This window comes from Lonchura striata, chromosome 28 (genome assembly GCF_046129695.1).
Source record: "Lonchura striata isolate bLonStr1 chromosome 28, bLonStr1.mat, whole genome shotgun sequence".
Taxonomy (NCBI): domain Eukaryota; kingdom Metazoa; phylum Chordata; class Aves; order Passeriformes; family Estrildidae; genus Lonchura; species Lonchura striata.
The window spans coordinates 8,571,291-8,643,379 of record NC_134630.1 but is presented as its reverse complement, the minus strand read 5'-3'; positions in this window follow the sequence as shown (position 1 = coordinate 8,643,379).

Genomic DNA, 72,089 nt, shown 5'->3' with positions numbered 1-72,089 from the left:
GCCTCGACTGCAAAAAATCCTTATATCGAAGGATGGAGCCCACACCGAATTTGTCCCCACCTCAAACTTGTGCTGCCCTGATAGACCCAAGGGAGCCCTACAAACTGACATCAGGAACCTGGACTGCTGAGTTTTCTTTCCCAGGGAAAATGGAAAAAGGATGTGCCCAGGGGCCCCTGGCCCTGGGCTGGAGACTCACTGCAAAAAATCCTTATATCGAAGGATGGACCCCACACCGAAGTTGTCCCCACCTCAAACTTGTGCTGCCCTTATAGACCCAAGGGAGCCCTACAAACTGACATCAGGAACCTGGACTGCTGAGTTTTCTTTCCCAGGGAAAATGGAAAAAGGATGTGCCCAGGGGCCCCTGGCCCTGACTGCAAAAAATCCTTATATCGAAGGATGGACCCCACACCGAAGTTGTCCCCACCTCAAACTTGTGCTGCCCTGATAGACCCAAGGGAACCCAACAAACTGACATCAGGAACCTGGACTGCTGAGTTTTCTTTCCCAGGGAAAATGGAAAAAGGATGTGCCCAGGGGCCCCTGGCCCTGGGCTGGAGATTCACTGCAAAAAATCCTTATATCGAAGGATGGACCCCATACTGAATTTGTCCCCACTTCAAATTTGTGCTGCCCTGATAGACCCAAGGGAGCTCTACAAACTGACATCAGGAACCTGGACTGCTGAGTTTTCTTTCCCAGGGAAAATAGAAAAAGGACGTGCCCAGGGGCCCCTGGCCCTGGGCTGGAGACTCACTGCAAAGAATCCTTATATAGAAGGATGGACCCCACACCGAAGATGTCCCCACCTCAAACTTGTGCTGCCCTGATAGACCCAAGGGAGCCCAACAAACTGACATCAGGAACCTGGACTGCTGAGTTTTCTTTCCCAGGGAAAATGGAAAAAGGATGTGCCCAAGGGCCCCTAGCCCTGACTGGAAAAAATCCTTATATCGAAGGATGGACCCCACACCGAAGTTGTCCCCACCTCAAACTTATGCTGCCCAGATAGACCCAAGTGAGCCCAACAAACTGACATCAGGAACCTGGACTGCTGAGTTTTCTTTCCCAGGGAAAATGGAAAAAGGATGTGCCCAAGGGCCCCTGGCCCTGGGCTGGGGCCTCACTGCAAAGAATCCTTATATCGAAGGATGGAGCCCACACCGAAGTTGTCCCCACCTTAAAATTGTGCTGCCCTGATAGACCCAAGGGAGCCCAACAAACTGACATCAGGAACTTGGACTGATGAGTTTCCTTTCCCAGGGAAAATGGCCAAAGGTTGTGCCCAGGGGCCCCTAGCCGTGACTGCAAAAAATCCTTATATCGAAGGATGGACCCCATACCGAAGTTGTCCCCACCTCAAACTTGTGCTGCCCTGATAGACCCAAGGGAGCCCTACAAACTGACATCAGGAAGCTGGACTGCTGAGTTTTCTTTCCCAGGGAAAATGGAAAAAGGATGTGCCCAGGGGCCTCTGGCCCTGACTGCAAAAAATCCTTATATCGAAGGATGGAGCCCACACCGAATTTGTCCCCACCTCAAACTTGTGCTGCCCTGATAGACCCAAGGGAGCCCTACAAACTGACATCAGGAACCTGGACTGCTGAGTTTTCTTTCCCAGGGAAAATGGAAAAAGGATGTGCCCAGGGGCCCTTGGCCCTGACTGCAAAAAATCCTTATATCGAAGGATGGACCCCACACCGAAGATGTCCCCACCTCAAACTTGTGCTGCCCTGATAGACCCAAGGGAGCCCTACAAACTGACATCAGGAACCTGGACTGCTGAGTTTTCTATCCCAGGGAAAATGGAAAAAGGATGTGCCCAGGGGCCCCTGGCCCTGGGCTGGAGACTCACTGCAAAAAATCCTTATATCGAAGGATGGACCCCATACTGAATTTGTCCCCACCTCAAATTTGTGCTGCCCTGATAGACCCAAGGGAGCCCTACAAACTGACATCAGGAACCTGGACTGCTGAGTTTTCTTTCCCAGGGAAAATAGAAAAAGGACGTGCCCAGGGGCCCCTGGCCCTGGGCTGGAGACTCACTGCAAAGAATCCTTATATAGAAGGATGGACCCGACACCGAAGATGTCCCCACCTCAAACTTGTGCTGCCCTGATAGACCCACGGGAGCCCTACAAACTGACATCAGGAACCTGGACTGCTGAGTTTTCTTTCCCAGGGAAAATGGAAAAAGGATGTGCCCAAGGGCCCCTAGCCCTGACTGGAAAAAATCCTTTTATCGAAGGATGGACCCCACACCGAAGTTGTCCCCACCTCAAACTTGTGCTGCCCTGATAGACCCAAGGGAGCCCAACAAACTGACATCAGGAACCTGGACTGCTGAGTTTTCTTTCCCAGGGAAAATGGAAAAAGGATGTGCCCAGGGGCCCCTGGCCCTGGGCTGGGGCCTCACTGCAAAGAATCCTTATATCGAAGGATGGACCCCACACCGAAATTGTCCCACCTCTAACTTGTGCTGCCCTGATAGACCCAAGGGAGCCCTACAAACTGACATCAGGAACCTGGACTGCTGAGTTTTCTTTCCCAGGGAAAATGGCCAAAGGTTGTGCCAGGGGCCCCTAGCCCTGACCGCAAAAAATCCTTATATCGAAGGATGGACCCCACACCGAAGTTGTCCCCACCTCAAACTTGTGCTGCCCTGATAGACCCAAGGGAGCCCTACAAACTGACATCAGGAACCTGGACTGCTGAGTTTTCTGTCCCAGGGAAAATGCAAAAAGGTTGTGCCCAGGGGCCCCTGGCCCTGGGCTTAGACCTCACTGCAAAAAAACGTTATATCGAAGGATGGAGCCCACACCAAAGTTGTCCCCACCTCAAACTTGTGCTGCCCTGATACACCCAAGGGAGCCCAACAAACTGACATCAGGAACCTGGACTGCTGAGTTTTCTTTCCCAAGGAAAATGGAAAAAGGATGTGCCCAGAGGCCCCTGGCCCTGACTGCAAACAATCCTTATATCGAAAGATGGAACCCACACCGAAGTTGTCCCCACCTCAAACTTGTGCTGCCCTGATAGACCCAAGGGAGCCCTACAAACTGACATCAGGAACCTGGACTGCTGAGTTTTCTTTCCCAGGGAAAATGGAAAAAGGATGTGCCCAGGGGCCCCTGGCCCTGACTGCAAAAAATCCTTATATCGAAGGATGGACCCCACACCGAAGTTGTCCCCACCTCAAACTTGTGCTGCCCTGATACACCCAAGGGAGCCCTACAAACTGACATCAGGAACCTGGACTGCTGAGTTTTCTTTCCCAGGGAAAATGGCCAAAGGTTGTGCCCAGGCTGACTGCAAAGAATCCTTATATCGAAGGATGGACCCCACCCCGAAGTTGTCCCCACCTCAAACTTGTGCTGCCCTGATAGACCCAAGGGAGCCCTACAAACTGACATCAGGAACCTGGACTGCTGAGTTTTCTTTCCCAGGGAAAATGGAAAAAGGATGTGCCCAGGGGCTCCTAGCCCTGACTGCAAAAAATCCTTATATCGAAGGATGGACCCCACACCGAAGATGTCCCCACCTCAAAATTGTGCTGCCCTGATAGACCCAAGGGAGCCCTACAAACTGACATCAGGAACCTGGACTGCAGAGTTTTCTTTCCCAGGGAAAATGGCCAAAGGTTGTGCCAAGGGCTTCCTAGCCCTGACTGCAAAAAATCCTTATATCGAAGGTTGGAGCCCACACCGAATTTGTCCCCACCTCAAACTTGTGCTGCCCTGATAGACCCAAGGGAGCCCTGCAAACTGACATCAGGAACCTGGACTGCTGAGTTTTCTTTCCCAGGGAAAATGGAAAAAGGATGTGCCCAGGGGCCCCTGGCCCTGGGCTGGGGCCTCACTGCAAAAAATCCTTATATCGAAGGATGGACCCCACACCGAAGTTGTCCCCACCTCAAACTTGTGCTGCCCTGATAGACCCAAGGGAGCCCTACAAACTGACATCAGGAACCTGGACTGCTGAGTTTTCTTTCCCAGGGAAAATGGAAAAAGGATGTGCCCAGGGGCCCCTGGCCCTGACTGCAAAGAATCCTTATATCGATGGATGGAGCCCACACCGAAGTTGTCCCCACCTCAAACTTGTGCTGCCCTGATAGACCCAAGGGAGCCCTACAAACTGACATCAGGAACCTGGACTGCTGAGTTTTCTTTCCCAGGGAAAATGGAAAAAGGATGTGCCCAGGGGCCCCTGGCCCTGGGCTGGGACTCTCTGCAAAGAATCCTTATATCGAAGGATGGACCCCACACCGAAGATGTCCCCACCTCAAACTTGTGCTGCCCTGATAGACCCAAGGGAGCCCTACAAACTGATATCAGGAACCTGGACTGCTGAGTTTTCTTTCCCAGGGAAAATGGAAAAAGGATGTGCCCAGGGGCCCCTGGCCCTGGGCTGGGGCCTCACTGCAAAGAATCCTTATATCGAAGGATGGACCCCACACCGAAATTGTCCCACCTCAAACTTGTGCTGCCCTGATAGACCCAAGGGAGCCCTACAAACTGACATCAGGAACCTGGACTGCTGAGTTTTCTTTCCCAGGGAAAATGGCCAAAGGTTGTGCCAGGGGCCCCTAGCCCTGACCGCAAAAATTCCTTATATCGAAGGATGGACCCCACACCGAAGTTGTGCCCACCTCAAACTTGTGCTGCCCTGATAGACCTAAGGGAGCCCTACAAACTGACATCAGGAACCTGGACTGCTGAGTTTTCTTTCCCAGGGAAAATGGAAAAAGGATGTGCCCAGGGGCCCCTAGCCGTGACTGCAAAAAATCCTTATATCGAAGGATGGACCCCACACCGAAGTTGTCCCCACCTCAAACTTGTGCTGCCCTGATAGACCCAAGGGAGCCCTACAAACTGACATCAGGAACCTGGACTGCTGAGTTTTCTGTCCCAGGGAAAATGCAAAAAGGTTGTGCCCAGGGGCCCCTGGCCCTGGGCTTAGACCTCACTGCAAAAAAACGTTATATCGAAGGATGGAGCCCACACCAAAGTTGTCCCCACCTCAAACTTGTGCTGCCCTGATACACCCAAGGGAGCCCAACATACTGACATCAGGAACCTGGACTGCTGAGTTTTCTTTCCCAAGGAAAATGGAAAAAGGATGTGCCCAGAGGCCCCTGGCCCTGACTGCAAACAATCCTTATATCGAAAGATGGAACCCACACCGAAGTTGTCCCCACCTCAAACTTGTGCTGCCCTGATAGACCCAAGGGAGCCCTACAAACTGACATCAGGAACCTGGACTGCTGAGTTTTCTTTCCCAGGGAAAATGGAAAAAGGATGTGCCCAGGGGCCCCTGGCCCTGACTGCAAAAAATCCTTATATCGAAGGATGGACCCCACACCGAAGTTGTCCCCACCTCAAACTTGTGCTGCCCTGATACACCCAAGGGAGCCCTACAAACTGACATCAGGAACCTGGACTGCTGAGTTTTCTTTCCCAGGGAAAATGGCCAAAGGTTGTGCCCAGGCTGACTGCAAAGAATCCTTATATCGAAGGATGGACCCCACCCCGAAGTTGTCCCCACCTCAAACTTGTGCTGCCCTGATAGACCCAAGGGAGCCCTACAAACTGACATCAGGAACCTGGACTGCTGAGTTTTCTTTCCCAGGGAAAATGGAAAAAGGATGTGCCCAGGGGCTCCTAGCCCTGACTGCAAAAAGCCTTATATCGAAGGATGGACCCCACACCGAAGATGTCCCCACCTCAAAATTGTGCTGCCCTGATAGACCCAAGGGAGCCCTACAAACTGACATCAGGAACCTGGACTGCAGAGTTTTCTTTCCCAGGGAAAATGGCCAAAGGTTGTGCCCAGGGCTTCCTAGCCCTGACTGCAAAAAATCCTTATATCGAAGGTTGGAGCCCACACCGAATTTGTCCCCACCTCAAACTTGTGCTGCCCTGATAGACCCAAGGGAGCCCTGCAAACTGACATCAGGAACCTGGACTGCTGAGTTTTCTTTCCCAGGGAAAATGGAAAAAGGATGTGCCCAGGGGCCCCTGGCCCTGGGCTGGGGCCTCACTGCAAAAAATCCTTATATCGAAGGATGGACCCCACACCGAAGTTGTCCCCACCTCAAACTTGTGCTGCCCTGATAGACCCAAGGGAGCCCTACAAACTGACATCAGGAACCTGGACTGCTGAGTTTTCTTTCCCAGGGAAAATGGAAAAAGGATGTGCCCAGGGGCCCCTGGCCCTGACTGCAAAGAATCCTTATATCGATGGATGGAGCCCACACCGAAGTTGTCCCCACCTCAAACTTGTGCTGCCCTGATAGACCCAAGGGAGCCCTACAAACTGACATCAGGAACCTGGACTGCTGAGTTTTCTTTCCCAGGGAAAATGGAAAAAGGATGTGCCCAGGGGCCCCTGGCCCTGGGCTGGGACTCTCTGCAAAGAATCCTTATATCGAAGGATGGACCCCACACCGAAGATGTCCCCACCTCAAACTTGTGCTGCCCTGATAGACCCAAGGGAGCCCTACAAACTGATATCAGGAACCTGGACTGCTGAGTTTTCTTTCCCAGGGAAAATGGAAAAAGGATGTGCCCAGGGGCCCCTGGCCCTGACTGCAAAAAATCCTTATATCGAAGGATGGACCCCACACCGAATTTGTCCCCACCTCAAACTTGTGCTGCCCTGATAGACCCAAGGGAACCCTACAAACTGACATCAGGAACCTGGACTGCTGAGTTTTCTTTCCCAGGGAAAATGGAAAAAGGATGTGCCCAGGGGCCCCTGGTCCTGGGCTGGAGACTCACTGCAAAAAATCCTTATATCGAAGGATGGACCCCATACTGAATTTGTCCCCACCTCAAACTTGTGCTGCCCTGATAGACCCAAGGGAGCCCTACAAACTGACATCAGGAACCTGGACTGCTGAGTTTTCTTTCCCAGGGAAAATGGCCAAAGGTTGTGCCCAGGGGCCCTTTGCCCTGACTGCAAAAAATCCTTATATCTAAGAATGGACCCCACACCGAAGATGTCCCCACCTCAAACTTGTGCTGCCCTGATACACCCAAGGGAGCCGGACAAACTGACATCAGGAACCTGGACTGCTGAGTTTTCTTTCCCAGGGAAAATGGAAAAAGGATGTGCCCAGGGGCCCCTGGCCCTGACTGCAAAAAATCCTTATATCGAAGGATGGACCCCACCCCGAAGTTGTCCCCACCTCAAACTTGTGCTGCCCTGATAGACCCAAGGGAGCCCTACAAACTGACATCAGGAACCTGGACTGCTGAGTTTTCTTTCCCAGGGAAAATGGAAAAAGGATGTGCCCAGGGGCTCCTAGCCCTGACTGCAAAAAATCCTTATATCGAAGGATGGACCCCACACCGAAGATGTCCCCACCTCAAAATTGTGCTGCCCTGATAGACCCAAGGGAGCCCTACAAACTGACATCAGGAACCTGGACTGCTGAGTTTTCTTTCCCAGGGAAAATGGAAAAAGGATGTGCCCAGGGGCCTCTGGCCCTGACTGCAAAAAATCCTTATATCGAAGGATGGAGCCCACACCGAATTTGTCCCCACCTCAAACTTGTGCTGCCCTGATAGACCCAAGGGAGCCCTACAAACTGACATCAGGAACCTGGACTGCTGAGTTTTCTTTCCCAGGGAAAATGGAAAAAGGATGTGCCCAGGGGCCCCTGGCCCTGGGCTGGAGACTCACTGCAAATAATCCTTATATCGAAGGATGGACCCCACACCGAAGTTGTCCCCACCTCAAAGTTTTGCTGCCCTGATAGACCCAAGGGAGCCCTACAAACTGACATCAGGAACCTGGACTGCTGAGTTTTCTTTCCCAGGGAAAATGGAAAAAGGATGTGCCCAGGGGCCCCTGGCCCTGACTGCAAAAAATCCTTATATCGAAGGATGGAGCCCACACCAAAGTTGTCCCCACCTCAAACTTGTGCTGCCCTGATAGACCCAAGGGAGCCCTACAAACTGACATCAGGAACCTGGACTGCTGAGTTTTCTTTCCCAGGGAAAATGGAAAAATGTTGTGCCCAGTGTCCCCTGGCCCTGGGCTGGGCCTCTCTGCAAAGAATCCTTATATCGAAGGATGGACCCCACACTGAAGATGTCCCCACCTCAAAGTTGTGCTGCCCTGATAGACCCAAGGGAGCCCTACAAACTGACATCAGGAACCTGGACTGCTGAGTTTTCTTTCCCAGGGAAAATGGAAAAAGGATGTGCCCAGGGGCCCCTGGCCCTGACTGCAAAAAATCCTTATATCGAAGAATGGACCCCACACCGAAGTTGTCCCCACCTCAAACTTGTGCTGCCCTGATAGACCCAAGGGAGCCCTACAAACTGACATCAGGAACCTGGACTGCTGAGTTTTCTTTCCCAGGGAAAATGGAAAAAGGATGTGCCCAGGGGCCCCTGGCCCTGGCCTGGGGCCTCACTACAAAAAATCCTTATATCGAAGGATGGACCCCACACCAAAGTTATCCCCACCTCAAACTTGTGCTGCCCTGATAGACCCAAGGGAGCCCTACAAACTGACATCAGGAACCTGGACTGCTGAGTTTTCTTTCCCAGGGAAAATGGAAAAAGGATGTGCCCAGGGGCCCCTGGCCCTGACTGCAAAGAATCCTTATATCGAAGGATGGACCCCACACCAAAGTTGTCCCCACCTCAAACTTGTGCTGCCCTGATAGACCCAAGGGAGCCCTACAAACTGACATCAGCAACCTGGACTGCTGAGTTTTCTTTCCCAGGGAAAATGGAAAAAGGATGTGCCCAGGGGCACCTGGCCATGACTGCAAAAAATCCTTATATCGACGGATGGACCCCACAACGAAGTTGTCCCCTCCTCAAATTTGTGCTGCCCTGATAGACCCAAGGGAGCCCTACAAACTGACATCAGGAACCTGGACTGCTGAGTTTTCTTTCCCAGGGAAAATGGAAAAAGGATGTGCCCAGGGGCCCCTGGCCCTGGGCTGGGGCCTCACTGCAAAGAATCCTTATATCGAAGGATGGACCCCACACCGAAGTTGTCCCCACCTCAAACTTGTGCTGCCCTGATAGACCCAAGGGAGCCCTACAAACTGACATCAGGAACCTGGACTGCTGAGTTTTCTTTCCCAGGGAAAATGGAAAAAGGATGTGCCCAAGGGCCCCTAGCCCTGACTGGAAAAAATCCTTATATCGAAGGATGGACCCCACACCGAAGTTGTCCCCACCTCAAACTTGTGCTGCCCTGATAGACCCAAGGGAGCCCTAAAAACTGACAGCAGGAACCTGGACTGCTGAGTTTTCTTTCCCAGGGAAAATGGAAAAAGGATGTGCCCAGGGGCCCCTGGCCCTGGGCTGGGGCCTCACTGCAAAGAATCCTTATATCGAAGGATGGACCCCACACCGAAATTGTCCCCACCTCAAACTTGTGCTGCCCTGATAGACCCAAGGGAGCCCTACAAACTGACAGCAGGAACCTGGACTGCTGAGTTTTCTTTCCCAGGGGAAATGGAAAAATGATGTGCCCGGGGGCCCCTGGCCCTGACTGCAAAGAATCCTTATATCGAAGGATGGAGCCCACACCAAAGTGTTCCCCACCTCAAACTTGTGCTGCCCTGATAGACCCAAGGGAGCCCTACAAACTGACATCAGGAACCTGGACTGCTGAGTTTTCTTTCCCAGGGAAAATGGAAAAAGGATGTGCCCCGGGTCCCCTGGCCCTGGGCTGGGACCTGACTTCAAAAAATCCTTATATCGAAGGATGGACCCCAGACCGAAGTTGTTCCCACCTCAAACTTGTGCTGCCCTGATAGACCCACGGGAGCCCTACAAACTGACATCAGAAACCTGGACTGCTGAGTTTTCTTTCCCAGGGAAAATGGAAAAAAGATGTGCCCAGGGGCCCCTGGCCCTGACTGCAAAAAATCCTTATATCGAAGGATGGAGCCCACACCGAAGTTGTTCCCACGTCAAACTTGTGCTGCCCTGATAGACCTAAGGGAGCCCTACAAACTGACATCAGGAACCTGGACTGCTGAGTTTTCTTTCCCAGGGAAAATGGAAAAAGGATGTGCCCAGGGGCCCCTGGCCCTGGGCTGGGGCCTCACTGCAAAGAATCCGTATATCGAAGGATGGACCCCACACCGAAGATGTCCCCACCTCAAACTTGTGCTGCCCTGATACACCCAAGGGAGCCCTACAAACTGACATCAGGAACCTGGACTGCTGAGTTTTCTTTCCCAGGGAAAATGGAAAAAGGATGTGCCCAGGGGCCCCTGGCCCTGGGCTGGGGCCTCACTGCAAAGAATCCTTATATCGAAGGATGGAGCCCACACCGAAGTTGTCCCCACCTCAAACTTGTGCTGCCCTGATAGACCCAAGGGAGCCCTACAAACTGACATCAGGAACCTGGACTGCTGAGTTTTCTTTCTCAGGGAAAATGGAAAAAGGATGTGCCCAGGGGCCCCTGGCCCTGACTGCAAAAAATCCTTATATCGAAGGATGGACCCCACACCGAAGTTGTCCCCACCTCAAACTTGTGCTGCCCTGATAGACCCAAGGGAGCCCTACAAACTGACATCAGGAACCTGGACTGCTGAGTTTTCTTTCCCAGGGAAAATGGAAAAAGGATGTGCCCAGGGGCCCCTGGCCCTGACTGCAAAAAATCCTTATATCGAAGGATGGAGCCCAGACCAAAGTTGTCCCCACCTCAAACTTGTGCTGCCCTTATAGACCCAAGGGAGCCCTACAAACTGACATCAGGAACCTGGACTGCTGAGTTTTCTTTACCAGGGAAAATGCAAAAAGGATGTGCCCAGGGGCACCTGGCCATGACTGCAGAAAATCCTTATATCGAAGGATGGACCCCACCCCGAAGTTGTCCCCACCTCAAACTTGTGCTGCCCTGATAGACCCAAGGGAGCCCTACAAACTGACATCAGGAACCTGGACTGCTGAGTTTTCTTTCCCAGGGAAAATGGAAAAAGGATGTGCCCAGGGGCCCCTGGCCCTGGGCTGGGACCTCACTGCAAAGAATCCTTATATCGAAGGATGGACCCCACACCGAAGATGTCCCCACCTCAAACTTGTGCTGCCCTGATAGACCCAAGGGAGCCCTACAAACTGACAGCAGGAACCTGGACTGCTGAGTTTTCTTTCCCAGGGAAAATGGAAAAAGGATGTGCCCAAGGGCCCCTAGCCCTGACTGGAAAAAATCCTTATATCGGAGGATGGACCCCACACCGAAGTTGTCCCCACCTCAAACTTGTGCTGCCCTGATAGACTCAAGGGAGCCCTATAAACTGACATCAGGAACCTGGACTGCTGAGTTTTCTTTCCCAGGGAAAATGGAAAAAGGATGTGCCCAGGGGCCCCTGGCCCTGGGCCCCTGGCCCTGACTGCAAAAAATCCTTATATCGGAGGATGGACCCCACACCGAAGTTGTCCCCACCTCAAACTTGAGCTGCCCTGATAGACCCAAGGGAGCCCTACAAACTGACATCAGGAACCTGGACTGCTGAGTTTTCTTTCCCAGGGAAAATGGAAAAAGGATGTGCCCAGGGGTCCCTGGCCCTGACTTCAAAAAATCCATATATCGAAGGATGGACCCCACACCGAAGTTGTCCCCACCTCAAACTTGTGTTGCCCTGATAGACCCAAGGGAGCCCTACAAACTGACATCAGGAACCTGGACTGCTGAGTTTTCTTTCCCAGGGAAAATGGAAAAAGGATGTGCCCAGGGGCCCCTGGCCCTGACTGCAAAAAATCCTTATATCGAAGGATGGACCCCACACCAAAGTTGTCCCCACCTCAAACTTGTGCTGCCCTGATAGACCCAAGGGAGCCCTACAAACTGACATCAGGAACCTGGACTGCTGAGTTTTCTTTCCCAGGGAAAATGGAAAAAGGATGTGCCCAGGGGCCCCTGGCCCTGGCCTGGGGCCTCACTACAAAAAATCCTTATATCGAAGGATGGACCCCACACCAAAGTTATCCCCACCTCAAACTTGTGCTGCCCTGATAGACCCAAGGGAGCCCTACAAACTGACATCAGGAACCTGGACTGCTGAGTTTTCTTTCCCAGGGAAAATGGAAAAAGGATGTGCCCAGGGGCCCCTGGCCCTGACTGCAAAGAATCCTTATATCGAAGGATGGACCCCACACCAAAGTTGTCCCCACCTCAAACTTGTGCTGCCCTGATAGACCCAAGGGAGCCCTACAAACTGACATCAGGAACCTGGACTGCTGAGTTTTCTTTCCCAGGGAAAATGGAAAAAGGATGTGCCCAGGGGCCCCTGGCCCTGGGCTGGGGCCTCACTGCAAAGAATCCTTATATAGAAGGATGGACCCCACACCGAAGTTGTCCCCACCTCAAACTTGTGCTGCCCTGATAGACCCAAGGGAGCCCTACAAACTGACATCAGGAACCTGGACTGCTGAGTTTTCTTTCCCAGGGAAAATGGAAAAAGGATGTGCCCAAGGGCCCCTAGCCCTGACTGGAAAAAATCCTTATATCGAAGGATGGACCCCACACCGAAGTTGTCCCCACCTCAAACTTGTGCTGCCCTGATAGACCCAAGGGAGCCCAACAAACTGACATCAGGAACCTGGACTGCTGAGTTTTCTTTCCCAGGGAAAATGGAAAAAGTATGTGCCCAGGGGCCCCTGGCCCTGGGCTGGGGCCTCACTGCAAAGAATCCTTATATCGAAGGATGGACCCCACACCGAAGTTGTCCCCACCTCAAACTTGTGCTGCCCTGATAGACCCAAGGGAGCCCTACAAACTGACATCAGGAACCTGGACTGCTGAGTTTTCTTTCCCAGGGAAAATGGAAAAAGGATGTGCCCAGGGGCCCCTGGCCCTGGGCTGGGGCCTCACTGCAAAGAATCCTTATATCGAAGGATGGACCCCACACCGAAATTGTCCCCACCTCAAACTTGTGCTGCCCTGATAGACCCAAGGGAGCCCTACAAACTGACATCAGGAACCTGGACTGCTGAGTTTTCTTTCCCAGGGGAAATGGAAAAATGATGTGCCCGGGGGCCCCTGGCCCTGACTGCAAAAAATCCTTATATCGAAGGATGGACCCCACACCAAAGTTGTCCCCACCTCAAACTTGTGCTGCCCTGATAGACCCAAGGGAGCCCTACAAACTGACATCAGGAACCTGGACTGCTGAGTTTTCTTTCCCAGGGAAAATGGAAAAAGGATGTGCCCCGGGTCCCCTGGCCCTGGGCTGGGACCTGACTTCAAAAAATCCTTATATCGAAGGATGGACCCCAGACCGAAGTTGTTCCCACCTCAAACTTGTGCTGCCCTGATAGACCCACGGGAGCCCTACAAACTGACATCAGAAACCTGGACTGCTGAGTTTTCTTTCCCAGGGAAAATGGAAAAAAGATGTGCCCAGGGGCCCCTGGCCCTGACTGCAAAAAATCCTTATATCGAAGGATGGAGCCCACACCGAAGTTGTTCCCACGTCAAACTTGTGCTGCCCTGATAGACCTAAGGGAGCCCTACAAACTGACATCAGGAACCTGGACTGCTGAGTTTTCTTTCCCAGGGAAAATGGAAAAAGGATGTGCCCAGGGGCACCTGGCCATGACTGCAGAAAATCCTTATATCGAAGGATGGACCCCACACCGAAGTTGTCCCCTCCTCAAATTTGTGCTGCCCTGATAGACCCAAGGGAGCCCTACAAACTGACATCAGGAACCTGGACTGCTGAGTTTTCTTTCCCAGGGAAAATGGAAAAAGGATGTGCCCAGGGGCCCCTGGCCCTGGGCTGGGGCCTCACTGCAAAGAATCCTTATATCGAAGGATGGACCCCACACCGAAGATGTCCCCACCTCAAACTTGTGCTGCCCTGATAGACCCAAGGGAGCCCTAAAAACTGACAGCAGGAACCTGGACTGCTGAGTTTTCTTTCCCAGGGAAAATGGAAAAAGGATGTGCCCAAGGGCCCCTAGCCCTGACTGGAAAAAATCCTTATATCGGAGGATGGACCCCACACCGAAGTTGTCCCCACCTCAAACTTGTGCTGCCCTGATAGACCCAAGGGAGCCCTACAAACTGACATCAGGAACCTGGACTGCTGAGTTTTCTTTCCCAGGGAAAATGGAAAAAGTATGTGCCCAGGGGCCCCTGGCCCTGGGCCCCTGGCCCTGACTGCAAAAAATCCTTATATCGGAGGATGGACCCCACACCGAAGTTGTCCCCACCTCAAACTTGAGCTGCCCTGATAGACCCAAGGGAGCCCTACAAACTGACATCAGGAACCTGGACTGCTGAGTTTTCTTTCCCAGGGAAAATGGAAAAAGGATGTGCCCAGGGGCCCCTGGCCCTGACTTCAAAAAATCCATATATCGAAGGATGGACCCCACACCGAAGTTGTCCCCACCTCAAACTTGTGTTGCCCTGATAGACCCAAGGGAGCCCTACAAACTGACATCAGGAACCTGGACTGCTGAGTTTTCTTTCCCAGGGAAAATGGAAAAAGGATGTGCCCAGGGGCCCCTGGCCCTGACTGCAAAAAATCCTTATATCGAAGGATGGACCCCACACCAAAGTTGTCCCCACCTCAAACTTGTGCTGCCCTGATAGACCCAAGGGAGCCTTACAAACTGACATCAGGAACCTGGACTGCTGAGTTTTCTTTCCCAGGGAAAATGGAAAAAAGATGTGCCCAGGGGCCCCTGGCCCTGACTGCAAAAAATCCTTATATCGAAGAATGGACCCCACACCGAAGTTGTCCCCACCTCAAACTTGTGCTGCCCTGATAGACCCAAGGGAGCCCTACAAACTGACATCAGGAACCTGGACTGCTGAGTTTTCTTTCCCAGGGAAAATGGAAAAAGGATGTGCCCAGGGGCCCCTGGCCCTGACTGCAAAGAATCCTTATATCGAAGGATGGACCCCACACCAAAGTTGTCCCCACCTCAAACTTGTGCTGCCCTGATAGACCCAAGGGAGCCCTACAAACTGACATCAGGAACCTGGACTGCTGAGTTTTCTTTCCCAGGGAAAATGGAAAAAGGATGTGCCCAGGGGCCCCTGGCCCTGGGCTGGGGCCTCACTGCAAAGAATCCTTATATAGAAGGATGGACCCCACACCGAAGTTGTCCCCACCTCAAACTTGTGCTGCCCTGATAGACCCAAGGGAGCCCTACAAACTGACATCAGGAACCTGGACTGCTGAGTTTTCTTTCCCAGGGAAAATGGAAAAAGGATGTGCCCAAGGGCCCCTAGCCCTGACTGGAAAAAATCCTTATATCGCAGGATGGACCCCACACCGAAGTTGTCCCCACCTCAAACTTGTGCTGCCCTGATAGACCCAAGGGAGCCCAACAAACTGACATCAGGAACCTGGACTGCTGAGTTTTCTTTCCCAGGGAAAATGGAAAAAGTATGTGCCCAGGGGCCCCTGGCCCTGGGCCCCTGGCCCTGACTGCAAAAATGCTTATATTGAAGGATGGACCCCATACCGAAGTTGTCCCCACCTCAAACTTGAGCTGCCCTGATAGACCCAAGGGAGCCCTACAAACTGACATCAGGAACCTGGACTGCTGAGTTTTCTTTCCCAGGGAAAATGGAAAAAGGATGTGCCCAGGGGCCCCTGGCCCTGGGCTGGGGCCTCACTGAAAAGAATCCTTATATCGAAGGATGGACCCCACACCGAAATTGTCCCCACCTCAAACTTGTGCTGCCCTGATAGACCCAAGGGAGCCCTACAAACTGACATCAGGAACCTGGACTGCTGAGTTTTCTTTCCCAGTGGAAATGGAAAAATGATGTGCCCGGGGGCCCCTGGCCCTGACTGCAAAAAATCCTTATATCGAAGGATGGACCCCACACCAAAGTTGTCCCCACCTCAAACTTGTGCTGCCCTGATAGACCCAAGGGAGCCCTACAAACTGACATCAGGAACCTGGACTGCTGAGTTTTCTTTCCCAGGGAAAATGGAAAAAGGATGTGCCCCGGGTCCCCTGGCCCTGGGCTGGGACCTGACTTCAAAAAATCCTTATATCGAAGGATGGACCCCAGACCGAAGTTGTTCCCACCTCAAACTTGTGCTGCCCTGATAGACCCACGGGAGCCCTACAAACTGACATCAGAAACCTGGACTGCTGAGTTTTCTTTCCCAGGGAAAATGGAAAAAAGATGTGCCCAGGGGCCCCTGGCCCTGACTGCAAAAAATCCTTATATCGAAGGATGGAGCCCACACCGAAGTTGTTCCCACGTCAAACTTGTGCTGCCCTGATAGACCTAAGGGAGCCCTACAAACTGACATCAGCAACCTGGACTGCTGAGTTTTCTTTCCCAGGGAAAATGGAAAAAGGATGTGCCCAGGGGCCCCTGGCCCTGGGCTGGGGCCTCACTGCAAAGAATCCGTATATCGAAGGATGGACCCCACACCGAAGATGTCCCCACCTCAAACTTGTGCTGCCCTGATACACCCAAGGGAGCCCTACAAACTGACATCAGGAACCTGGACTGCTGAGTTTTCTTTCCCAGGGAAAATGGAAAAAGGATGTGCCCAGGGGCCCCTGGCCCTGGGCTGGGGCCTCACTGCAAAAAATCCTTATATCGAAGGATGGAGCCCACACCGAAGTTGTCCCCACCTCAAACTTGTGCTGCCCTGATAGACCCAAGGGAGCCCTACAAACTGACATCAGGAACCTGGACTGCTGAGTTTTCTTTCTCAGGGAAAATGGAAAAAGGATGTGCCCAGGGGCCCCTGGCCCTGACTGCAAAAAATCCTTATATCGAAGGATGGACCCCACACCGAAGTTGTCCCCACCTCAAACTTGTGCTGCCCTGATAGACCCAAGGGAGCCCTACAAACTGACATCAGGAACCTGGACTGCTGAGTTTTCTTTCCCAGGGAAAATGGAAAAAGGATGTGCCCAGGGGCCCCTGGCCCTGACTGCAAAAAATCCTTATATCGAAGGATGGAGCCCAGACCAAAGTTGTCCCCACCTCAAACTTGTGCTGCCCTGATAGACCCAAGGGAGCCCTACAAACTGACATCAGGAACCTGGACTGCTGAGTTTTCTTTACCAGGGAAAATGCAAAAAGGATGTGCCCAGGGGCACCTGGCCATGACTGCAGAAAATCCTTATATCGAAGGATGGACCCCACACCGAAGTTGTCCCCTCCTCAAATTTGTGCTGCCCTGATAGACCCAAGGGAGCCCTACAAACTGACATCAGGAACCTGGACTGCTGAGTTTTCTTTCCCAGGGAAAATGGAAAAAGGATGTGCCCAGGGGCCCCTGGCCCTGGGCTGGGGCCTCACTGCAAAGAATCCTTATATCGAAGGATGGACCCCACACCAAAGATGTCCCCACCTCAAACTTGTGCTGCCCTGATAGACCCAAGGGAGCCCTACAAACTGACATCAGGAACCTGGACTGCTGAGTTTTCTTTCCCAGGGAAAATGGAAAAAGGATGTGCCCAAGGGCCCCTAGCCCTGACTGGAAAAAATCCTTATATCGGAGGATGGACCCCACACCGAAGTTGTCCCCACCTCAAACTTGTGCTGCCCTGATAGACCCAAGGGAGCCCTACAAACTGACATCAGGAACCTGGACTGCTGAGTTTTCTTTCCCAGGGAAAATGGAAAAAGTATGTGCCCAGGGGCCCCTGGCCCTGGGCCCCTGGCCCTGACTGCAAAAAATCCTTATATCGGAGGATGGACCCCACACCGAAGTTGTCCCCACCTCAAACTTGAGCTGCCCTGATAGACCCAAGGGAGCCCTACAAACTGACATCAGGAACCTGGACTGCTGAGTTTTCTTTCCCAGGGAAAATGGAAAAAGGATGTGCCCAGGGGCCCCTGGCCCTGACTTCAAAAAATCCATATATCGAAGGATGGACCCCACACCGAAGTTGTCCCCACCTCAAACTTGTGTTGCCCTGATAGACCCAAGGGAGCCCTACAAACTGACATCAGGAACCTGGACTGCTGAGTTTTCTTTCCCAGGGAAAATGGAAAAAGGATGTGCCCAGGGGCCCCTGGCCCTGACTGCAAAAAATCCTTATATCGAAGGATGGACCCCACACCAAAGTTGTCCCCACCTCAAACTTGTGCTGCCCTGATAGACCCAAGGGAGCCCTACAAACTGACATCAGGAACCTGGACTGCTGAGTTTTCTTTCCCAGGGAAAATGGAAAAAGGATGTGCCCAGGGGCCCCTGGCCCTGGGCTGGGGCCTCACTGCAAAGAATCCTTATATTGAAGGATGGACCCCACACCGAAGATGTCCCCACCTCAAAATTGTGCTGCCCTGATAGACCCAAGGGAGCCCTACAAACTGACATCAGGAACCTGGACTGCTGAATTTTCTTTCCCAGGGAAAATGGAAAAAGGATGTGCCAAAGGGCCCCTAGCCCTGACTGCAAAAAATCCTTATATCGAAGGATGGACCCCACACCGAAGTTGTCCCCACCTCAAACTTGAGCTGCCCTGATAGACCCAAGGGAGCCCTACAAACTGGCATCAGGAACCTGGACTGCTGAGTTTTCTTTCCCAGGGAAAATGGAAAAAGGATGTGCGCATGGGCCCCTGGCCCTGGGCCCCTGGCCCTGACTGCAAAAAATCCTTATATCGAAGGATGGACCCCACACCGAAGATGTCCCCACCTCAAACTTGTGCTGCCCTGATAGACCCAAGGGAGCCCTACAAACTGACATCAGGAACCAGGACTGCTGAGTTTTCTTTCCCAGGGAAAATGGAAAAAGGATGTGCCCGGGGGCCCGTGGACCTGGGCTGGGGTCTCACCGCAAAGAATCCTTATATCGAAGGATGGACCCCACACCGAAGTTGTCCCCAACTCAAACTTGTGCTGCCCTGATAGACCCAAGGGAGCCCTACAAACTGACATCAGGAACCTGGACTGCTGAGTTTTCTTTCCCAGGGAAAATGGAAAAAGGATGTGCCCAGGGGCCCCTGGCCCTGGGCTGGGGCCTCACTGCAAAGAATCCTTATATAGAAGGATGGACCCCACACCGAAGTTGTCCCCACCTCAAACTTGTGCTGCCCTGATAGACCCACGGGAGCCCTACAAACTGACATCAGGAACCTGGACTGCTGAGTTTTCTTTCCCAGGGAAAATGGAAAAAGGATGTGCCCAGGGCCCCCTGGCCCTGGGCAGGGGCCTCAATGCAAAGAATCCTTATATCGAAGGATGGATCCCACACCGAAGATGTCCCCACCTCAAACTTGTGCTGCCTTGATAGACCAAAGGGAGCCCTACAAACTGACATCAGGAACCTGGACTGCTGAGTTTTCTTTCCCAGGGAAAATGGAAAAAGGATGTGCCCAAGGGCCCCTAGCCCTGACTGGAAAAAATCCTTATATCGAAGGATGGACCCCACACCGAAGTTGTCCCCACCTCAAACTTGTGCTGCCCTGATAGACCCAAGGGAGCCCTACAAACTGACATCAGGAACCTGGACTGCTGAGTTTTCTTTCCCAGGGAAAATGTAAAAAGGATGTGCCCAGGGGCCCCTGGCCCTGACTGCAAAGAATCCTTATATAGAAGGATGGAGCGCACACCGAAGGTGTCCCCACCTCAAACTTGTGCTGCCCTGATAGACCCAAGGGAGCCCGACATACTGATATCAGGAACCTGGACTTCTGAGTTTTCTTTCCCAGGGAAAATGGAAAAAGGATGTGCCCAGGGGCCCCTGGCCCTGGGCTGGGGCCTCACTGCAAAGAATCCTTATATCGAAGGATGGACCCCACACCGAAGTTGTCCCCACCTCAAACTTGTGCTGCCCTGATAGACCCAAGGGAGCCCTACATACTGACATCAGGAACCTGGTCTGCTGAGTTTTCTTTCCCAGGGAAAATGGAAAAAGGATGTGCCCAGGGGCCCCTGGCCCTGACTGCAAAAAATCCTTATATCGAAGGATGGAGCCCAGACAGAAGTTCTCCCCACCTCAAACTTGTGCTGCCCTGATAGACCCAAGGGAGCCCTACAAACTGACATCAGGAACCTGGACTGCTGAGTTTTCTTTCCCAGGGAAAATGGAAAAAGGATGTGCCCAGGGGCCCCTGGCCCTGACTGCAAAGAATCCTTATATCGAAGGATGGACCCCACACCGAAGTTGTCCCCACCTCAAACTTGTGCTGCCCTGATAGACCCACGGGAGCCCTACAAACTGACATCAGGAACCTGGACTGCTGAGTTTTCTTTCCCAGGGAAAATGGAAAAAGGATGTGCCCAGGGGCCCCTGGCCCTGGGATGGGGCCTCACTGCAAAGAATCCTTATATCGAAGGATGGACCCCACATCGAAGTTGTCCCCACCTCAAACTTGTGCTGCCCTGATAGACCCAAGGGAGCCCTACAAACTGACATCAGGAACCTGGACTGCTGAGTTTTCTTTCCCAGGGAAAATGGAAAAAGGATGTGCCCAGGGGCCCCTGGCCCTGACTGTAAAGAATCCTTATATCGAAGGATGGACCCCACACCGAAGTTGTCCCCACCTCAAACTTGTGCTGCCCTGATAGACCCAAGGGAGCCCTACAAACTGACATCAGGAACCTGGACTGCTGAGTTTTCTTTCCCAGGGAAAATGGAAAAAGGATGTGCCCAGGGGCCCCTTGCCCTGGGCTGGGGCCTCACTGCAAAGGATCCTTATATCGAAGGATGGACCCCACACCGAAGTTGTCCCCACCTCAAACTTGTGCTGCCCTGATAGACCCAAGGGAGCCCTACATACTGACATCAGGAACCTGGACTGCTGAGTTTTCTTTCCCAGGGAAAATGGAAAAAGGATGTGCCCAGGGGCCCCTGGCCCTGACTGCAAAAAATCCTTATATCGGAGGATGGAGCCCAGACCGAAGTTCTCCCCACCTCAAACTTGTGCTGCCCTGATAGACCCAAGGGAGCCCTACAAACTGACATCAGGAACCTGGACTGCTGAGTTTTCTTTCCCAGGGAAAATGGAAAAAGGATGTGCCCAGGGGCCCCTGGCCCTGACTGCAAAGAATCCTTATATCGAAGGATGGACCCCACACCGAAGTTGTCCCCACCTCAAACTTGTGCTGCCCTGATAGACCCAAGGGAGCCCTACAAACTGACATCAGGAACCTGGACTGCTGAGTTTTCTTTCCCAGGGAAAATGGAAAAAGGATGTGCCCAGGGGCCCCTGGCCCTGGGCTGGGGCCTCACTACAAAAAATCCTTATATCGAAGGATGGACCCCTCACCGAAGTTGTCCCCACCTCAAACTTGTGCTGCCCTGATAGACCCACGGGAGCCCTACAAACTGACATCAGGAACCTGGACTGTTGAGTTTTCTTTCCCAGGGAAAATGGAAAAAGGATGTGCCCAGGGGCCCCTGGCCCTGGGCTGGGGCCTCAATGCAAAGAATCCTTATATCGAAGGATGGACCCCACAGCGAAAATGTCCCAACCTCAAACTTGTGCTGCCCTGATAGACCAAAGGGAGCCCTACAAACTGACATCAGGAACCTGGACTGCTGAGTTTTCTTTCCCAGGGAAAATGGAAAAAGGATGTGCCCAGGGGCCCCTGGCCCTGACTGCAAAAAATCCTTATATCGAAGGATGGACCCCACACCGAAGTTGTCCCCACCTCAAACTTGTGCTGCCCTGATAGACTCAAGGGAGCCCTACAAACTGACATCAGGAACCTGGACTGCTGAGTTTTCTTTCCCAGGGAAAATGGAAAAAGGATGTGCCCAGGGGCCCCTGGCCCTGACTGCAAAGAATCCTTATATCGAAGGATGGAGCCCACACCGAAGTTGTCCCCACCTCAAACTTGTGCTGCCCTGATAGACCCAAGGGAGCCCTACAAACTGACATCAGGAACCTGGACTGCTGAGTTTTCTTTCCCAGGGAAAATGGAAAAAGGATGTGCCCAGGGGCCCCTGGCCCTGGGCTTAGACCTCACTGCAAAAAAACCTTATATCGAAGGATGGACCCCACACCGAACATGTCCCCACCTCAAACTTGTGCTGCCCTGATACACCCAAGGGAGCCGGACAAACTGACATCAGGAACCTGGACTGCTGAGTTTTCTTTCCCAAGGAAAATGGAAAAAGGATGTGCCCAGGGGCCCCTGGCCCTGACTGCAAACAATCCTTATATCGAAAGATGGAACCCACACCGAAGTTGTCCCCACCTCAAACTTGTGCTGCCCTGATAGACCCACGGGAGCCCTACAAACTGACATCAGGAACCTGGACTGCTGAGTTTTCTTTCCCAGGGAAAATGGAAAAAGGATGTGCCCAGGGGCCCCTGGCCCTGACTGCAAAAAATCCTTATATCGAAGGATGGACCCCACACCGAAGTTGTCCCCACCTCAAACTTGTTCTGCCCTGATAGACTCAAGGGAGCCCTACAAACTGACATCAGGAACCTGGACTGCTGAGTTTTCTTTCCCAGGGAAAATGGAAAAAGGATGTGCCCAGGGGCCCCTGGCCCTGGGCTGGGGTCTCACTGCAAAGAATCCTTATATTGAAGGATGGACCCCACACCGAAGTTGTCCCCACCTCAAACTTGTGCTGCCCTGATAGACCCAAGGGAGCCCTACAAACTGACATCAGGAACCTGGACTGCTGAGTTTTCTTTCCCAGGGAAAATGGAAAAAGGATGTGCCCAGGGGCCCCTGGCCCTGACTGCAAAGAATCCTTATATCGAAGGATGGACCCCACACCGAAGTTGTCCCCACCTCAAACTTGTGCTGCCCTGATAGACCCAAGGGAGCCCTACAAACTGACATCAGGAACCTGGACTGCTGAGTTTTCTTTCCCAGGGAAAATGGAAAAAGGATGTGCCCAGGGGCCCCTGGCCCTGGGCTGGGGCCTCACTGCAAAGAATCCTTATATTGAAGGATGGACCCCACACCGAAGTTGTCCCCACCTCAAACTTGTGCTGCCCTGATAGACCCAAGGGAGCCCTACAAACTGACATCAGGAACCTGGACTGCTGAGTTTTCTTTCCCAGGGAAAATGGAAAAAGGATGTGCCCAGGGGCCCCTGGCCCTGACTGCAAAAAATCCTTATATCGGAGGATGGAGCCCAGACCGAAGTTCTCCCCACCTCAAATTTGTGCTGCCCTGATAGACCAAAGGGAGCCCAACAAACTGACATCAGGAACCTGGACTGCTGAGTTTTCTTTCCCAGGGAAAATGGCCAAAGGATGTGTCCAGGGGCCCCTGGCCCTGGGCCACGGGCCCTGACTGCAAATAATCCATATATCGAAGGATGGAGCCCACACCGAAGTTGTCCCCACCTCAAACTTGTGCTGCCCTGATAGACCCAAGGGAGCCCTACATACTGACATCAGGAACCTGGAGTGCTGAGTTTTCTTTCCCAGGGAAAATGGAAAAAGGATGTGCCCAGGGGCCCCTGGCCCTGACTGCAAAAAATCCTTATATCGAAGGATGGAGCCCAGACCAAAGTTCTCCCCACCTCAAACTTGTGCTGCCCTGATAGACCCAAGGGAGCCCTACAAACTGACATCAGGAACCTGGACTGCTGAGTTTTCTTTCCCAGGGAAAATGGAAAAAGGATGTGCCCAGGGGTCCCTGGCCCTGACTGCAAAAAATCCTTATATCGAAGGATGGAGCCCACACCGAAGTTGTCCCCACCTCAAACTTGTGCTGCCCTGATAGACCCAAGGGAGCCCTACAAACTGACATCAGGAACCTGGACTGCTGAGTTTTCTTTCCCAGGGAAAATGGCCAAAGGATGTGCCCAGGGGCCCCTGGCCCTGGGCTGGGGCCTCACTACAAAAAATCCTTATATCGAAGGATGGACCCCACACCGAAGTTGTCCCCACCTCAAACTTGTGCTGCCCTGATAGACCAACGGGAGCCCTACAAACTGACATCAGGAACCTGGACTGTAGAGTTTTCTTTCCCAGGGAAAATGGAAAAAGGATGTGCCCAGGGGCCCCTGGCCCTGGGCTGGGGCCTCAATGCAAAGAATCCTTATATCGAAGGATGGACCCCACAGCGAAAATGTCCCAACCTCAAACTTGTGCTGCCCTGATAGACCAAAGTGAGCCCTACAAACTGACATCAGGAACCTGGACTGCTGAGTTTTCTTTCCCAGGGAAAATGGAAAAAGGATGTGCCCAGGGGCCCCTGGCCCTGACTGCAAAGAATCCTTATATCGAAGGATGGACCCCACACCGAAGTTGTCCCCACCTCAAACTTGTGCTGCCCTGATAGACTCAAGGGAGCCCTACAAACTGACATCAGGAACCTGGACTGCTGAGTTTTCTTTCCCAGGGAAAATGGAAAAAGGATGTGCCCAGGGGACCCTGGCCCTGGGCTGGGGCCTCACTGCAAAGAATCCTTATATCGAAGGATGGACCCCACACCGAAGTTGTCCCCACCTCAAAATTGTGCTGCCCTGATAGACCCAAGGGAGCCCTACAAACTGACATCAAGAACCTGGACTGCTGAGTTTTCTTTCCCAGGGAAAATGGAAAAAGGATGTGCCCAGGGGCCCCTGGCCCTGACTGCAAAGTATCCTTATATCGAAGGATGGAGCCCACACCGAAGTTGTCCCCACCTCAAACTTGTGCTGCCCTGATAGACCCAAGGGAGCCCTACAAACTGACATCAGGAACCTGGACTGCTGAGTTTTCTTTCCCAGGGAAAATGGAAAAAGGATGTGCCCAGGGGCCCCTGGCCCTGACTGCAAAAAATCCATATATCGAAGGATGGACCCCACACCGAAGTTGTCCCCACCTCAAACTTGTGCTGCCCTGATAGACTCAAGGGAGCCCTACAAACTGACATCTGGAACCTGGACTGCTGAGTTTTCTTTCCCAGGGAAAATGGAAAAAGGATGTGCCCAGGGGCCCCTGGCCCTGGGCTGGGGCCTCACTGCAAAGAATCCTTATATCGAAGGATGGAGCCCACACCGAAGTTGTCCCCACCTCAAACTTGTGCTGCCCTGATAGACCCAAGGGAGCCCTACAAACTGACATCAGGAACCTGGACTGCTGAGTTTTCTTTCCCAGGGAAAATGGAAAAAGGATGTGCCCCGGGGCCCCTCGCCCTGACTGCAAAGAATCCTTATATCGAAGGATGGAGCCCACACCGAAGTTGTCCCCACCTCAAACTTGTGCTGCCCTGATAGACCCAAGGGAGCCCTACAAACTGACATCAGGAACCTGGACTGCTGAGTTTTCTTTCCCAGGGAAAATGGAAAAAGGATGTGCCCAGGGGCCCCTCGCCCTGGGCTGGGGCCTCACTGCAAAGAATCCTTATATCGAAGGATGGACCCCACACCGAAGTTGTCCCCACCTCAAAATTGTGCTGCCCTGATAGACCCAAGGGAGCCCTACAAACTGACATCAAGAACCTGGACTGCTGAGTTTTCTTTCCCAGGGAAAATGGAAAAAGGATGTGCCCAGGGGCCCCTGGCCCTGACTGCAGAAAATCCTTATATCGAAGTATGGACCCCACACCGAAGTTGTCCCCACCTCAAACTTGTGCTGCACTGATACACCCAAGGGAGCCCTACAAACTGACATCAGGAACCTGGACTGCTGAGTTTTCTTTCCCAGGGAAAATGGCCAAAGTTGTGCCCAGGGGCCCCTGGCCCTGGGCTGGGACCTCACTACAAAAAATCCTTATATCGAAGGATGGACCCCACACCGAAGTTGTCCCCACCTCAAACTTTTGCTGCCCTGATAGACCCAAGGGAGCCCTACAAACTGACATCAGGAACCTGGACTGCTGAGTTTTCTTTCCCAGGGAAAATGGAAAAAGGATGTGCCCAGGGGCCCGTGGCGCTGGGCTGGGACCGGACTACAAAGAATCCTTATATCGAAGGATGGAGCCCAGACCAAAGTTGTCCCCACCTCAAACTTGTGCTGCCCTGATAGGCCCACATGAGCCCTACAAACTGACATTAGGAACCTGGACTGTTGAGTTTTCTTTCCCAGGGAAAATGGAAAAAGGATGTGCCCAGGGGCCCCTGGCCATTGGCTGGGGCCACACTGCAAAGAATCCTTATATCGAAGGATGGACCCCACACCGAAGATGTCCCAACCTCAAACTTGTGCTGCGCTGATAGACCAAAGGGAGCCCTACAAACTGACATCAGGAACCTGGACTGCTGAGTTTTCTTTCCCAGGGAAAATGGAAGAAGGATGTGCCCAAGGGCCCCTAGCCCTGACTGGAAAAAATCCTTATATCGAAGGATGGACCCCACACCGAAGTTGTCCCCACCTCAAACTTGTGCTGCCCTGATAGACCCAAGGGAGCCCTACAGACAGACATCAGGAACCTGGACTGCTGAGTTTTCTTTCCCAGGGAAAATGGAAAAAGGGTGTGCCTAGGGGCCCCTGGCCCTGGGCCCCTGGCCCTGACTGCAAAAAATCCTTATATCGAAGGATGGACACAACACCGAAGTTGTCCCCACCTCAAACTTGTGCTGCCCTGATAGACCCAAGGGAGCCCTACAAACTGACATCAGGAACCTGGACTGCTGAGTTTTCTTTCCCAGGGAAAATGGAAAAAGGATGTGCCCAGGGGCCCCTAGCCATGGGCTGGGGCCTCACTTCAAAGAATCCTTATATCGAAGGATGGACCCCACACCGAAGTTGTCCCCACCTCAAACTTGTGCTGCCCTGATAGACCCAAGGGAGCCCTACAAACTGGCATCAGGAACCTGGACTGCTGAGTTTTCTTTCCCAGGGAAAATGGAAAAAGGATGTGCCCAGGGGCACCTAGCCCTGACTGCAAAAACTCCTTATATCGAAGGATGGACCCCAGACCGAAGTTGTCCCCACCTCAAACTTGTGCTGCCCTGATAGACCCAAGGGAGCCCTACAAACTGACATCAGGAACCTGGACTGCTGAGTTTTCTTTCCCAGGGAAAATGGAAGAAGGATGTGCCCAGGGGCCCCTGGCCCTGACTGCAAAAAATCCATATATCGAAGGATGGACCCCACACCAAAGTTGTCCCCACCTCAAACTTGTGCTGCCCTGATAGACTCAAGGGAGCCCTACAAACTGACATCAGGAACCTGCACTGCTGAGTTTTCTTTCCCAGGGAAAATGGAAAAAGGATGTGCCCAGGGGCCCCTGGCCCTGGGCTGGGGCCTCACTGCAAAGAATCCTTATATCGAAGGATGGAGCCCACACCGAAGTTGTCCCCACCTCAAACTTGTGCTGCCCTGATAGACCCAAGGGAGCCCTACAAACTGACATCAGGAACCTGGACTGCTGAGTTTTCTTTCCCAGGGAAAATGGAAAAAGGATGTGCCCAGGGGCCCCTCGCCCTGACTGCAAAGAATCCTTATATCGAAGGATGGAGCCCACACCGAATTTGTCCCCACCTCAAACTTGTGCTGCCCTGATAGACCCAAGGGAGCCCTACAAACTGACATCAGGAACCTGGACTGCTGAGTTTTCTTTCCCAGGGAAAATGGAAAAAGGATGTGCCCAGGGGCCCCTGGCCCTGACTGCAAAAAATCCATATATCTAAGGATGGACCCCACACCGAAGTTGTCCCCACCTCAAACTTGTGCTGCCCTGATAGACCCAAGGGAGCCCTACAAACTGACATCAGGAACCTGGACTGCTGAGTTTTCTTTCCCAGGGAAAATGGAAAAAGGATGTGCCCGGGGGCCCCTGGCCCTGACTGCAAAAAATCGTTATATCGAAGGATGGACCCCACACCAAAGTTGTCTCTACCTCAAACTTGTGCTGCCCTGATAGACCCAAGGGAGCCTTACAAACTGACATCAGGAACCTGGACTGCTGAGTTTTCTTTCCCAGGGAAAATGGAAAAAGGATGTGCCCAGGGGCCCCTGGCCCTGACTGCAAAAAATCCTTATATCGAAGGATGGACCCCACACCGAAGTTGTCCCCACCTCAAAATTGTGCTGCACTGATACACCCAAGGGAGCCCTAAAAACTGACATCAGGAACCTGGACTGCTGAGTTTTCTTTCCCAGGGATAATGGCCAAAGGATGTGCCCAGGGGCCCCTGGCCCTGGGCTGGTGCCTCACTACAAAAAATCCTTATATCGAAGGATGGACCCCACACCGAAGTTGTCCCCACCTCAAACTTGTGCTGCCCTGATAGACCCAAGGGAGCCCTACAAACTGACATCAGGAACCTGGACTGCTGAGTTTTCTTTCCCAGGGAAAATGGAAAAAGGATGTGCCCAGGGTCCCCTGGCCCTGACTGCAAAAAATCCTTATATCGAAGGATGGACCCCACACCAAAGTTGTCCCCACCTCAAACTTGTGCTGCCCTGATAGACCCAAGGGAGCCCTACAAACTGACATCAGGAAACTGGACTGCTGAGTTTTCTTTCCCAGGGAAAATGGAAAAAGGATGTGCCCAGGGGCCCCTGGCCCTGACTGCAAAAAATCCATATATCTAGAGGATGGACCCCACACCGAAGTTGTCCCCACCTCAAACTTGTGCTGCCCTGATAGACCCAAGGGAGCCCTACAAACTGACATCAGGAACCTGGACTGCTGAGTTTTCTTTCCCAGGGAAAATGGAAAAAGGATGTGCCCGGGGGCCCCTGGCCCTGACTGCAAAAAATCCTTATATCGAAGGATGCACCCCACACCAAAGTTCTCTCTACCTCAAACTTGTGCTGCCCTGATAGACCCAAGGGAGCCCTACAAACTGACATCAGGAACCTGGACTGCTGAGTTTTCTTTCCCAGGGAAAATGGAAAAAGGATGTGCCCAGGGGCCCCTGGCCCGGACTGCAAAAAATCCTTATATCGAAGGATGGAGCCCAGACCAAAGTTGTCCCCACCTCAAACTTGTGCTGCCCTGATAGACCAAAGGGAGCCCTACAAACTGACATCAGGAACCTGGACTGCTGAGTTTTCTTTCCCAGGGAAAATGGAAAAAGGATGTGCCCAGGGGCCCCTGGCCCTGACTGCAAAAAATCCTTATATCGAAGGATGGAGCCCACACCGAAGTTGTCCCCACCTCAAACTTGTGCTGCCCTGATAGACCCAAGGGAGCCCTACAAACTGACATCAGGAACCTGGACTGCTGAGTTTTCTTTCCCAGGGAAAATGGAAAAAGGATGTGCCCAGGGGCCCCTGGCCCTGACTGCAAAAAATCCATATATCGAAGGATGGACCCCACACCGAAGTTGTCCCCACCTCAAACTTGTGCTGCCCTGATAGACTCAAGGGAGCCCTACAAACTGACATCAGGAACCTGGACTGCTGAGTTTTCTCTCCCACGGTAAATGGAAAAAGGATGTGCCCAGGGGCCCCTGGCCCTGGGCTGGGGCCTCACTGCAAAGAATCCTTATATCGAAGGATGGAGCCCACACCGAAGTTGTCCCCACCTCAAACTTGTGCTGCCCTGATAGACCCAAGGGAGCCCTACAAACTGACATCAGGAACCTGGACTGCTGAGTTTTCTTTCCCAGGGAAAATGGAAAAAGGATGTGCCCAGGGGCCCCTCGCCCTGACTGCAAAAAATCCATATATCTAAGGATGGACCCCACACCGAAGTTGTCCCCACCTCAAACTTGTGCTGCCCTGATAGACCCAAGGGAGCCCTACAAACTGACATCAGGAACCTGGACTGCTGAGTTTTCTTTCCCAGGGAAAATGGAAAAAGGATGTGCCCGGGGGCCCCTGGCCCTGACTGCAAAAAATCCTTATATCGAAGGATGGACCCCACACCAAAGTTGTCTCTACCTCAAACTTGTGCTGCCCTGATAGACCCAAGGGAGCCCTACAAACTGACATCAGGAACCTGGACTCCTGAGTTTTCTTTCCCAGGGAAAATGGAAAAAGGATGTGCCCAGGGGCCCCTGGCCCTGACTGCAAAAAATCCTTATATCGAAGGATGGACCCCACACCGAAGTTGTCCCCACCTCAAACTTGTGCTGCACTGATACACCCAAGGGAGCCCTACAAACTGACACCAGGAACCTGGACTGCTGAGTTTTCTTTCCCAGGGAAAATGGCCAAAGGATGTGCCCAGGGGCCCCTGGCCCTGGGCTGGGGCCTCACTACAAAAAATCCTTATATCGAAGGATGGACCCCACACCGAAGTTGTCCCCACCTCAAACTTGTGCTGCCCTGATAGACCCAAGGGAGCCCTACAAACTGACATCAGGAACTTGGACTGCTGAGTTTTCTTTCCCAGGGAAAATGGAAAAAGGATGTGCCCAGGGGCCCGTGGCCCTGACTGCAAAAAATCCATATATCTAGAGGATGGACCCCACACCGAAGTTGTCCCCACCTCAAACTTGTGCTGCCCTGATAGACCCAAGGGAGCCCTACAAACTGACATCAGGAACCTGGACTGCTGAGTTTTCTTTCCCAGGGAAAATGGAAAAAGGATGTGCCCAGGGGCCCCTGGCCCTGACTGCAAAAAATCCTTATATCGAAGGATGGACCCCACACCAAAGTTGTCTCTACCTCAAACTTGTGCTGCCCTGATAGACCCAAGGGAGCCCTACAAACTGACATCAGGAACCTGGAGTGCTGAGTTTTCTTTCCCAGGGAAAATGGAAAAAGGATGTGCCCAGGGGCCCCTGGCCCTGACTGCAAAAAATCCTTATATCGAAGGATGGAGCCCAGACCAAAGTTCTCCCCACCTCAAACTTGTGCTGCCCTGATAGACCAAAGGGAGCCCTACAAACTGACATCAGGAACCTGGACTGCTAAGTTTTCTTTCCCAGGGAAAATGGAAAAAGGATGTGCCCAGGGGCCCCTGGCCATTGGCTGGGGCCACACTGCAAAGAATCCTTATATCGAAGGATGGACCCCACACCGAAGATGTCCCAACCTCAAACTTGTGCTGCGCTGATAGACCAAAGGGAGCCCTACAAACTGACATCAGGAACCTGGACTGCTGAGTTTTCTTTCCCAGGGAAAATGGAAGAAGGATGTGCCCAAGGGCCCCTAGCCCTGACTGGAAAAAATCCTTATATCGAAGGATGGACCCCACACCGAAGTTGTCCCCACCTCAAACTTGTGCTGCCCTGATAGACCCAAGGGAGCCCTACAGACAGACATCAGGAACCTGGACTGCTGAGTTTTCTTTCCCAGGGAAAATGGAAAAAGGGTGTGCCTAGGGGCCCCTGGCCCTGGGCCCCTGGCCCTGACTGCAAAAAATCCTTATATCGAAGGATGGACACAACACCGAAGTTGTCCCCACCTCAAACTTGTGCTGCCCTGATAGACCCAAGGGAGCCCTACAAACTGACATCAGGAACCTGGACTGCTGAGTTTTCTTTCCCAGGGAAAATGGAAAAAGGATGTGCCCAGGGGCCCCTAGCCATGGGCTGGGGCCTCACTTCAAAGAATCCTTATATCGAAGGATGGACCCCACACCGAAGTTGTCCCCACCTCAAACTTGTGCTGCCCTGATAGACCCAAGGGAGCCCTACAAACTGGCATCAGGAACCTGGACTGCTGAGTTTTCTTTCCCAGGGAAAATGGAAAAAGGATGTGCCCAGGGGCACCTAGCCCTGACTGCAAAAACTCCTTATATCGAAGGATGGACCCCAGACCGAAGTTGTCCCCACCTCAAACTTGTGCTGCCCTGATAGACCCAAGGGAGCCCTACAAACTGACATCAGGAACCTGGACTGCTGAGTTTTCTTTCCCAGGGAAAATGGAAGAAGGATGTGCCCAGGGGCCCCTGGCCCTGACTGCAAAAAATCCATATATCGAAGGATGGACCCCACACCAAAGTTGTCCCCACCTCAAACTTGTGCTGCCCTGATAGACTCAAGGGAGCCCTACAAACTGACATCAGGAACCTGCACTGCTGAGTTTTCTTTCCCAGGGAAAATGGAAAAAGGATGTGCCCAGGGGCCCCTGGCCCTGGGCTGGGGCCTCACTGCAAAGAATCCTTATATCGAAGGATGGAGCCCACACCGAAGTTGTCCCCACCTCAAACTTGTGCTGCCCTGATAGACCCAAGGGAGCCCTACAAACTGACATCAGGAACCTGGACTGCTGAGTTTTCTTTCCCAGGGAAAATGGAAAAAGGATGTGCCCAGGGGCCCCTCGCCCTGACTGCAAAGAATCCTTATATCGAAGGATGGAGCCCACACCGAATTTGTCCCCACCTCAAACTTGTGCTGCCCTGATAGACCCAAGGGAGCCCTACAAACTGACATCAGGAACCTGGACTGCTGAGTTTTCTTTCCCAGGGAAAATGGAAAAAGGATGTGCCCAGGGGCCCCTGGCCCTGACTGCAAAAAATCCATATATCTAAGGATGGACCCCACACCGAAGTTGTCCCCACCTCAAACTTGTGCTGCCCTGATAGACCCAAGGGAGCCCTACAAACTGACATCAGGAACCTGGACTGCTGAGTTTTCTTTCCCAGGGAAAATGGAAAAAGGATGTGCCCGGGGGCCCCTGGCCCTGACTGCAAAAAATCGTTATATCGAAGGATGGACCCCACACCAAAGTTGTCTCTACCTCAAACTTGTGCTGCCCTGATAGACCCAAGGGAGCCTTACAAACTGACATCAGGAACCTGGACTGCTGAGTTTTCTTTCCCAGGGAAAATGGAAAAAGGATGTGCCCAGGGGCCCCTGGCCCTGACTGCAAAAAATCCTTATATCGAAGGATGGACCCCACACCGAAGTTGTCCCCACCTCAAAATTGTGCTGCACTGATACACCCAAGGGAGCCCTAAAAACTGACATCAGGAACCTGGACTGCTGAGTTTTCTTTCCCAGGGATAATGGCCAAAGGATGTGCCCAGGGGCCCCTGGCCCTGGGCTGGTGCCTCACTACAAAAAATCCTTATATCGAAGGATGGACCCCACACCGAAGTTGTCCCCACCTCAAACTTGTGCTGCCCTGATAGACCCAAGGGAGCCCTACAAACTGACATCAGGAACCTGGACTGCTGAGTTTTCTTTCCCAGGGAAAATGGAAAAAGGATGTGCCCAGGGTCCCCTGGCCCTGACTGCAAAGAATCCTTATATCGAAGGATGGACCTCACACCAAAGTTGTCCCCACCTCAAACTTGTGCTGCCCTGATAGACCCAAGGGAGCCCTACAAACTGACATCAGGAACCTGGACTGCTGAGTTTTCTTTCCCAGGGAAAATGGAAAAAGGATGTGCCCAGGGGTCCCTGGCCCTGACTGCAAAAAATCCTTATATCGAAGGATGGACCCCACACCGAAGTTGTCCCCACCTCAAACTTGTGCTGCCCTGATAGACCCAAGGGAGCCCTACAAACTGACATCAGGAAACTGGACTGCTGAGTTTTCTTTCCCAGGGAAAATGGAAAAAGGATGTGCCCAGGGGCCCCTGGCCCTGACTGCAAAAAATCCATATATCTAGAGGATGGACCCCACACCGAAGTTGTCCCCACCTCAAACTTGTGCTGCCCTGATAGACCCAAGGGAGCCCTACAAACTGACATCAGGAACCTGGACTGCTGAGTTTTCTTTCCCAGGGAAAATGGAAAAAGGATGTGCCCGGGGGCCCCTGGCCCTGACTGCAAAAAATCCTTATATCGAAGGATGCACCCCACACCAAAGTTCTCTCTACCTCAAACTTGTGCTGCCCTGATAGACCCAAGGGAGCCCTACAAACTGACATCAGGAACCTGGACTGCTGAGTTTTCTTTCCCAGGGAAAATGGAAAAAGGATGTGCCCAGGGGCCCCTGGCCCGGACTGCAAAAAATCCTTATATCGAAGGATGGAGCCCAGACCAAAGTTGTCCCCACCTCAAACTTGTGCTGCCCTGATAGACCAAAGGGAGCCCTACAAACTGACATCAGGAACCTGGACTGCTGAGTTTTCTTTCCCAGGGAAAATGGAAAAAGGATGTGCCCAGGGGCCCCTGGCCCTGACTGCAAAAAATCCTTATATCGAAGGATGGAGCCCACACCGAAGTTGTCCCCACCTCAAACTTGTGCTGCCCTGATAGACCCAAGGGAGCCCTACAAACTGACATCAGGAACCTGGACTGCTGAGTTTTCTTTCCCAGGGAAAATGGAAAAAGGATGTGCCCAGGGGCCCCTGGCCCTGACTGCAAAAAATCCATATATCGAAGGATGGACCCCACACCGAAGTTGTCCCCACCTCAAACTTGTGCTGCCCTGATAGACTCAAGGGAGCCCTACAAACTGACATCAGGAACCTGGACTGCTGAGTTTTCTCTCCCACGGTAAATGGAAAAAGGATGTGCCCAGGGGCCCCTGGCCCTCACTGCAAAGAGTCCTTATATCGAAGGATGGAGCCCACACCGAAGTTGTCCCCACCTCAAACTTGTGCTGCCCTGATAGACCCAAGGGAGCCCTACAAACTGACATCAGGAACCTGGACTGCTGAGTTTTCTTTCCCAGGGAAAATGGAAAAAGGATGTGCCCAGGGGCCCCTCGCCCTGACTGCAAAAAATCCATATATCTAAGGATGGACCCCACACCGAAGTTGTCCCCACCTCAAACTTGTGCTGCCCTGATAGACCCAAGGGAGCCCTACAAACTGACATCAGGAACCTGGACTGCTGAGTTTTCTTTCCCAGGGAAAATGGAAAAAGGATGTGCCCGGGGGCCCCTGGCCCTGACTGCAAAAAATCCTTATATCGAAGGATGGACCCCACACCAAAGTTGTCTCTACCTCAAACTTGTGCTGCCCTGATAGACCCAAGGGAGCCCTACAAACTGACATCAGGAACCTGGACTCCTGAGTTTTCTTTCCCAGGGAAAATGGAAAAAGGATGTGCCCAGGGGCCCCTGGCCCTGACTGCAAAAAATCCTTATATCGAAGGATGGACCCCACACCGAAGTTGTCCCCACCTCAAACTTGTGCTGCACTGATACACCCAAGGGAGCCCTACAAACTGACACCAGGAACCTGGACTGCTGAGTTTTCTTTCCCAGGGAAAATGGCCAAAGGATGTGCCCAGGGGCCCCTGGCCCTGGGCTGGGGCCTCACTACAAAAAATCCTTATATCGAAGGATGGACCCCACACCGAAGTTGTCCCCACCTCAAACTTGTGCTGCCCTGATAGACCCAAGGGAGCCCTACAAACTGACATCAGGAACTTGGACTGCTGAGTTTTCTTTCCCAGGGAAAATGGAAAAAGGATGTGCCCAGGGGCCCGTGGCCCTGACTGCAAAAAATCCATATATCTAGAGGATGGACCCCACACCGAAGTTGTCCCCACCTCAAACTTGTGCTGCCCTGATAGACCCAAGGGAGCCCTACAAACTGACATCAGGAACCTGGACTGCTGAGTTTTCTTTCCCAGGGAAAATGGAAAAAGGATGTGCCCAGGGGCCCCTGGCCCTGACTGCAAAAAATCCTTATATCGAAGGATGGACCCCACACCAAAGTTGTCTCTACCTCAAACTTGTGCTGCCCTGATAGACCCAAGGGAGCCCTACAAACTGACATCAGGAACCTGGAGTGCTGAGTTTTCTTTCCCAGGGAAAATGGAAAAAGGATGTGCCCAGGGGCCCCTGGCCCTGACTGCAAAAAATCCTTATATCGAAGGATGGAGCCCAGACCAAAGTTCTCCCCACCTCAAACTTGTGCTGCCCTGATAGACCAAAGGGAGCCCTACAAACTGACATCAGGAACCTGGACTGCTAAGTTTTCTTTCCCAGGGAAAATGGAAAAAGGATGTGCCCAGGGGCCCCTGGCCCTGACTGCAAAAAATCCTTATATCGAAGGATGGACCCCACACCGAAGTTGTCCCCACCTCAAACTTGTGCTGCACTGATACACCCAAGGGAGCCCTACAAACTGACATCAGGAACCTGGACTGCTGAGTTTTCTTTCCCAGGGAAAATGGCCAAAGGTTGTGCCCAGGGGCCCCTGGCCATGGGCTGGGGCCTCACTACAAAAAATCCTTATATCGAAGGATGGACCCCACACCGAAGTTGTCCCCACCTCAAACTTGTGCTGCCCTGATAGACCCAAGGGAGCCCTACAAACTGACATCAGGAACCTGGACTGCTGAGTTTTCTTTCCCAGGGAAAATGGAAAAAGGATGTGCCCAGGGGCCCTTGGGGCTGGGCTGGGACCGGACTACAAAGAATCCTTATATCGAAGGATGGAACCCAGACCAAAGTTGTCCCCACCTCAAACTTGTGCTGCCCTGATAGACCCACGGGAGCCCTACAAACTGACATTAGGAACCTGGACTGCTAAGTTTTCTTTCCCAGGGAAAATGGAAAAAGGATGTGCCCAGGGGCCCCTAGCCCTGACAGGAAAAAATCCTTATATCGAAGGATGGAGCCCACACCGAAGTTGTCCCCACCTCAAACTTGTGCTGCCCTGATAGACCCAAGGGAGCCCAACAAACTGACATCAGGAACCTGGACTGCTGAGTTTTCTTTCCCAGGGAAAATGGAAAAAGGATGTGCCCAGGGGCCCCTGGCCCTGGGCCCCTGGCCCTGACTGCAAAAAATCCTTATATCGAAGGATGGACCCCACACCGAAGTTGTCCCCACCTCAAACTTGTGCTGCCCTGATAGACCCAAGGGAGCCCTACAAACTGAAATCAGGAACCTGGACTGCTGAGTTTTCTTTCCCAGGGAAAATGGAAAAAGGATGTGCCCAGGGGCCCCTAGCCATGGGGTGGGGCCTCACTGCAAAGAATCCTTATATCGAAGGATGGACCCCACACCGAAGTTGTCCCCACCTCAAACTTGTGCTGCCCTGATAGACCCAAGGGAGCCCTACAAACTGACATCAGGAACCTGGACTGCTGAGTTTTCTTTCCCAGGGAAAACGGCCAAAGGATGTGCCCAGGGGCCCGTGGCGCTGGGCTGGGACTGGACTGCAAAGAATCCTTATATCGAAGGATGGACCCCAGACTGAAGTTGTCCCCACCTCAAACTTGTGCTGCCCTGATAGACCCAAGGGAGCCCTACAAACTGACATCAGGAACCTGGACTGCTGAGTTTTCTTTCCCAGGGAAAATGGAAAAGGATGTGCCCAGGGGCCCCTGGCCCTGACTGCAAAGAATCCTTATATCGAAGGATGGACCCCACCCCGAAGATGTCCCCACCTCAAACTTGTGCTGCCCTGATAGACCCACGGAAGCCCTACAAAGTGACATCAGGAACCTGGACTGCTGAGTTTTCTTTCCCAGGGAAAATGGAAAAAGGATGTGCCCAGGGCCCCCTGGCCCTGGGCTGGGGCCTCAATGCAAAGAATCCTTATATCGAAGGATGGACCCCACACCGCAGATGTCCCAACCTCAAACTTGTGCTGCCCTGATAGACCCAAGGGAGCCCTATAAACTGACATCAGGAACCTGGACTGCTGAGTTTTCTTTCCCAGGGAAAATGGAAAAAGGATGTGCCCAGGGGCCCCTGGCCCTGACTGCAAAAAATCCTTATATCGAAGGATGGACCCCACACCGAAGTTGTCCCCACCTCAAACTTGTGCTGCACTGATACACCCAAGGGAGCCCTACAAACTGACACCAGGAACCTGGACTGCTGAGTTTTCTTTCCCAGGGAAAATGGCCAAAGGATGTGCCCAGGGGCCCCTGGCCCTGGGCTGGGGCCTCACTACAAAAAATCCTTATATCGAAGGATGGACCCCACACCGAAGTTGTCCCCACCTCAAACTTGTGCTGCCCTGATAGACCCAAGGGAGCCCTACAAACTGACATCAGGAACCTGGACTGCTGAGTTTTCTTTCCCAGGGAAAATGGAAAAAGGATGTGCCCAGGGGCCCGTGGCCCTGACTGCAAAAAATCCATATATCTAGAGGATGGACCCCACACCGAAGTTGTCCCCACCTCAAACTTGTGCTGCCCTGATAGACCCAAGGGAGCCCTACAAACTGACATCAGGAACCTGGACTGCTGAGTTTTCTTTCCCAGGGAAAATGGAAAAAGGATGTGCCCGGGGGCCCCTGGCCCTGACTGCAAAGAATCCTTATATCGAAGGATGGACCCCACACCAAAGTTGTCTCTACCTCAAACTTGTGCTGCCCTGATAGACCCAAGGGAGCCCTACAAACTGACATCAGGAACCTGGAGTGCTGAGTTTTCTTTCCCAGGGAAAATGGAAAAAGGATGTGCCCAGGGGCCCCTGGCCCTGACTGCAAAAAATCCTTATATCGAAGGATGGAGCCCAGACCAAAGTTCTCCCCACCTCAAACTTGTGCTGCCCTGATAGACCAAAGGGAGCCCTACAAACTGACATCAGGAACCTGGACTGCTAAGTTTTCTTTCCCAGGGAAAATGGAAAAAGGATGTGCCCAGGGGCCCCTGGCCCTGACTGCAAAAAATCCTTATATCGAAGGATGGACCCCACACCGAAGTTGTCCCCACCTCAAACTTGTGCTGCACTGATACACCCAAGGGAGCCCTACAAACTGACATCAGGAACCTGGACTGCTGAGTTTTCTTTCCCAGGGAAAATGGCCAAAGGTTGTGCCCAGGGGGCCCTGGCCCTGGGCTGGGGCCTCACTACAAAAAATCCATATATCGAAGGATGGACCCCACACCGAAGTTGTCCCCACCTCAAACTTGTGCTGCCCTGATAGACCCAAGGGAGCCCTACAAACTGACATCAGGAACCTGGACTGCTGAGTTTTCTTTCCCAGGGAAAATGGAAAAAGGATGTGCCCAGGGGCCCTTGGCGCTGGGCTGGGACCGGACTACAAAGAATCCTTATATCGAAGGATGGAGCCCAGACCAAAGTTGTCCCCACCTCAAACTTGTGCTGCCCTGATAGACCCACGGGAGCCCTACAAACTGACATTAGGAAACTGGACTGTTGAGTTTTCTTTCCCAGGGAAAATGGAAAAAGGATGTGCCCAGGGGCCCCTAGCCCTGACAGGAAAAAATCCTTATATCGAAGGATGGAGCCCACACCGAAGTTGTCCCCACCTCAAACTTGTGCTGCCCTGATAGACCCAAGGGAGCCCTACAAACTGACATCAGGAACCTGGACTGCTGAGTTTTCTTTCCCAGGGAAAATGGAAGAAGGATGTGCCCAGGGGCCCCTGGCCCTGACTGCAAAAAATCCATATATCGAAGGATGGACCCCACACCAAAGTTGTCCCCACCTCAAACTTGTGCTGCCCTGATAGACTCAAGGGAGCCCTACAAACTGACATCAGGAACCTGCACTGCTGAGTTTTCTTTCCCAGGGAAAATGGAAAAAGGATGTGCCCAGGGGCCCCTGGCCCTGGGCTGGGGCCTCACTGCAAAGAATCCTTATATCGAAGGATGGAGCCCACACCGAAGTTGTCCCCACCTCAAACTTGTGCTGCCCTGATAGACCCAAGGGAGCCCTACAAACTGACATCAGGAACCTGGACTGCTGAGTTTTCTTTCCCAGGGAAAATGGAAAAAGGATGTGCCCAGGGGCCCGTGGCCCTGACTGCAAAAAATCCATATATCTAGAGGATGGACCCCACACCGAAGTTGTCCCCACCTCAAACTTGTGCTGCCCTGATAGACCCAAGGGAGCCCTACAAACTGACATCAGGAACCTGGACTGCTGAGTTTTCTTTCCCAGGGAAAATGGAAAAAGGATGTGCCCGGGGGCCCCTGGCCCTGACTGCAAAGAATCCTTATATCGAAGGATGGACCCCACACCAAAGTTGTCTCTACCTCAAACTTGTGCTGCCCTGATAGACCCAAGGGAGCCCTACAAACTGACATCAGGAACCTGGAGTGCTGAGTTTTCTTTCCCAGGGAAAATGGAAAAAGGATGTGCCCAGGGGCCCCTGGCCCTGACTGCAAAAAATCCTTATATCGAAGGATGGAGCCCAGACCAAAGTTCTCCCCACCTCAAACTTGTGCTGCCCTGATAGACCAAAGGGAGCCCTACAAACTGACATCAGGAACCTGGACTGCTAAGTTTTCTTTCCCAGGGAAAATGGAAAAAGGATGTGCCCAGGGGCCCCTGGCCCTGACTGCAAAAAATCCTTATATCGAAGGATGGACCCCACACCGAAGTTGTCCCCACCTCAAACTTGTGCTGCACTGATACACCCAAGGGAGCCCTACAAACTGACATCAGGAACCTGGACTGCTGAGTTTTCTTTCCCAGGGAAAATGGCCAAAGGTTGTGCCCAGGGGGCCCTGGCCCTGGGCTGGGGCCTCACTACAAAAAATCCATATATCGAAGGATGGACCCCACACCGAAGTTGTCCCCACCTCAAACTTGTGCTGCCCTGATAGACCCAAGGGAGCCCTACAAACTGACATCAGGAACCTGGACTGCTGAGTTTTCTTTCCCAGGGAAAATGGAAAAAGGATGTGCCCAGGGGCCCTTGGCGCTGGGCTGGGACCGGACTACAAAGAATCCTTATATCGAAGGATGGAGCCCAGACCAAAGTTGTCCCCACCTCAAACTTGTGCTGCCCTGATAGACCCACGGGAGCCCTACAAACTGACATTAGGAAACTGGACTGTTGAGTTTTCTTTCCCAGGGAAAATGGAAAAAGGATGTGCCCAGGGGCCCCTAGCCCTGACAGGAAAAAATCCTTATATCGAAGGATGGAGCCCACACCGAAGTTGTCCCCACCTCAAACTTGTGCTGCCCTGATAGACCCAAGGGAGCCCTACAAACTGACATCAGGAACCTGGACTGCTGAGTTTTCTTTCCCAGGGAAAATGGAAGAAGGATGTGCCCAGGGGCCCCTGGCCCTGACTGCAAAAAATCCATATATCGAAGGATGGACCCCACACCAAAGTTGTCCCCACCTCAAACTTGTGCTGCCCTGATAGACTCAAGGGAGCCCTACAAACTGACATCAGGAACCTGCACTGCTGAGTTTTCTTTCCCAGGGAAAATGGAAAAAGGATGTGCCCAGGGGCCCCTGGCCATTGGCTGGGGCCTCACTGCAAAGAATCCTTATATCGAAGGATGGAGCCCACACCGAAGTTGTCCCCACCTCAAACTTGTGCTGCCCTGATAGACCCAAGGGAGCCCTACAAACTGACATCAGGAACCTGGACTGCTGAGTTTTCTTTCCCAGGGAAAATGGAAAAAGGATGTGCCCAGGGGCCCCTCGCCCTGACTGCAAAGAATCCTTATATCGAAGGATGGAGCCCACACCGAATTTGTCCCCACCTCAAACTTGTGCTGCCCTGATAGACCCAAGGGAGCCCTACAAACTGACATCAGGAACCTGGACTGCTGAGTTTTCTTTCCCAGGGAAAATGGAAAAAGGATGTGCCCAGGGGCACCTGGCCCTGACTGCAAAAAATCCATATATCTAAGGATGGACCCCACACCGAAGTTGTCCCCACCTCAAACTTGTGCTGCCCTGATAGACCCAAGGGAGCCCTACAAACTGACATCAGGAACCTGGACTGCTGAGTTTTCTTTCCCAGGGAAAATGGAAAAAGGATGTGCCCGGGGGCCCCTGGCCCTGACTGCAAAGAATCCTTATATCGAAGGATGGACCCCACACCAAAGTTGTCTCTACCTCAAACTTGTGCTGCCCTGATAGACCCAAGGGAGCCCTACAAACTGACATCAGGAACCTGGACTGCTGAGTTTTCTTTCCCAGGGAAAATGGAAGAAGGATGTGCCCAGGGGCCCCTGGCCCTGACTGCAAAAAATCCATATATCGAAGGATGGACCCCACACCAAAGTTGTCCCCACCTCAAACTTGTGCTGCCCTGATAGACTCAAGGGAGCCCTACAAACTGACATCAGGAACCTGCACTGCTGAGTTTTCTTTCCCAGGGAAAATGGAAAAAGGATGTGCCCAGGGGCCCCTGGCCCTGGGCTGGGGCCTCACTGCAAAGAATCCTTATATCGAAGGATGGAGCCCACACCGAAGTTGTCCCCACCTCAAACTTGTGCTGCCCTGATAGACCCAAGGGAGCCCTACAAACTGACATCAGGAACCTGGACTGCTGAGTTTTCTTTCCCAGGGAAAATGGAAAAAGGATGTGCCCAGGGGCCCCTCGCCCTGACTGCAAAGAATCCTTATATCGAAGGATGGAGCCCACACCGAATTTGTCCCCACCTCAAACTTGTGCTGCCCTGATAGACCCAAGGGAGCCCTACAAACTGACATCAGGAACCTGGACTGCTGAGTTTTCTTTCCCAGGGAAAATGGAAAAAGGATGTGCCCAGGGGCACCTGGCCCTGACTGCAAAAAATCCATATATCTAAGGATGGACCCCACACCGAAGTTGTCCCCACCTCAAACTTGTGCTGCCCTGATAGACCCAAGGGAGCCCTACAAACTGACATCAGGAACCTGGACTGCTGAGTTTTCTTTCCCAGGGAAAATGGAAAAAGGATGTGCCCGGGGGCCCCTGGCCCTGACTGCAAAGAATCCTTATATCGAAGGATGGACCCCACACCAAAGTTGTCTCTACCTCAAACTTGTGCTGCCCTGATAGACCCAAGGGAGCCCTACAAACTGACATCAGGAACCTGGACTGCTGAGTTTTCTTTCCCAGGGAAAATGGAAAAAGGATGTGCCCAGGGGCCCCTGGCCCTGACTGCAAAAAATCCTTATATCGAAGGATGGACCCCACACCGAAGTTGTCCCCACCTCAAAATTGTGCTGCACTGATACACCCAAGGGAGCCCTAAAAACTGACATCAGGAACCTGGACTGCTGAGTTTTCTTTCCCAGGGATAATGGCCAAAGGATGTGCCCAGGGGCCCCTGGCCCTGGGCTGCTGCCTCACTACAAAAAATCCTTATATCGAAGGATGGACCCCACACCGAAGTTGTCCCCACCTCAAACTTGTGCTGCCCTGATACACCCAAGGGAGCCCTACAAACTGACATCAGGAACCTGGACTGCTGAGTTTTCTTTCCCAGGGAAAATGGAAAAAGGATGTGCCCAGGGTCCCCTGGCCCTGACTGCAAAGAATCCTTATATCGAAGGATGGACCTCACACCAAAGTTGTCCCCACCTCAAACTTGTGCTGCCCTGATAGACCCAAGGGAGCCCTACAAACTGACATCAGGAACCTGGACTGCTGAGTTTTCTTTCCCAGGGAAAATGGAAAAAGGATGTGCCCAGGGGTCCCTGGCCCTGACGGCAAAAAATCCTTATATCGAAGGATGGACCCCACACCGAAGTTGTCCCCACCTCAAACTTGTGCTGCACTGATACACCCAAGGGAGCCCTACAAACTGACATCAGGAAACTGGACTGCTGAGTTTTCTTTCCCAGGGAAAATGGAAAAAGGATGTGCCCAGGGGCCCGTGGCCCTGACTGCAAAAATCCATATATCTAGAGGATGGACCCCACACCGAAGTTGTCCCCACCTCAAACTTGTGCTGCCCTGATAGACCCAAGGGAGCCCTACAAACTGACATCAGGAACCTGGACTGCTGAGTTTTCTTTCCCAGGGAAAATGGAAAAAGGATGTGCCCGGGGGCCCCTGGCCCTGACTGCAAAAAATCCTTATATCGAAGGATGGACCCCACACCAAAGTTCTCTCTACCTCAAATTTGTGCTGCCCTGATAGACCCAAGGGAGCCCTACAAACTGACATCAGGAACCTGGACTGCTGAGTTTTCTTTCCCAGGGAAAATGGAAAAAGGATGTGCCCAGGGGCCCCTGGCCCGGACTGCAAAAAATCCTTATATCGAAGGATGGAGCCCAGACCAAAGTTGACCCCACCTCAAACTTGTGCTGCCCTGATAGACCAAAGGGAGCCCTACAAACTGACATCAGGAACCTGGACTGCTGAGTTTTCTTTCCCAGGGAAAATGGAAAAAGGATGTGCCCAGGGGCCCCTGGCCCTGACTGCAAAAAATCCTTATATCGAAGGATGGACCCCACACCGAAGTTGTCCCCACCTCAAACTTGTGCTGCACTGATACACCCAAGGGAGCCCTACAAACTGACATCAGGAACCTGGACTGCTGAGTTTTCTTTCCCAGGGAAAATGGCCAAAGGTTGTGCCCAGGGGGCCCTGGCCCTGGGCTGGGGCCTCACTACAAAAAATCCATATATCGAAGGATGGACCCCACACCGAAGTTGTCCCCACCTCAAACTTGTGCTGCCCTGATAGACCCAAGGGAGCCCTACAAACTGACATCAGGAACCTGGACTGCTGAGTTTTCTTTCCCAGGGAAAATGGAAAAAGGATGTGCCCAGGGGCCCTTGGCGCTGGGCTGGGACCGGACTACAAAGAATCCTTATATCGAAGGATGGAGCCCAGACCAAAGTTGTCCCCACCTCAAACTTGTGCTGCCCTGATAGACCCACGGGAGCCCTACAAACTGACATTAGGAAACTGGACTGTTGAGTTTTCTTTCCCAGGGAAAATGGAAAAAGGATGTGCCCAGGGGCCCCTAGCCCTGACAGGAAAAAATCCTTATATCGAAGGATGGAGCCCACACCGAAGTTGTCCCCACCTCAAACTTGTGCTGCCCTGATAGACCCAAGGGAGCCCTACAAACTGACATCAGGAACCTGGACTGCTGAGTTTTCTTTCCCAGGGAAAATGGAAGAAGGATGTGCCCAGGGGCCCCTGGCCCTGACTGCAAAAAATCCATATATCGAAGGATGGACCCCACACCAAAGTTGTCCCCACCTCAAACTTGTGCTGCCCTGATAGACTCAAGGGAGCCCTACAAACTGACATCAGGAACCTGCACTGCTGAGTTTTCTTTCCCAGGGAAAATGGAAAAAGGATGTGCCCAGGGGCCCCTGGCCCTGGGCTGGGGCCTCACTGCAAAGAATCCTTATATCGAAGGATGGAGCCCACACCGAAGTTGTCCCCACCTCAAACTTGTGCTGCCCTGATAGACCCAAGGGAGCCCTACAAACTGACATCAGGAACCTGGACTGCTGAGTTTTCTTTCCCAGGGAAAATGGAAAAAGGATGTGCCCAGGGGCCCGTGGCCCTGACTGCAAAAAATCCATATATCTAGAGGATGGACCCCACACCGAAGTTGTCCCCACCTCAAACTTGTGCTGCCCTGATAGACCCAAGGGAGCCCTACAAACTGACATCAGGAACCTGGACTGCTGAGTTTTCTTTCCCAGGGAAAATGGAAAAAGGATGTGCCCGGGGGCCCCTGGCCCTGACTGCAAAGAATCCTTATATCGAAGGATGGACCCCACACCAAAGTTGTCTCTACCTCAAACTTGTGCTGCCCTGATAGACCCAAGGGAGCCCTACAAACTGACATCAGGAACCTGGAGTGCTGAGTTTTCTTTCCCAGGGAAAATGGAAAAAGGATGTGCCCAGGGGCCCCTGGCCCTGACTGCAAAAAATCCTTATATCGAAGGATGGAGCCCAGACCAAAGTTCTCCCCACCTCAAACTTGTGCTGCCCTGATAGACCAAAGGGAGCCCTACAAACTGACATCAGGAACCTGGACTGCTGAGTTTTCTTTCCCAGGGAAAATGGAAAAAGGATGTGCCCAGGGGCCCCTGGCCCTGACTGCAAAAAATCCTTATATCGAAGGATGGACCCCACACCGAAGTTGTCCCCACCTCAAACTTGTGCTGCACTGATACACCCAAGGGAGCCCTACAAACTGACATCAGGAACCTGGACTGCTGAGTTTTCTTTCCCAGGGAAAATGGCCAAAGGTTGTGCCCAGGGGGCCCTGGCCCTGGGCTGGGGCCTCACTACAAAAAATCCATATATCGAAGGATGGACCCCACACCGAAGTTGTCCCCACCTCAAACTTGTGCTGCCCTGATAGACCCAAGGGAGCCCTACAAACTGACATCAGGAACCTGGACTGCTGAGTTTTCTTTCCCAGGGAAAATGGAAAAAGGATGTGCCCAGGGGCCCTTGGCGCTGGGCTGGGACCGGACTACAAAGAATCCTTATATCGAAGGATGGAGCCCAGACCAAAGTTGTCCCCACCTCAAACTTGTGCTGCCCTGATAGACCCACGGGAGCCCTACAAACTGACATTAGGAAACTGGACTGTTGAGTTTTCTTTCCCAGGGAAAATGGAAAAAGGATGTGCCCAGGGGCCCCTAGCCCTGACAGGAAAAAATCCTTATATCGAAGGATGGAGCCCACACCGAAGTTGTCCCCACCTCAAACTTGTGCTGCCCTGATAGACCCAAGGGAGCCCTACAAACTGACATCAGGAACCTGGACTGCTGAGTTTTCTTTCCCAGGGAAAATGGAAGAAGGATGTGCCCAGGGGCCCCTGGCCCTGACTGCAAAAAATCCATATATCGAAGGATGGACCCCACACCAAAGTTGTCCCCACCTCAAACTTGTGCTGCCCTGATAGACTCAAGGGAGCCCTACAAACTGACATCAGGAACCTGCACTGCTGAGTTTTCTTTCCCAGGGAAAATGGAAAAAGGATGTGCCCAGGGGCCCCTGGCCATTGGCTGGGGCCTCACTGCAAAGAATCCTTATATCGAAGGATGGAGCCCACACCGAAGTTGTCCCCACCTCAAACTTGTGCTGCCCTGATAGACCCAAGGGAGCCCTACAAACTGACATCAGGAACCTGGACTGCTGAGTTTTCTTTCCCAGGGAAAATGGAAAAAGGATGTGCCCAGGGGCCCCTCGCCCTGACTGCAAAGAATCCTTATATCGAAGGATGGAGCCCACACCGAATTTGTCCCCACCTCAAACTTGTGCTGCCCTGATAGACCCAAGGGAGCCCTACAAACTGACATCAGGAACCTGGACTGCTGAGTTTTCTTTCCCAGGGAAAATGGAAAAAGGATGTGCCCAGGGGCACCTGGCCCTGACTGCAAAAAATCCATATATCTAAGGATGGACCCCACACCGAAGTTGTCCCCACCTCAAACTTGTGCTGCCCTGATAGACCCAAGGGAGCCCTACAAACTGACATCAGGAACCTGGACTGCTGAGTTTTCTTTCCCAGGGAAAATGGAAAAAGGATGTGCCCGGGGGCCCCTGGCCCTGACTGCAAAGAATCCTTATATCGAAGGATGGACCCCACACCAAAGTTGTCTCTACCTCAAACTTGTGCTGCCCTGATAGACCCAAGGGAGCCCTACAAACTGACATCAGGAACCTGGACTGCTGAGTTTTCTTTCCCAGGGAAAATGGAAGAAGGATGTGCCCAGGGGCCCCTGGCCCTGACTGCAAAAAATCCATATATCGAAGGATGGACCCCACACCAAAGTTGTCCCCACCTCAAACTTGTGCTGCCCTGATAGACTCAAGGGAGCCCTACAAACTGACATCAGGAACCTGCACTGCTGAGTTTTCTTTCCCAGGGAAAATGGAAAAAGGATGTGCCCAGGGGCCCCTGGCCCTGGGCTGGGGCCTCACTGCAAAGAATCCTTATATCGAAGGATGGAGCCCACACCGAAGTTGTCCCCACCTCAAACTTGTGCTGCCCTGATAGACCCAAGGGAGCCCTACAAACTGACATCAGGAACCTGGACTGCTGAGTTTTCTTTCCCAGGGAAAATGGAAAAAGGATGTGCCCAGGGGCCCCTCGCCCTGACTGCAAAGAATCCTTATATCGAAGGATGGAGCCCACACCGAATTTGTCCCCACCTCAAACTTGTGCTGCCCTGATAGACCCAAGGGAGCCCTACAAACTGACATCAGGAACCTGGACTGCTGAGTTTTCTTTCCCAGGGAAAATGGAAAAAGGATGTGCCCAGGGGCACCTGGCCCTGACTGCAAAAAATCCATATATCTAAGGATGGACCCCACACCGAAGTTGTCCCCACCTCAAACTTGTGCTGCCCTGATAGACCCAAGGGAGCCCTACAAACTGACATCAGGAACCTGGACTGCTGAGTTTTCTTTCCCAGGGAAAATGGAAAAAGGATGTGCCCGGGGGCCCCTGGCCCTGACTGCAAAGAATCCTTATATCGAAGGATGGACCCCACACCAAAGTTGTCTCTACCTCAAACTTGTGCTGCCCTGATAGACCCAAGGGAGCCCTACAAACTGACATCAGGAACCTGGACTGCTGAGTTTTCTTTCCCAGGGAAAATGGAAAAAGGATGTGCCCAGGGGCCCCTGGCCCTGACTGCAAAAAATCCTTATATCGAAGGATGGACCCCACACCGAAGTTGTCCCCACCTCAAAATTGTGCTGCACTGATACACCCAAGGGAGCCCTAAAAACTGACATCAGGAACCTGGACTGCTGAGTTTTCTTTCCCAGGGATAATGGCCAAAGGATGTGCCCAGGGGCCCCTGGCCCTGGGCTGCTGCCTCACTACAAAAAATCCTTATATCGAAGGATGGACCCCACACCGAAGTTGTCCCCACCTCAAACTTGTGCTGCCCTGATACACCCAAGGGAGCCCTACAAACTGACATCAGGAACCTGGACTGCTGAGTTTTCTTTCCCAGGGAAAATGGAAAAAGGATGTGCCCAGGGTCCCCTGGCCCTGACTGCAAAGAATCCTTATATCGAAGGATGGACCTCACACCAAAGTTGTCCCCACCTCAAACTTGTGCTGCCCTGATAGACCCAAGGGAGCCCTACAAACTGACATCAGGAACCTGGACTGCTGAGTTTTCTTTCCCAGGGAAAATGGAAAAAGGATGTGCCCAGGGGTCCCTGGCCCTGACTGCAAAAAATCCTTATATCGAAGGATGGACCCCACACCGAAGTTGTCCCCACCTCAAACTTGTGCTGCACTGATACACCCAAGGGAGCCCTACAAACTGACATCAGGAAACTGGACTGCTGAGTTTTCTTTCCCAGGGAAAATGGAAAAAGGATGTGCCCAGGGGCCCGTGGCCCTGACTGCAAAAATCCATATATCTAGAGGATGGACCCCACACCGAAGTTGTCCCCACCTCAAACTTGTGCTGCCCTGATAGACCCAAGGGAGCCCTACAAACTGACATCAGGAACCTGGACTGCTGAGTTTTCTTTCCCAGGGAAAATGGAAAAAGGATGTGCCCGGGGGCCCCTGGCCCTGACTGCAAAAAATCCTTATATCGAAGGATGGACCCCACACCAAAGTTCTCTCTACCTCAAATTTGTGCTGCCCTGATAGACCCAAGGGAGCCCTACAAACTGACATCAGGAACCTGGACTGCTGAGTTTTCTTTCCCAGGGAAAATGGAAAAAGGATGTGCCCAGGGGCCCCTGGCCCGGACTGCAAAAAATCCTTATATCGAAGGATGGAGCCCAGACCAAAGTTGACCCCACCTCAAACTTGTGCTGCCCTGATAGACCAAAGGGAGCCCTACAAACTGACATCAGGAACCTGGACTGCTGAGTTTTCTTTCCCAGGGAAAATGGAAAAAGGATGTGCCCAGGGGCCCCTGGCCCTGACTGCAAAAAATCCTTATATCGAAGGATGGAGCCCACACCGAAGTTGTCCCCACCTCAAACTTGTGCTGCCCTGATAGACCCAAGGGAGCCCTACAAACTGACATCAGGAACCTGGACTGCTGAGTTTTCTTTCCCAGGGAAAATGGAAAAAGGATGTGCCCAGGGGCCCCTGGCCCTGACTGCAAAAAATCCATATATCGAAGGATGGACCCCACACCGAAGTTGTCCCCACCTCAAACTTGTGCTGCCCTGATAGACTCAAGGGAGCCCTACAAACTGACATCAGGAACCTGGACTGCTGAGTTTTCTTTCCCAGGGTAAATGGAAAAAGGATGTGCCCAGGGGCCCCTGGCCCTGGGCTGGGGCCTCACTGCAAAGAATCCTTATATCGAAGGATGGAGCCCACACCGAAGTTGTCCCCACCTCAAACTTGTGCTGCCCTGATAGACCCAAGGGAGCCCTACAAACTGACATCAGGAACCTGGACTGCTGAGTTTTCTTTCCCAGGGAAAATGGAAAAAGGATGTGCCCAGGGGCCCCTGGCCCTGACTGCAAAAAATCCATATATCTAAGGATGGACCCCACACCGAAGTTGTCCCCACCTCAAACTTGTGCTGCCCTGATAGACCCAAGGGAGCCCTACAAACTGACATCAGGAACCTGGACTGCTGAGTTTTCTTTCCCAGGGAAAATGGAAAAAGGATGTGCCCGGGGGCCCCTGGCCCTGACTGCAAAAAATCCTTATATCGAAGGATGGACCCCACACCAAAGTTGTCTCTACCTCAAACTTGTGCTGCCCTGATAGACCCAAGGGAGCCCTACAAACTGACATCAGGAACCTGGACTGCTGAGTTTTCTTTCCCAGGGAAAATGGAAAAAGGATGTGCCCAGGGGCCCCTGGCCCTGACTGCAAAAAATCCTTATATCGAAGGATGGACCCCACACCGAAGTTGTCCCCACCTCAAACTTGTGCTGCACTGATACACCCAAGGGAGCCCTACAAACTGACACCAGGAACCTGGACTGCTGAGTTTTCTTTCCCAGGGAAAATGGCCAAAGGATGTGCCCAGGGGCCCCTGGCCCTGGGCTGGGGCCTCACTACAAAAAATCCTTATATCGAAGGATGGACCCCACACCGAAGTTGTCCCCACCTCAAACTTGTGCTGCCCTGATAGACCCAAGGGAGCCCTACAAACTGACATCAGGAACCTGGACTGCTGAGTTTTCTTTCCCAGGGAAAATGGAAAAAGGATGTGCCCAGGGGCCCGTGGCCCTGACTGCAAAAAATCCATATATCTAGAGGATGGACCCCACACCGAAGTTGTCCCCACCTCAAACTTGTGCTGCCCTGATAGACCCAAGGGAGCCCTACAAACTGACATCAGGAACCTGGACTGCTGAGTTTTCTTTCCCAGGGAAAATGGAAAAAGGATGTGCCCGGGGGCCCCTGGCCCTGACTGCAAAAAATCCTTATATCGAAGGATGGACCCCACACCAAAGTTGTCTCTACCTCAAACTTGTGCTGCCCTGATAGACCCAAGGGAGCCCTACAAACTGACATCAGGAACCTGGACTGCTGAGTTTTCTTTCCCAGGGAAAATGGAAAAAGGATGTGCCCAGGGGCCCCTGGCCCTGACTGCAAAAAATCCTTATATCGAAGGATGGAGCCCAGACCAAAGTTCTCCCCACCTCAAACTTGTGCTGCCCTGATAGACCAAAGGGAGCCCTACAAACTGACATCAGGAACCTGGACTGCTAAGTTTTCTTTCCCAGGGAAAATGGAAAAAGGATGTGCCCAGGGGCCCCTGGCCCTGACTGCAAAAAATCCTTATATCGAAGGATGGACCCCACACCGAAGTTGTCCCCACCTCAAACTTGTGCTGCACTGATACACCCAAGGGAGCCCTACAAACTGACATCAGGAACCTGGACTGCTGAGTTTTCTTTCCCAGGGAAAATGGCCAAAGGTTGTGCCCAGGGGCCCCTGGCCATGGGCTGGGGCCTCACTACAAAAAATCCTTATATCGAAGGATGGACCCCACACCGAAGTTGTCCCCACCTCAAACTTGTGCTGCCCTGATAGACCCAAGGGAGCCCTACAAACTGACATCAGGAACCTGGACTGCTGAGTTTTCTTTCCCAGGGAAAATGGAAAAAGGATGTGCCCAGGGGCCCTTGGGGCTGGGCTGGGACCGGACTACAAAGAATCCTTATATCGAAGGATGGAACCCAGACCAAAGTTGTCCCCACCTCAAACTTGTGCTGCCCTGATAGACCCACGGGAGCCCTACAAACTGACATTAGGAACCTGGACTGCTAAGTTTTCTTTCCCAGGGAAAATGGAAAAAGGATGTGCCCAGGGGCCCCTAGCCCTGACAGGAAAAAATCCTTATATCGAAGGATGGAGCCCACACCGAAGTTGTCCCCACCTCAAACTTGTGCTGCCCTGATAGACCCAAGGGAGCCCAACAAACTGACATCAGGAACCTGGACTGCTGAGTTTTCTTTCCCAGGGAAAATGGAAAAAGGATGTGCCCAGGGGCCCCTGGCCCTGGGCCCCTGGCCCTGACTGCAAAAAATCCTTATATCGAAGGATGGACCCCACACCGAAGTTGTCCCCACCTCAAACTTGTGCTGCCCTGATAGACCCAAGGGAGCCCTACAAACTGAAATCAGGAACCTGGACTGCTGAGTTTTCTTTCCCAGGGAAAATGGAAAAAGGATGTGCCCAGGGGCCCCTAGCCATGGGGTGGGGCCTCACTGCAAAGAATCCTTATATCGAAGGATGGACCCCACACCGAAGTTGTCCCCACCTCAAACTTGTGCTGCCCTGATAGACCCAAGGGAGCCCTACAAACTGACATCAGGAACCTGGACTGCTGAGTTTTCTTTCCCAGGGAAAACGGCCAAAGGATGTGCCCAGGGGCCCGTGGCGCTGGGCTGGGACTGGACTGCAAAGAATCCTTATATCGAAGGATGGACCCCAGACTGAAGTTGTCCCCACCTCAAACTTGTGCTGCCCTGATAGACCCAAGGGAGCCCTACAAACTGACATCAGGAACCTGGACTGCTGAGTTTTCTTTCCCAGGGAAAATGGAAAAGGATGTGCCCAGGGGCCCCTGGCCCTGACTGCAAAGAATCCTTATATCGAAGGATGGACCCCACCCCGAAGATGTCCCCACCTCAAACTTGTGCTGCCCTGATAGACCCACGGAAGCCCTACAAAGTGACATCAGGAACCTGGACTGCTGAGTTTTCTTTCCCAGGGAAAATGGAAAAAGGATGTGCCCAGGGCCCCCTGGCCCTGGGCTGGGGCCTCAATGCAAAGAATCCTTATATCGAAGGATGGACCCCACACCGCAGATGTCCCAACCTCAAACTTGTGCTGCCCTGATAGACCCAAGGGAGCCCTATAAACTGACATCAGGAACCTGGACTGCTGAGTTTTCTTTCCCAGGGAAAATGGAAAAAGGATGTGCCCAGGGGCCCCTGGCCCTGACTGCAAAAAATCCTTATATCGAAGGATGGACCCCACACCGAAGTTGTCCCCACCTCAAACTTGTGCTGCACTGATACACCCAAGGGAGCCCTACAAACTGACACCAGGAACCTGGACTGCTGAGTTTTCTTTCCCAGGGAAAATGGCCAAAGGATGTGCCCAGGGGCCCCTGGCCCTGGGCTGGGGCCTCACTACAAAAAATCCTTATATCGAAGGATGGACCCCACACCGAAGTTGTCCCCACCTCAAACTTGTGCTGCCCTGATAGACCCAAGGGAGCCCTACAAACTGACATCAGGAACCTGGACTGCTGAGTTTTCTTTCCCAGGGAAAATGGAAAAAGGATGTGCCCAGGGGCCCGTGGCCCTGACTGCAAAAAATCCATATATCTAGAGGATGGACCCCACACCGAAGTTGTCCCCACCTCAAACTTGTGCTGCCCTGATAGACCCAAGGGAGCCCTACAAACTGACATCAGGAACCTGGACTGCTGAGTTTTCTTTCCCAGGGAAAATGGAAAAAGGATGTGCCCGGGGGCCCCTGGCCCTGACTGCAAAGAATCCTTATATCGAAGGATGGACCCCACACCAAAGTTGTCTCTACCTCAAACTTGTGCTGCCCTGATAGACCCAAGGGAGCCCTACAAACTGACATCAGGAACCTGGAGTGCTGAGTTTTCTTTCCCAGGGAAAATGGAAAAAGGATGTGCCCAGGGGCCCCTGGCCCTGACTGCAAAAAATCCTTATATCGAAGGATGGAGCCCAGACCAAAGTTCTCCCCACCTCAAACTTGTGCTGCCCTGATAGACCAAAGGGAGCCCTACAAACTGACATCAGGAACCTGGACTGCTAAGTTTTCTTTCCCAGGGAAAATGGAAAAAGGATGTGCCCAGGGGCCCCTGGCCCTGACTGCAAAAAATCCTTATATCGAAGGATGGACCCCACACCGAAGTTGTCCCCACCTCAAACTTGTGCTGCACTGATACACCCAAGGGAGCCCTACAAACTGACATCAGGAACCTGGACTGCTGAGTTTTCTTTCCCAGGGAAAATGGCCAAAGGTTGTGCCCAGGGGGCCCTGGCCCTGGGCTGGGGCCTCACTACAAAAAATCCATATATCGAAGGATGGACCCCACACCGAAGTTGTCCCCACCTCAAACTTGTGCTGCCCTGATAGACCCAAGGGAGCCCTACAAACTGACATCAGGAACCTGGACTGCTGAGTTTTCTTTCCCAGGGAAAATGGAAAAAGGATGTGCCCAGGGGCCCTTGGCGCTGGGCTGGGACCGGACTACAAAGAATCCTTATATCGAAGGATGGAGCCCAGACCAAAGTTGTCCCCACCTCAAACTTGTGCTGCCCTGATAGACCCACGGGAGCCCTACAAACTGACATTAGGAAACTGGACTGTTGAGTTTTCTTTCCCAGGGAAAATGGAAAAAGGATGTGCCCAGGGGCCCCTAGCCCTGACAGGAAAAAATCCTTATATCGAAGGATGGAGCCCACACCGAAGTTGTCCCCACCTCAAACTTGTGCTGCCCTGATAGACCCAAGGGAGCCCTACAAACTGACATCAGGAACCTGGACTGCTGAGTTTTCTTTCCCAGGGAAAATGGAAGAAGGATGTGCCCAGGGGCCCCTGGCCCTGACTGCAAAAAATCCATATATCGAAGGATGGACCCCACACCAAAGTTGTCCCCACCTCAAACTTGTGCTGCCCTGATAGACTCAAGGGAGCCCTACAAACTGACATCAGGAACCTGCACTGCTGAGTTTTCTTTCCCAGGGAAAATGGAAAAAGGATGTGCCCAGGGGCCCCTGGCCCTGGGCTGGGGCCTCACTGCAAAGAATCCTTATATCGAAGGATGGAGCCCACACCGAAGTTGTCCCCACCTCAAACTTGTGCTGCCCTGATAGACCCAAGGGAGCCCTACAAACTGACATCAGGAACCTGGACTGCTGAGTTTTCTTTCCCAGGGAAAATGGAAAAAGGATGTGCCCAGGGGCCCGTGGCCCTGACTGCAAAAAATCCATATATCTAGAGGATGGACCCCACACCGAAGTTGTCCCCACCTCAAACTTGTGCTGCCCTGATAGACCCAAGGGAGCCCTACAAACTGACATCAGGAACCTGGACTGCTGAGTTTTCTTTCCCAGGGAAAATGGAAAAAGGATGTGCCCGGGGGCCCCTGGCCCTGACTGCAAAGAATCCTTATATCGAAGGATGGACCCCACACCAAAGTTGTCTCTACCTCAAACTTGTGCTGCCCTGATAGACCCAAGGGAGCCCTACAAACTGACATCAGGAACCTGGAGTGCTGAGTTTTCTTTCCCAGGGAAAATGGAAAAAGGATGTGCCCAGGGGCCCCTGGCCCTGACTGCAAAAAATCCTTATATCGAAGGATGGAGCCCAGACCAAAGTTCTCCCCACCTCAAACTTGTGCTGCCCTGATAGACCAAAGGGAGCCCTACAAACTGACATCAGGAACCTGGACTGCTAAGTTTTCTTTCCCAGGGAAAATGGAAAAAGGATGTGCCCAGGGGCCCCTGGCCCTGACTGCAAAAAATCCTTATATCGAAGGATGGACCCCACACCGAAGTTGTCCCCACCTCAAACTTGTGCTGCACTGATACACCCAAGGGAGCCCTACAAACTGACATCAGGAACCTGGACTGCTGAGTTTTCTTTCCCAGGGAAAATGGCCAAAGGTTGTGCCCAGGGGGCCCTGGCCCTGGGCTGGGGCCTCACTACAAAAAATCCATATATCGAAGGATGGACCCCACACCAAAGTTGTCCCCACCTCAAACTTGTGCTGCCCTGATAGACTCAAGGGAGCCCTACAAACTGACATCAGGAACCTGCACTGCTGAGTTTTCTTTCCCAGGGAAAATGGAAAAAGGATGTGCCCAGGGGCCCCTGGCCCTGGGCTGGGGCCTCACTGCAAAAAATCCATATATCGAAGGATGGACCCCACACCAAAGTTGTCCCCACCTCAAACTTGTGCTGCCCTGATAGACCCAAGGGAGCCCTACAAACTGACATCAGGAACCTGGACTGCTGAGTTTTCTTTCCCAGGGAAAATGGAAAAAGGATGTGCCCAGGGGCCCCTGGCCCTGACTGCAAAGAATCCTTATATCGAAGGATGGACCCCACACCAAAGTTGTCTCTACCTCAAACTTGTGCTGCCCTGATAGACCCAAGGGAGCCCTACAAACTGACATCAGGAACCTGGACTGCTGAGTTTTCTTTCCCAGGGAAAATGGAAGAAGGATGTGCCCAGGGGCCCCTGGCCCTGACTGCAAAAAATCCATATATCGAAGGATGGACCCCACACCAAAGTTGTCCCCACCTCAAACTTGTGCTGCCCTGATAGACTCAAGGGAGCCCTACAAACTGACATCAGGAACCTGCACTGCTGAGTTTTCTTTCCCAGGGAAAATGGAAAAAGGATGTGCCCAGGGGCCCCTGGCCCTGGGCTGGGGCCTCACTGCAAAGAATCCTTATATCGAAGGATGGAGCCCACACCGAAGTTGTCCCCACCTCAAACTTGTGCTGCCCTGATAGACCCAAGGGAGCCCTACAAACTGACATCAGGAACCTGGACTGCTGAGTTTTCTTTCCCAGGGAAAATGGAAAAAGGATGTGCCCAGGGGCCCCTGGCCCTGACTGCAAAGAATCCTTATATCGAAGGATGGAGCCCACACCGAATTTGTCCCCACCTCAAACTTGTGCTGCCCTGATAGACCCAAGGGAGCCCTACAAACTGACATCAGGAACCTGGACTGCTGAGTTTTCTTTCCCAGGGAAAATGGAAAAAGGATGTGCCCAGGGGCACCTGGCCCTGACTGCAAAAAATCCATATATCTAAGGATGGACCCCACACCGAAGTTGTCCCCACCTCAAACTTGTGCTGCCCTGATAGACCCAAGGGAGCCCTACAAACTGACATCAGGAACCTGGACTGCTGAGTTTTCTTTCCCAGGGAAAATGGAAAAAGGATGTGCCCGGGGGCCCCTGGCCCTGACTGCAAAGAATCCTTATATCGAAGGATGGACCCCACACCAAAGTTGTCTCTACCTCAAACTTGTGCTGCCCTGATAGACCCAAGGGAGCCCTACAAACTGACATCAGGAACCTGGACTGCTGAGTTTTCTTTCCCAGGGAAAATGGAAAAAGGATGTGCCCAGGGGCCCCTGGCCCTGACTGCAAAAAATCCTTATATCGAAGGATGGACCCCACACCGAAGTTGTCCCCACCTCAAAATTGTGCTGCACTGATACACCCAAGGGAGCCCTAAAAACTGACATCAGGAACCTGGACTGCTGAGTTTTCTTTCCCAGGGATAATGGCCAAAGGATGTGCCCAGGGGCCCCTGGCCCTGGGCTGCTGCCTCACTACAAAAAATCCTTATATCGAAGGATGGACCCCACACCGAAGTTGTCCCCACCTCAAACTTGTGCTGCCCTGATACACCCAAGGGAGCCCTACAAACTGACATCAGGAACCTGGACTGCTGAGTTTTCTTTCCCAGGGAAAATGGAAAAAGGATGTGCCCAGGGTCCCCTGGCCCTGACTGCAAAGAATCCTTATATCGAAGGATGGACCTCACACCAAAGTTGTCCCCACCTCAAACTTGTGCTGCCCTGATAGACCCAAGGGAGCCCTACAAACTGACATCAGGAACCTGGACTGCTGAGTTTTCTTTCCCAGGGAAAATGGAAAAAGGATGTGCCCAGGGGTCCCTGGCCCTGACTGCAAAAAATCCTTATATCGAAGGATGGACCCCACACCGAAGTTGTCCCCACCTCAAACTTGTGCTGCACTGATACACCCAAGGGAGCCCTACAAACTGACATCAGGAAACTGGACTGCTGAGTTTTCTTTCCCAGGGAAAATGGAAAAAGGATGTGCCCAGGGGCCCGTGGCCCTGACTGCAAAAATCCATATATCTAGAGGATGGACCCCACACCGAAGTTGTCCCCACCTCAAACTTGTGCTGCCCTGATAGACCCAAGGGAGCCCTACAAACTGACATCAGGAACCTGGACTGCTGAGTTTTCTTTCCCAGGGAAAATGGAAAAAGGATGTGCCCGGGGGCCCCTGGCCCTGACTGCAAAAAATCCTTATATCGAAGGATGGACCCCACACCAAAGTTCTCTCTACCTCAAATTTGTGCTGCCCTGATAGACCCAAGGGAGCCCTACAAACTGACATCAGGAACCTGGACTGCTGAGTTTTCTTTCCCAGGGAAAATGGAAAAAGGATGTGCCCAGGGGCCCCTGGCCCGGACTGCAAAAAATCCTTATATCGAAGGATGGAGCCCAGACCAAAGTTGACCCCACCTCAAACTTGTGCTGCCCTGATAGACCAAAGGGAGCCCTACAAACTGACATCAGGAACCTGGACTGCTGAGTTTTCTTTCCCAGGGAAAATGGAAAAAGGATGTGCCCAGGGGCCCCTGGCCCTGACTGCAAAAAATCCTTATATCGAAGGATGGAGCCCACACCGAAGTTGTCCCCACCTCAAACTTGTGCTGCCCTGATAGACCCAAGGGAGCCCTACAAACTGACATCAGGAACCTGGACTGCTGAGTTTTCTTTCCCAGGGAAAATGGAAAAAGGATGTGCCCAGGGGCCCCTGGCCCTGACTGCAAAAAATCCATATATCGAAGGATGGACCCCACACCGAAGTTGTCCCCACCTCAAACTTGTGCTGCCCTGATAGACTCAAGGGAGCCCTACAAACTGACATCAGGAACCTGGACTGCTGAGTTTTCTTTCCCAGGGTAAATGGAAAAAGGATGTGCCCAGGGGCCCCTGGCCCTGGGCTGGGGCCTCACTGCAAAGAATCCTTATATCGAAGGATGGAGCCCACACCGAAGTTGTCCCCACCTCAAACTTGTGCTGCCCTGATAGACCCAAGGGAGCCCTACAAACTGACATCAGGAACCTGGACTGCTGAGTTTTCTTTCCCAGGGAAAATGGAAAAAGGATGTGCCCAGGGGCCCCTGGCCCTGACTGCAAAAAATCCATATATCTAAGGATGGACCCCACACCGAAGTTGTCCCCACCTCAAACTTGTGCTGCCCTGATAGACCCAAGGGAGCCCTACAAACTGACATCAGGAACCTGGACTGCTGAGTTTTCTTTCCCAGGGAAAATGGAAAAAGGATGTGCCCGGGGGCCCCTGGCCCTGACTGCAAAAAATCCTTATATCGAAGGATGGACCCCACACCAAAGTTGTCTCTACCTCAAACTTGTGCTGCCCTGATAGACCCAAGGGAGCCCTACAAACTGACATCAGGAACCTGGACTGCTGAGTTTTCTTTCCCAGGGAAAATGGAAAAAGGATGTGCCCAGGGGCCCCTGGCCCTGACTGCAAAAAATCCTTATATCGAAGGATGGACCCCACACCGAAGTTGTCCCCACCTCAAACTTGTGCTGCACTGATACACCCAAGGGAGCCCTACAAACTGACACCAGGAACCTGGACTGCTGAGTTTTCTTTCCCAGGGAAAATGGCCAAAGGATGTGCCCAGGGGCCCCTGGCCCTGGGCTGGGGCCTCACTACAAAAAATCCTTATATCGAAGGATGGACCCCACACCGAAGTTGTCCCCACCTCAAACTTGTGCTGCCCTGATAGACCCAAGGGAGCCCTACAAACTGACATCAGGAACCTGGACTGCTGAGTTTTCTTTCCCAGGGAAAATGGAAAAAGGATGTGCCCAGGGGCCCGTGGCCCTGACTGCAAAAAATCCATATATCTAGAGGATGGACCCCACACCGAAGTTGTCCCCACCTCAAACTTGTGCTGCCCTGATAGACCCAAGGGAGCCCTACAAACTGACATCAGGAACCTGGACTGCTGAGTTTTCTTTCCCAGGGAAAATGGAAAAAGGATGTGCCCGGGGGCCCCTGGCCCTGACTGCAAAAAATCCTTATATCGAAGGATGGACCCCACACCAAAGTTGTCTCTACCTCAAACTTGTGCTGCCCTGATAGACCCAAGGGAGCCCTACAAACTGACATCAGGAACCTGGACTGCTGAGTTTTCTTTCCCAGGGAAAATGGAAAAAGGATGTGCCCAGGGGCCCCTGGCCCTGACTGCAAAAAATCCTTATATCGAAGGATGGAGCCCAGACCAAAGTTCTCCCCACCTCAAACTTGTGCTGCCCTGATAGACCAAAGGGAGCCCTACAAACTGACATCAGGAACCTGGACTGCTAAGTTTTCTTTCCCAGGGAAAATGGAAAAAGGATGTGCCCAGGGGCCCCTGGCCCTGACTGCAAAAAATCCTTATATCGAAGGATGGACCCCACACCGAAGTTGTCCCCACCTCAAACTTGTGCTGCACTGATACACCCAAGGGAGCCCTACAAACTGACATCAGGAACCTGGACTGCTGAGTTTTCTTTCCCAGGGAAAATGGCCAAAGGTTGTGCCCAGGGGCCCCTGGCCCTGGGCTGGGGCCTCACTACAAAAAATCCTTATATCGAAGGATGGACCCCACACCGAAGTTGTCCCCACCTCAAACTTGTGCTGCCCTGATAGACCCAAGGGAGCCCTACAAACTGACATCAGGAACCTGGACTGCTGAGTTTTCTTTCCCAGGGAAAATGGAAAAAGGATGTGCCCAGGGGCCCTTGGGGCTGGGCTGGGACCGGACTACAAAGAATCCTTATATCGAAGGATGGAGCCCAGACCAAAGTTGTCCCCACCTCAAACTTGTGCTGCCCTGATAGACCCACGGGAGCCCTACAAACTGACATTAGGAACCTGGACTGTTGAGTTTTCTTTCCCAGGGAAAATGGAAAAAGGATGTGCCCAGGGGCCCCTAGCCCTGACAGGAAAAAATCCTTATATCGAAGGATGGAGCCCACACCGAAGTTGTCCCCACCTCAAACTTGTGCTGCCCTGATAGACCCAAGGGAGCCCAACAAACTGACATCAGGAACCTGGACTGCTGAGTTTTCTTTCCCAGGGAAAATGGAAAAAGGATGTGCCCAGGGGCCCCTGGCCCTGGGCCCCTGGCCCTGACTGCAAAAAATCCTTATATCGAAGGATGGACCCCACACCGAAGTTGTCCCCACCTCAAACTTGTGCTGCCCTGATAGACCCAAGGGAGCCCTACAAACTGACATCAGGAACCTGGACTGCTGAGTTTTCTTTCCCAGGGAAAATGGAAAAAGGATGTGCCCAGGGGCCCCTAGCCATGGGCTGGGGCCTCACTGCAAAGAATCCTTATATCGAAGGATGGACCCCACACCGAAGTTGTCCCCACCTCAAACTTGTGCTGCCCTGATAGACCCAAGGGAGCCCTACAAACTGACATCAGGAACCTGGACTGCTGAGTTTTCTTTCCCAGGGAAAACGGCCAAAGGATGTGCCCAGGGGCCCGTGGCGCTGGGCTGGGACTGGACTGCAAAGAATCCTTATATCGAAGGATGGACCCCAGACTGAAGTTGTCCCCACCTCAAACTTGTGCTGCCCTGATAGACCCAAGGGAGCCCTACAAACTGACATCAGGAACCTGGACTGCTGAGTTTTCTTTCCCAGGGAAAATGGAAAAGGATGTGCCCAGGGGCCCCTGGCCCTGACTGCAAAGAATCCTTATATCGAAGGATGGACCCCACCCCGAAGATGTCCCCACCTCAAACTTGTGCTGCCCGGATAGACCCACGGAAGCCCTACAAAGTGACATCAGGAACCTGGACTGCTGAGTTTTCTTTCCCAGGGAAAATGGAAAAAGGATGTGCCCAGGGCCCCCTGGCCCTGGGCTGGGGCCTCAATGCAAAGAATCCTTATATCGAAGGATGGACCCCACACCGCAGATGTCCCAACCTCAAACTTGTGCTGCCCTGATAGACCCAAGGGAGCCCTATAAACTGACATCAGGAACCTGGACTGCTGAGTTTGCTTTCCCAGGGAAAATGGAAAAAGGATGTGCCCAGGGGCCCCTGGCCCTGACTGCAAAAAATCCTTATATCGAAGGATGGACCCCACACCGAAGTTGTCCCCACCTCAAACTTGTGCTGCACTGATACACCCAAGGGAGCCCTACAAACTGACACCAGGAACCTGGACTGCTGAGTTTTCTTTCCCAGGGAAAATGGCCAAAGGATGTGCCCAGGGGCCCCTGGCCCTGGGCTGGGGCCTCACTACAAAAAATCCTTATATCGAAGGATGGACCCCACACCGAAGTTGTCCCCACCTCAAACTTGTGCTGCACTGATACACCCAAGGGAGCCCTACAAACTGACATCAGGAACCTGGACTCCTGAGTTTTCTTTCCCAGGGAAAATGGAAAAAGGATGTGCCCAGGGGCCCCTGGCCCTGACTGCAAAAAATCCTTATATCGAAGGATGGACCCCACACCGAAGTTGTCCCCACCTCAAACTTGTGCTGCACTGATACACCCAAGGGAGCCCTACAAACTGACACCAGGAACCTGGACTGCTGAGTTTTCTTTCCCAGGGAAAATGGCCAAAGGATGTGCCCAGGGGCCCCTGGCCCTGGGCTGGGGCCTCACTACAAAAAATCCTTATATCGAAGGATGGACCCCACACCGAAGTTGTCCCCACCTCAAACTTGTGCTGCCCTGATAGACCCAAGGGAGCCCTACAAACTGACATCAGGAACCTGGACTGCTGAGTTTTCTTTCCCAGGGAAAATGGAAAAAGGATGTGCCCAGGGGCCCGTGGCCCTGACTGCAAAAAATCCATATATCTAGAGGATGGACCCCACACCGAAGTTGTCCCCACCTTAAACTTGTGCTGCCCTGATAGACCCAAGGGAGCCCTACAAACTGACATCAGGAACCTGGACTGCTGAGTTTTCTTTCCCAGGGAAAATGGAAAAAGGATGTGCCCGGGGGCCCCTGGCCCTGACTGCAAAAAATCCTTATATCGAAGGATGGACCCCACACCAAAGTTGTCTCTACCTCAAACTTGTGCTGCCCTGATAGACCCAAGGGAGCCCTACAAACTGACATCAGGAACCTGGACTGCTGAGTTTTCTTTCCCAGGGAAAATGGAAAAAGGATGTGCCCAGGGGCCCCTGGCCCTGACTGCAAAAAATCCTTATATCGAAGGATGGAGCCCAGACCAAAGTTCTCCCCACCTCAAACTTGTGCTGCACTGATAGACCAAAGGGAGCCCTACAAACTGACATCAGGAACCTGGACTGCTAAGTTTTCTTTCCCAGGGAAAATGGAAAAAGGATGTGCCCAGGGGCCCCTGGCCCTGACTGCAAAAAATCCTTATATCGAAGGATGGACCCCACACCGAAGTTGTCCCCACCTCAAACTTGTGCTGCACTGATACACCCAAGGGAGCCCTACAAACTGACATCAGGAACCTGGACTGCTGAGTTTTCTTTCCCAGGGAAAATGGCCAAAGGTTGTGCCCAGGGGCCCCTGGCCATGGGCTGGGGCCTCACTACAAAAAATCCTTATATCGAAGGATGGACCCCACACCGAAGTTGTCCCCACCTCAAACTTGTGCTGCCCTGATAGACCCAAGGGAGCCCTACAAACTGACATCAGGAACCTGGACTGCTGAGTTTTCTTTCCCAGGGAAAATGGAAAAAGGATGTGCCCAGGGGCCCGTGGCCCTGACTGCAAAAAATCCATATATCTAGAGGATGGACCCCACACCGAAGTTGTCCCCACCTCAAACTTGTGCTGCCCTGATAGACCCAAGGGAGCCCTACAAACTGACATCAGGAACCTGGACTGCTGAGTTTTCTTTCCCAGGGAAAATGGAAAAAGGATGTGCCCAGGGGCCCCTGGCCCTGACTGCAAAAAATCCTTATATCGAAGGATGGAGCCCAGACCAAAGTTCTCCCCACCTCAAACTTGTGCTGCCCTGATAGACCAAAGGGAGCCCTACAAACTGACATCAGGAACCTGGACTGCTAAGTTTTCTTTCCCAGGGAAAATGGAAAAAGGATGTGCCCAGGGGCCCCTGGCCCTGACTGCAAAAAATCCTTATATCGAAGGATGGACCCCACACCGAAGTTGTCCCCACCTCAAACTTGTGCTGCACTGATACACCCAAGGGAGCCCTACAAACTGACATCAGGAACCTGGACTGCTGAGTTTTCTTTCCCAGGGAAAATGGCCAAAGGTTGTGCCCAGGGGCCCCTGGCCCTGGGCTGGGGCCTCACTACAAAAAATCCTTATATCGAAGGATGGACCCCACACCGAAGTTGTCCCCACCTCAAACTTGTGCTGCCCTGATAGACCCAAGGGAGCCCTACAAACTGACATCAGGAACCTGGACTGCTGAGTTTTCTTTCCCAGGGAAAATGGAAAAAGGATGTGCCCAGGGGCCCTTGGGGCTGGGCTGGGACCGGACTACAAAGAATCCTTATATCGAAGGATGGAGCCCAGACCAAAGTTGTCCCCACCTCAAACTTGTGCTGCCCTGATAGACCCACGGGAGCCCTACAAACTGACATTAGGAACCTGGACTGTTGAGTTTTCTTTCCCAGGGAAAATGGAAAAAGGATGTGCCCAGGGGCCCCTAGCCCTGACAGGAAAAAATCCTTATATCGAAGGATGGAGCCCACACCGAAGTTGTCCCCACCTCAAACTTGTGCTGCCCTGATAGACCCAAGGGAGCCCAACAAACTGACATCAGGAACCTGGACTGCTGAGTTTTCTTTCCCAGGGAAAATGGAAAAAGGATGTGCCCAGGGGCCCCTGGCCCTGGGCCCCTGGCCCTGACTGCAAAAAATCCTTATATCGAAGGATGGACCCCACACCGAAGTTGTCCCCACCTCAAACTTGTGCTGCCCTGATAGACCCAAGGGAGCCCTACAAACTGACATCAGGAACCTGGACTGCTGAGTTTTCTTTCCCAGGGAAAATGGAAAAAGGATGTGCCCAGGGGCCCCTAGCCATGGGCTGGGGCCTCACTGCAAAGAATCCTTATATCGAAGGATGGACCCCACACCGAAGTTGTCCCCACCTCAAACTTGTGCTGCCCTGATAGACCCAAGGGAGCCCTACAAACTGACATCAGGAACCTGGACTGCTGAGTTTTCTTTCCCAGGGAAAACGGCCAAAGGATGTGCCCAGGGGCCCGTGGCGCTGGGCTGGGACTGGACTGCAAAGAATCCTTATATCGAAGGATGGACCCCAGACTGAAGTTGTCCCCACCTCAAACTTGTGCTGCCCTGATAGACCCAAGGGAGCCCTACAAACTGACATCAGGAACCTGGACTGCTGAGTTTTCTTTCCCAGGGAAAATGGAAAAGGATGTGCCCAGGGGCCCCTGGCCCTGACTGCAAAGAATCCTTATATCGAAGGATGGACCCCACCCCGAAGATGTCCCCACCTCAAACTTGTGCTGCCCGGATAGACCCACGGAAGCCCTACAAAGTGACATCAGGAACCTGGACTGCTGAGTTTTCTTTCCCAGGGAAAATGGAAAAAGGATGTGCCCAGGGCCCCCTGGCCCTGGGCTGGGGCCTCAATGCAAAGAATCCTTATATCGAAGGATGGACCCCACACCGCAGATGTCCCAACCTCAAACTTGTGCTGCCCTGATAGACCCAAGGGAGCCCTATAAACTGACATCAGGAACCTGGACTGCTGAGTTTGCTTTCCCAGGGAAAATGGAAAAAGGATGTGCCCAGGGGCCCCTGGCCCTGACTGCAAAAAATCCTTATATCGAAGGATGGACCCCACACCGAAGTTGTCCCCACCTCAAACTTGTGCTGCACTGATACACCCAAGGGAGCCCTACAAACTGACACCAGGAACCTGGACTGCTGAGTTTTCTTTCCCAGGGAAAATGGCCAAAGGATGTGCCCAGGGGCCCCTGGCCCTGGGCTGGGGCCTCACTACAAAAAATCCTTATATCGAAGGATGGACCCCACACCGAAGTTGTCCCCACCTCAAACTTGTGCTGCACTGATACACCCAAGGGAGCCCTACAAACTGACATCAGGAACCTGGACTCCTGAGTTTTCTTTCCCAGGGAAAATGGAAAAAGGATGTGCCCAGGGGCCCCTGGCCCTGACTGCAAAAAATCCTTATATCGAAGGATGGACCCCACACCGAAGTTGTCCCCACCTCAAACTTGTGCTGCACTGATACACCCAAGGGAGCCCTACAAACTGACACCAGGAACCTGGACTGCTGAGTTTTCTTTCCCAGGGAAAATGGCCAAAGGATGTGCCCAGGGGCCCCTGGCCCTGGGCTGGGGCCTCACTACAAAAAATCCTTATATCGAAGGATGGACCCCACACCGAAGTTGTCCCCACCTCAAACTTGTGCTGCCCTGATAGACCCAAGGGAGCCCTACAAACTGACATCAGGAACCTGGACTGCTGAGTTTTCTTTCCCAGGGAAAATGGAAAAAGGATGTGCCCAGGGGCCCGTGGCCCTGACTGCAAAAAATCCATATATCTAGAGGATGGACCCCACACCGAAGTTGTCCCCACCTCAAACTTGTGCTGCCCTGATAGACCCAAGGGAGCCCTACAAACTGACATCAGGAACCTGGACTGCTGAGTTTTCTTTCCCAGGGAAAATGGAAAAAGGATGTGCCCGGGGGCCCCTGGCCCTGACTGCAAAAAATCCTTATATCGAAGGATGGACCCCACACCAAAGTTGTCTCTACCTCAAACTTGTGCTGCCCTGATAGACCCAAGGGAGCCCTACAAACTGACATCAGGAACCTGGACTGCTGAGTTTTCTTTCCCAGGGAAAATGGAAAAAGGATGTGCCCAGGGGCCCCTGGCCCTGACTGCAAAAAATCCTTATATCGAAGGATGGAGCCCAGACCAAAGTTCTCCCCACCTCAAACTTGTGCTGCACTGATAGACCAAAGGGAGCCCTACAAACTGACATCAGGAACCTGGACTGCTAAGTTTTCTTTCCCAGGGAAAATGGAAAAAGGATGTGCCCAGGGGCCCCTGGCCCTGACTGCAAAAAATCCTTATATCGAAGGATGGACCCCACACCGAAGTTGTCCCCACCTCAAACTTGTGCTGCACTGATACACCCAAGGGAGCCCTACAAACTGACATCAGGAACCTGGACTGCTGAGTTTTCTTTCCCAGGGAAAATGGCCAAAGGTTGTGCCCAGGGGCCCCTGGCCATGGGCTGGGGCCTCACTACAAAAAATCCTTATATCGAAGGATGGACCCCACACCGAAGTTGTCCCCACCTCAAACTTGTGCTGCCCTGATAGACCCAAGGGAGCCCTACAAACTGACATCAGGAACCTGGACTGCTGAGTTTTCTTTCCCAGGGAAAATGGAAAAAGGATGTGCCCAGGGGCCCTTGGGGCTGGGCTGGGACCGGACTACAAAGAATCCTTATATCGAAGGATGGAGCCCAGACCAAAGTTGTCCCCACCTCAAACTTGTGCTGCCCTGATAGACCCACGGGAGCCCTACAAACTGACATTAGGAAACTGGACTGTTGAGTTTTCTTTCCCAGGGAAAATGGAAAAAGGATGTGCCCAGGGGCCCCTAGCCCTGACAGGAAAAAATCCTTATATCGAAGGATGGAGCCCACACCGAAGTTGTCCCCACCTCAAACTTGTGCTGCCCTGATAGACCCAAGGGAGCCCTACAAACTGACATCAGGAACCTGGACTGCTGAGTTTTCTTTCCCAGGGAAAATGGAAGAAGGATGTGCCCAGGGGCCCCTGGCCCTGACTGCAAAAAATCCATATATCGAAGGATGGACCCCACACCAAAGTTGTCCCCACCTCAAACTTGTGCTGCCCTGATAGACTCAAGGGAGCCCTACAAACTGACATCAGGAACCTGCACTGCTGAGTTTTCTTTCCCAGGGAAAATGGAAAAAGGATGTGCCCAGGGGCCCCTGGCCCTGGGCTGGGGCCTCACTGCAAAGAATCCTTATATCGAAGGATGGAGCCCACACCGAAGTTGTCCCCACCTCAAACTTGTGCTGCCCTGATAGACCCAAGGGAGCCCTACAAACTGACATCAGGAACCTGGACTGCTGAGTTTTCTTTCCCAGGGAAAATGGAAAAAGGATGTGCCCAGGGGCCCCTCGCCCTGACTGCAAAGAATCCTTATATCGAAGGATGGAGCCCACACCGAATTTGTCCCCACCTCAAACTTGTGCTGCCCTGATAGACCCAAGGGAGCCCTACAAACTGACATCAGGAACCTGGACTGCTGAGTTTTCTTTCCCAGGGAAAATGGAAAAAGGATGTGCCCAGGGGCCCCTGGCCCTGACTGCAAAAAATCCATATATCTAAGGATGGACCCCACACCGAAGTTGTCGCCACCTCAAACTTGTGCTGCCCTGATAGACCCAAGGGAGCCCTACAAACTGACATCAGGAACCTGGACTGCTGAGTTTTCTTTCCCAGGGAAAATGGAAAAAGGATGTGCCCGGGGGACCCTGGCCCTGACTGCAAAGAATCCTTATATCGAAGGATGGACCCCACACCAAAGTTGTCTCTACCTCAAACTTGTGCTGCCCTGATAGACCCAAGGGAGCCCTACAAACTGACATCAGGAACCTGGACTGCTGAGTTTTCTTTCCCAGGGAAAATGGAAAAAGGATGTGCCCAGGGGCCCCTGGCCCTGACTGCAAAAAATCCTTATATCGAAGGATGGACCCCACACCGAAGTTGTCCCCACCTCAAACTTGTGCTGCACTGATAGACCCAAGGGAGCCCTACAAACTGACATCAGGAACCTGGACTGCTGAGTTTTCTTTCCCAGGGAAAATGGAAAAAGGATGTGCCCAGGGGTCCCTGGCCCTGACTGCAAAAAATCCTTATATCGAAGGATGGACCCCACACCGAAGTTGTCCCCACCTCAAACTTGTGCTGCACTGATACACCCAAGGGAGCCCTACAAACTGACATGAGGAAACTGGACTGCTGAGTTTTCTTTCCCAGGGAAAATGGAAAAAGGATGTGCCCAGGGGCCCCTGGCCCTGACTGCAAAAAATCCATATATCTAGAGGATGGACCCCACACCGAAGTTGTCCCCACCTCAAACTTGTGCTGCCCTGATAGACCCAAGGGAGCCCTACAAACTGACATCAGGAACCTGGACTGCTGAGTTTTCTTTCCCAGGGAAAATGGAAAAAGGATGTGCCCGGGGGCCCCTGGCCCTGACTGCAAAAAATCCTTATATCGAAGGATGGACCCCACACCAAAGTTCTCTCTACCTCAAATTTGTGCTGCCCTGATAGACCCAAGGGAGCCCTACAAACTGACATCAGGAACCTGGACTGCTGAGTTTTCTTTCCCAGGGAAAATGGAAAAAGGATGTGCCCAGGGGCCCCTGGCCCGGACTGCAAAAAATCCTTATATCGAAGGATGGAGCCCAGACCAAAGTTGTCCCCACCTCAAACTTGTGCTGCCCTGATAGACCAAAGGGAGCCCTACAAACTGACATCAGGAACCTGGACTGCTGAGTTTTCTTTCCCAGGGAAAATGGAAAAAGGATGTGCCCAGGGGCCCCTGGCCCTGACTGCAAAAAATCCTTATATCGAAGGATGGAGCCCACACCGAAGTTGTCCCCACCTCAAACTTGTGCTGCCCTGATAGACCCAAGGGAGCCCTACAAACTGACATCAGGAACCTGGACTGCTGAGTTTTCTTTCCCAGGGAAAATGGAAAAAGGATGTGCCCAGGGGCCCCTGGCCCTGACTGCAAAAAATCCATATATCGAAGGATGGACCCCACACCGAAGTTGTCCCCACCTCAAACTTGTGCTGCCCTGATAGACTCAAGGGAGCCCTACAAACTGACATCAGGAACCTGGACTGCTGAGTTTTCTTTCCCAGGGTAAATGGAAAAAGGATGTGCCCAGGGGCCCCTGGCCCTGGGCTGGGGCCTCACTGCAAAGAATCCTTATATCGAAGGATGGAGCCCACACCGAAGTTGTCCCCACCTCAAACTTGTGCTGCCCTGATAGACCCAAGGGAGCCCTACAAACTGACATCAGGAACCTGGACTGCTGAGTTTTCTTTCCCAGGGAAAATGGAAAAAGGATGTGCCCAGGGGCCCCTGGCCCTGACTGCAAAAAATCCATATATCTAAGGATGGACCCCACACCGAAGTTGTCCCCACCTCAAACTTGTGCTGCCCTGATAGACCCAAGGGAGCCCTACAAACTGACATCAGGAACCTGGACTGCTGAGTTTTCTTTCCCAGGGAAAATGGAAAAAGGATGTGCCCGGGGGCCCCTGGCCCTGACTGCAAAAAATCCTTATATCGAAGGATGGACCCCACACCAAAGTTGTCTCTACCTCAAACTTGTGCTGCCCTGATAGACCCAAGGGAGCCCTACAAACTGACATCAGAAACCTGGACTGCTGAGTTTTCTTTCCCAGGGAAAATGGAAAAAGGATGTGCCCAGGGGCCCCTGGCCCTGACTGCAAAAAATCCTTATATCGAAGGATGGACCCCACACCGAAGTTGTCCCCACCTCAAACTTGTGCTGCACTGATACACCCAACGGAGCCCTACAAACTGACACCAGGAACCTGGACTGCTGAGTTTTCTTTCCCAGGGAAAATGGCCAAAGGATGTGCCCAGGGGCCCCTGGCCCTGGGCTGGGGCCTCACTACAAAAAATCCTTATATCGAAGGATGGACCCCACACCGAAGTTGTCCCCACCTCAAACTTGTGCTGCCCTGATAGACCCAAGGGAGCCCTACAAACTGACATCAGGAACCTGGACTGCTGAGTTTTCTTTCCCAGGGAAAATGGAAAAAGGATGTGCCCAGGGGCCCATGGCCCTGACTGCAAAAAATCCATATATCTAGAGGATGGACCCCACACCGAAGTTGTCCCCACCTCAAACTTGTGCTGCCCTGATAGACCCAAGGGAGCCCTACAAACTGACATCAGGAACCTGGACTGCTGAGTTTTCTTTCCCAGGGAAAATGGAAAAAGGATGTGCCCGGGGGCCCCTGGCCCTCACTGCAAAAAATCCTTATATCGAAGGATGGACCCCACACCAAAGTTGTCTCTACCTCAAACTTGTGCTGCCCTGATAGACCCAAGGGAGCCCTACAAACTGACATCAGGAACCTGGACTGCTGAGTTTTCTTTCCCAGGGAAAATGGAAAAAGGATGTGCCCAGGGGCCCCTGGCCCTGACTGCAAAAAATCCTTATATCGAAGGATGGAGCCCAGACCAAAGTTCTCCCCACCTCAAACTTGTGCTGCCCTGATAGACCCAAGGGAGCCCTACAAACTGACATCAGGAACCTGGACTGCTGAGTTTTCTTTCCCAGGGAAAATGGAAAAAGGATGTGCCCAGGGGCCCTTGGGGCTGGGCTGGGACCGGACTACAAAGAATCCTTATATCGAAGGATGGAGCCCAGACCAAAGTTGTCCCCACCTCAAACTTGTGCTGCCCTGATAGACCCACGGGAGCCCTACAAACTGACATTAGGAACCTGGACTGTTGAGTTTTCTTTCCCAGGGAAAATGGAAAAAGGATGTGCCCAGGGGCCCCTAGCCCTGACAGGAAAAAATCCTTATATCGAAGGATGGAGCCCACACCGAAGTTGTCCCCACCTCAAACTTGTGCTGCCCTGATAGACCCAAGGGAGCCCAACAAACTGACATCAGGAACCTGGACTGCTGAGTTTTCTTTCCCAGGGAAAATGGAAAAAGTTTGTGCCCAGGGGCCCCTGGCCCTGGGCCCCTGGCCCTGACTGCAAAAAATCCTTATATCGAAGGATGGACCCCACACCGAAGTTGTCCCCACCTCAAACTTGTGCTGCCCTGATAGACCCAAGGGAGCCCTACAAACTGAAATCAGGAACCTGGACTGCTGAGTTTTCTTTCCCAGGGAAAATGGAAAAAGGATGTGCCCAGGGGCCCCTAGCCATGGGCTGGGGCCTCACTGCAAAGAATCCTTATATCGAAGGATGGACCCCACACCGAAGTTGTCCCCACCTCAAACTTGTGCTGCCCTGATAGACCCAAGGGAGCCCTACAAACTGACATCAGGAACCTGGACTGCTGAGTTTTCTTTCCCAGGGAAAACGGCCAAAGGATGTGCCCAGGGGCCCGTGGCGCTGGGCTGGGACTGGACTGCAAAGAATCCTTATATCGAAGGATGGACCCCAGACTGAAGTTGTCCCCACCTCAAACTTGTGCTGCCCTGATAGACCCAAGGGAGCCCTACAAACTGACATCAGGAACCTGGACTGCTGAGTTTTCTTTCCCAGGGAAAATGGAAAAGGATGTGCCCAGGGGCCCCTGGCCCTGACTGCAAAGAATCCTTATATCGAAGGATGGACCCCACCCGGAAGATGTCCCCACCTCAAACTTGTGCTGCCCTGATAGACCCACGGAAGCCCTACAAAGTGACATCAGGAACCTGGACTGCTGAGTTTTCTTTCCCAGGGAAAATGGAAAAAGGATGTGCCCAGGGCCCCCTGGCCCTGGGCTGGGGCCTCAATGCAAAGAATCCTTATATCGAAGGA